Here is a 62546-nt window from a genome sequence, read left to right as displayed (position 1 = left end):
ACATTGCATCCCCTTCCTGTCAGTTCTTTTTTTGCTTCCACATGTAATTGGAAAGACTTTCACTGGCTTCCATGGGCTGTGGATGGGGCTTGGTCATTTGTAGATTTCAATAATGAACAGGGTGTTATGCAAAAGCTCCAAAGCTGAGCTCAGCTCAGGCTGAGTTCCATTTCCTTATTGTTTTTTCAGCATGTTTGAACTTTGAGCTTATACCAGATAGCAGAAGGATACAAACACCTGTATCCTTGTATAGTTTACCTGTATCATGTATAAACTGATTTCCTGGGCCATAATTGCAGACCAGTTTTAGGGCTAATGTTAGTAAAAGTGCTGAGATTCTATTTTAAACATTTGTCATTCTTGAATGGAAGAAGCAAAATAAGTGCAAATTATTATATTTTTTAAGGTGTATACCATGTCTTGGAGAACAGGACTGAAGCCCTTAATATTATCTGTATTTTTAATTGGGTGAGTTAAAGGTAGATTCAGAGCTCTGGGTATATTATGATTGACAGCCTAAGAGCTCCAGCATCATTACAATGTAAATGAAAGTGTCTCATTATGTCAAAGATATGTACGGAAAACTGGGAGAGCGAGTTTACAGCATAAATCAGTGAAATTGAGTGGATGGTCATGTGGTGAAGGGACTAGGTTGGAAACAGATAGATGTGGATTCAGCTCCTTGATCTGCCAGATGTCAAATGTGAACTTGGGCAAGTTACCTCCATACAATAGGGATAATATTTCCCTATCTTAAAAGGAAGCTGCTATACAGTTAAATTCATAAAAATGTTTAGGTATGTCAATAATGAATGCTATAAAAATGATAAACAAGAAATCAGGAAGCTTAGCATTAGTGGTAACTGAAAGTATTTGCAGGAGCTTTGTCTGACCTATGTGAATGTTATAAGCATCACAAGAGCAGGTTCAGCAGAGGGAAGTTTCCGGGAGCAGAGCTTCTGCATGCTCCCTGGCTCTAGTGGCTGATCTTTCTCTGGCTGGACTCAGGGGGACAAGAGTTACTGCTGCTCCCTGGCACCTCACTATTCCTGCATCTGGCCCTACTCCTACAAACACTTATGCACGTGAAGTCAGTGAGATTACGCAAATGAATAAAGTTACACACTTGCCTAAGTGTTTGCAGGATTGGGGCCTCAATACTATACATGGAACTATTATTTTTAATTGATTTTAAATGGAAATGAAAAGGTTTCACTTTATTTTAACTTAGAAATTATTTTGATTAGTTGTAGAAATGTATTCCACTAACAAATGGCCCTAACAAATAATTAGCAGTTGCATCAAGGTTCCGCTTGGCTACATTAGAGAGCACAAAAAAAATCACCAAAAAAATTTGTAATAGTCTATTATTCAGCAAATGAAAAAGCTTTCCTTACAGATCTTTGACATGAGACACATTCATTTACATTGTAATGATGCTGGAACTCTTAGGCCATCAGTCATAATATACCCAGAGCTTTGAATCTTGGTATAAGTCACCCAATTAAAAATACTGTATATAGATCATAGTAAGGACTTCAGTCCTATTCCCCACTGCAAATCTTAAAAATTATAAGACTTTCCACTTATATTGCTTCTTTCATTCAAGAATTACAAAACTTTAAAATAGGATCTCAGCACTATTACTAACATTAGGTAAGCCTCAAAGCATGTTTCTGAGGAACAAAACCATTAATACACCCATTAATACACTTTGGCATAGAGAAGTTATGTTCCTTGACAAGTGAGACTGTTACTCAGTGGCAGAGCTAGGAATATAACACTGCATCCACTGCTCTTGGACATGTGGTGTCACTGATTTTTTTCTAAGTAGCAAAATGATGTGCATAGAAAGGCAGCAGTAATTTCTATATCACTATTTCCTAAATCAACAAAAGTGAAGACATTCTGAGATAATGCTGGTTCTCTGGCCTCAACTTACCATTTTGTGTCTAGCTATTGCACCTGTTTCAAATGGAGTTATTTTAGGAGATGCTGCATGTATAATGCAAAATGCTCCTGGGTGGCTATTCCTCTGAAAGAGTCCTAATTCTGTTCATGATATTACAATTGGTTGCTTCAGAAATGATGTGAAAAGATATTTACCACAGTTGAATCTGACCTGATCAATACTAATTAATCACCATCTATTCACATAAAGGTGTTCCAATCCTTGTAAAAGTAGGAAGCATGCTTACCTTAATCTTTCCCCCTCATTGGGTATCATTAGATTCTGGACTGGTCAGTGCTAATTAATCAGGTGGTATCGAGCATAGAGCAGTATCCGAAATGGATACAAAGGAAATGGCTTTCAGGTTATGGAACACAGATTACGAGTATCAACATTGGCAGGTTGCATTGGAGCAATTCTTTCTACTTTCCCATGAGTCCATGTTTTTCCTGGGAAGCCACATTACTCATTAATGAAGGCTGCCTCTATGTGAAAGGATTATCTGTAAAGCATACTCTGCTTGCTATGACTTGTGGTGCTCTTTCAATGGAACGAGTCTTCCTTATATTTGAAATCCTCATACAAACATGTTCAGCCAAAAGCTGCCCAGAGACAAAAGCATGACTCTGTATGAAGAATCCTTTATGAAAGATACCCTGCAGCGAGTGGGCAAAAGACTTGTGGTGTGAGAAGCAGATACACGAAACAATCAAAAAGATCAACATAGAAAACAAGTAACATGGCCAGTTTTATTAGAGAAACTCAGTACTGACGATGGTGGGGATTTTTTTTGCCCAGATCCTAATTGGGAAAAAAAGTGGCTGCAACATAAAAAAAAAAAAAAAATTAAAAGTTCTCGTCCTAGAAAATCCCAGGAGCGACCAGACCTAGAGGATAACCCCCCCCCCCCCCCATCCCTGTAAGTGGTCCCTCCAGGACGGGACGGAGATATTGCCCCTGCCAGTGCTGTTGCTGTTGGGTGAAGGAACAGAGTCGGTCAGTGTCCAGGGCTGGCCAAGGCTGTTCCCTTCCACGAGCTCCACTGTGTGTGTTGTAATAAACCGAGGAGCACCCCTGGAAACGAGCCAGGGCTTGCTGGGACAGCAGGGCCTTCCCAGGTAAGTGGCTGCGTTGTATATGGCTGGCGCTTCCACCCAGGCACAAAACATCCCCTTCATTTTTCGCTCCGTGTCTTGCTGTAGGGAACAAGGAGCAGCTGTGGCACAGCCAGTGTTTGACTTCACAGGTGTATCGCCGGCAGCTTGGAGTTTGTCTTCCCCCGACAGAAGCCCGAGCGAGGAGCGGTCCCACCAGGCTCAGCCGCGCCACGCGGGGGAGGGAAACACGTTCCCACACGACGTTGCTGTCTCTTGAAGCAGAGGCGGCGGCGGCTGCTGCTGAGGGGTCCGGCAGCTTCCAGGCCCAGGCTCTGGTTAGCTCGCAGCCAGGAGGGAAGCAGGGCGGCCTCTGCCCCTCCCCTTTCCTGAAGGGGCCTGGGAGATGTCACCCCCCCCCCTTCTTCCAGCCCTGCCTCGGAGGAAGGCGGGATTCACCTGCCCCCTCCCCCCAGGTGTACAAATATCAGGCCAGCCTCCCGGCGCGGCACACTCCACCCCTCCGGGCTGCCTCCCTCCCCAGCCCCTCCGCACACCGCGGCCCCAGTGTCTCGGCTGCCGCAGCTGACGGGGGAAGGAATCCCGCCCCGGACTGAGTCTCGCCCGGGGGGCGGCTGCTTTGGGCACAGGACAGCCGGGCAGCGGGCGCCGGGGGAAAGCGGGCGAGCGACTCGGCCATGGCGCGGGTCCCGGGAGGGCTGGCGGCGCTGCTGCTTGTCACGGTGAGTCCCGGGGCGGCGTTGGCGGGGAGGCGGAGCGGGAGCCTGCTGCCGGAGCGGCTCGGCGGGGGCAGAGGGAAGTGTAGCTCCCGTGCGATAAGAGCCTTGCAGGATTGCACGGGGCCGAGCTGGACTTGAACCGCTTCCCTCCCGCCACGCCCGGCCCGCAGCCGCACCTCGCCCCGGCGGGCTGTTCCTGCCTTCCGCCAGCAGCGGTGGGAATGGTGGGCTGGGAACAGCCGGGCGTGAGCCCCGCTGCGTGTGGGGCGTTCTCAGCACTTCGTTCCTGGCGGGTTTGCACGGGTGCTGAACTGGGTTGAAACAAACCTAGTTGCCGAGCTGCCTGGGGTGCGTCTAGGAATGTGCCTGGTTGGCCGGAGCGGTTATTTTACTCCGTCTTCCAGCTGTTAAATGTGACCATTCCCACCAGTCGCGTACACCTCACCCTGGCTGCTCTGCCTTCAGTGTTTGGACAGGACTCTTAACCCAGTGAGGCTTCCGTAACCTTGCCAGTCCTGGTGGTTTTGTTTTCACCTATCTTGAAGGGATACTGCTAAGTTAAACAAAACTTTCCAAACAAAGAACTCCTTTTACTGACGTTATTAATAGCTTAGTTTTTTTAATCTCTTTTAATAAGCTAATCTACTTTTCAGTGGTTTTGCTGGCTGTTTATAGTCAGAGCTGGTTGGAAACATAATTTCCATCCTATGGAACCTCTTGGGGAGGGGAAGCTTGGGGGCTGGGGAAGAAGGATTTTCGAAAATAATCCTGAATTGGGATGAAAAGTCAAAATTTCAAACAATGTCATGGGACTGCGCAGCCCATCAGGTGCGGAACTGGGTCAACTGGCCTGACTGCCTGCCTTCCATTGAAAGTTTTGATGAAATTGACAGATTCCCATAGAAGATTTCGCTTCCACTGAAATCTCCATTTTCAAATGGAAAACTGTTCAGATGAAATTTTTTTGACCCACTCCATTTATAGTTTCCTAAACTTCAGACAGTAACAGCAAACTATAGGGATACCGTCAACTTAAAAGTCACCTTTGTTGGAAAATGTTTTACTCACTGTAGTACGAGTTTCAATGGGGGAACTTACAAATTTTAACTGGTTTGAAGTTTTCACTAGTTTTACCATTATTCCTGATCCTGCAGGAAAAGACCATTGGCCTTTGCTAGACTAGGAAAAAGGTGCCTTTTCTCAGTTGTTCGCTCAAGCCATAGGCTATAACTAGGGTGACCAGATGTCCCGATTTTGGGGACTTTTTCTTATATAGGTGCCTATAGCCCCCCCCCCTCCCCATCCTGATTTTTTACACTTGCTATCTGGTCACCCTAGCTATAACCCAACTTGTTAAAATCAAGCTAATGGTATTAAACGGTGCCTACATTAGTGTCAGATGGGATATTCCATCAAATAAAGCTAGCTCGATTGAAAAAAGCACCTTTTTTCCTAGTGGTCCATCTGAGCAAGTCAGAGTGGAAGATCAGGGTCATTTTATAATATTATTTTAAAATTTATTATGTATCAAGAAGGCATTGAAAGGTTTAGAAACAATAATATATATTTAAATTCTACATGTCCTCTACCTTAGAAATATCAGGAATGTGATCTCTTCTCTTCCCTGTGTTTGCTGAAGGTATCTTTGGAAAACTTGGCGCTTAGTGGAAGGGGCTGGTGTGTTGAATCTGTAACAAAGAAATCTTTTTCTTTTCTTTCGACATTTTGTCTCTCATCTGAGTCAGTGAGGACTAAACAAAAATAAGAATTTTAAGGAGTGGCTAAATTATGTTCCCAAAACATTTGTTCAGGTTTCACTTCCTTGATACCTGTGATGTCATGATTGTAAGAGACATCCAGGTATCCACAGAGGGGTTTGTTTTGTGTGTTTACAAAAAAACAGGATGACAAGATGTGACTCTCCAATGTGAAAAACATTTGGTGTGGCAAACTTTCAGGCTTTCTTCATACATCCCAAGGAAGCAAATATGAGCTCTTTCCTTCCCCGCCTTTTGTTTTGTTTTTGTTTGTTATAACTTTGCAGGGCAAAAAGATAGTTTTTACAGATTTTAAAAATGGCCCCATGCTGTCTCTTTAATAATATTAGTTCCTGTCACAGTGACTTGTAATGGGAATAAAACATGGTGACTAGGTTGTCCCCTTCTGTGATGAAAGCCATGAGAGGAAACTATTTGCAAAGAAATCCTTGTGGGGATTTTTCCAACAGCATCCTGTCAGGAGGGCAGTGTTTTCTCCCCAAACCCATAGAAAAGCATCACGCAGCCTGATGGATTTCCCCAAGTTTTTCCCAGTTGTAGAGTGATATGGGTAGTGGAGTGTAAGCAGAGCCAAGGCTTCACACACTAGTCAGCAGAGTGTGCTAGCTATGCAGCAGGGAGAGGAGTTCTCTAAACCCACATAAGAATGTAGCAAAGAGAACATTCCACTTATACGGCATAGAGCTTGCTCTGGTTTGCTCTGCATCATCTCATCCCCAATAAAGGGCTGCACCTAGCTGGCCCTTTGTATGTCGAAAGTTGAGGCTAGATTCTGATCTTACAAACATCAGTGTGAATGGGGAGTAACTTCACCACACTTAAGTATATTGGCACTTCCACCCAAGTAACTTTGGAGGAGTTAGTCTGTATTCACACCAGTGTAAGTGTATCTCTACACTCGAGCTAGAGGTGTAATTTCCAGCTCAGGTAGATTTATGCACACTAGCTTTGATTGAGCTAGCATGCTAAAACTAGAAGTGTAGATGCAGAGAGGTGTGGGCGAAGAGATGGGCTAACCGCACAAGTAAGTACCTAGGGTTCCATGCAGGATTGTACTCAGGGTAGCTAGTCACCTACACTGCTATGGCCACACTTCTGTTTTAAGTGTACTAGCTGGATCAAAGCTAGTGTGCGTATTTCCACCCAAGCTATAAATCACACTTTCAGCTCCAGACATACAGTAAATGAGATCACACTCTGACTCACGGTGTTTAAATAGAGGGCTTTGTTACAAGGGTGGAGTGTACTCATTCTCATCCTCCTGAATAGGTAATTTTTCTGTTAGCAATTCCCCAGAAAATAATTCTGAGCTTCTGAGTCGTTTAAGTGAAAGGCCTTCAGGGGTTTCCCTAGAAAATATGCTTCTGTTAAAGAAATCTTAAATTAACACTGAAGAGACCTGTGTACTATGATTTTAATTTTAGATGCTTATGTGAAATCAGAGCAGTACATTACATTTTTTTACTACTGAAAAATCTTTACGCTCTACCTTGTGATGTATACAGTTTTCCTAATCCTCTGAAAGCCTTTAATGCAAAGCAATACATTGATGTGAAAACAGAAATTCAGAAGTCAATACCTATTTAGAAACATCACTCTTCACTAACAAAGGAAGTACCAATATTAAATCAACAGCCCTTTAAAAGTTTCTACAAATAAAAAACAAACAAAAAAACAACGAAATAGCAGTCAATCAGATCAAATCTGTGCTTTCGGCTCTTTAAATGAAAAGATGTCAATCCCACTTGGCATATTTAACTATCTGGTGTTTTGTTTCTATTTTACTGCAATCCATTGCTTTAAAAGAACCATGTGCCCTCTCTTGATAATTTATACACTTCAGACATTTTATAATACAATGGTTTGCAAAGGTTCCCTATCAGGGCACACCCTGCCCTGAGCCTCCAATCTAGTCAAAATCGACACAGGACTCCTCTCACCTCCCAATTAAAAATCTGGGTAAGAGCGGGGTAATTTCCCTCTTGACACCTATTTGTGATTTCCCTGGTAGGTTGCAACCTCCACGGGGAAAACCAATGGCCAGGTTCTGTTCTCAGTGCATCCATGCAGTGTCACTGATTTATAAATAAACTTGTTCAGTGAAGATGCAAAAAGTTTAAGGAAGCAAATTGTCATACAGTTTAAGATTCCGTAGCTTCCATAATACGCATCCTTTATAGAACTTGTTCTCTCACTGCGCATAACTCCATTGGCATGAACGGTAGTTACGCTGGCCTGTCAAATTTCAGAATATACTTTTTAAATATATGTTAATATAAATGAACCATGACAGTTCACCTGAAATCAGAGTGACTAGTTCATTTGTGAACTCAAAGCTGTGATTCTCTGGAGGAGCCCCTGGGGGTCTTTGTTAAAAGTTTGCTACCAAATGGACGAGATTCTTTGGTTGAGTTCCCTACCTTTTAATGAAGTTCATTCACCTTGTCTTTAGTTACAGCAAAATTACTCCTACCATAGATGTTGCCCTCTTACTTGAGTGCGGTTCTGAGAAAGTGATATTGTTTAAATGGAAATTAATAGTTTCTTCAGTCCTGCACTGCTGGGAAATAGAGTTAATCACAGGGAAATTTTGTGGGAGTCCTACATTAAAATATTGTTGTATCACTAACTCAATGGAAATAACACAGGTATTTTAATCTGATATGATAGATAATGTCCACATTAGCAAACAAGAATGTGCAATGTATTTGGCTAGATTTCTAGCAAGATATTTCGTATTATCACTACCTATAATATGACATGTTGCCGTTTTCTTTGAATTCTGCTACAGTATCTAATAGTCTGAATGGTAATGATTGTATGTCATTCAAAGTAATATTGTGAATAATAAATTACAAACTAGGGCTCTAATCCAGCATCGGGCTTCATGCAGGCAGACCTCCTGAACCCATGTAGATGCCCACAGGCATAGAACTCCATTTGTATAGAACAAACTTCAGGATTGGGGCTTAGAATGGTCAGTATGTTGATTAAAAATTGTAATTGTAACAATAAAAGAATATTGAGAGTTCTGGAGATGAATTTCAAATATAGAATCTGGTTTCATTTATTTTTGATAAAAGTTGGCTTAATATTAGTGTTACTTGAAACAACACTTTTCTGTTTGTGATTGTGAAATAGGCAAATGGTGTCTGTGGAGGATTGTTTCCTGTAAAACAAAGATCCATCCTGGAACAGACACTTCCTTGGGGTGGATACGCATTTTTCTTCAAACATGCTGGGGCTTGAGAGAGACAATGGATCCATGGATACACTGGCCATGGTGCTAAGCGCAGGGAGACCACAACGGAAAGTGCTTTTAGGTAATGTCAGTTTCCTTAAACAGTAGCCTGTAACTAAGTCTTGGCCACTTAGGGTATATATACCCTGCATGTCCGCAGACTCATGCTAGTGGAGCTCTCGCTAGTGTGCTAGAAATAGCTGAGTAGATGACCCTTTGACGTTGTGGCTTGGGTTCTGAAGGCCTCCCCCACCCAGTCTTCAGAGCCCAAGCTCTAGTCCAAGCCGCAATGTCTAAACAGCTATTTTTAGCATGTTAGCTGAAGCCCTGCTAGTACGAGTCTGTGGACGTGGGCTGGGAGGCTCGCTCCCAGATGCAGTATAGACCTACCCATAGGGGCATTTTTTGTAGTGACCTGCCAGATTTGATTTTAATTCTAATTTAATAAAAATATTTGTTTAACCAGCTTTGATTTTCTTTTGTCTTTTTTTCCTCTATGCTGCCAATAAAACCTGATCTAATTTGTAATGACTGGAATTGGGTGTGGTGACAAATTCAAGACAGTGCCAGGTGGAGCACCTCAGAGATAGAACGTGAAGTCTGACTACCAGGGAGGCTGAAGGCTTATCTACATTTGAAGCGCAGTGTCTATATTGTAGTCTATATATCTACAATATGAGCATTACCTACGCCAATAGGAGGGTTCTCGCATCAGCATAGGTAATCCACCTCCCGAGAAGCAGTAGCTAGGTTGACAAAAGAGTTCTTTTGTTGACCTAGCGTATCTATATGGGGACATAGGTCAGCTTTACTATATCGCTCAGGGTTGTGGATTTTTCACACCTCTGAGCAATGTAGTTGGGTCGGTCTAATTTTCTAGTGCAGATCAGCCCTGGGTCAGGATCGCATAACAATGTATGCACCTACTCGAAGGTAACAGAGGTTGTGATCTCTGTCACCCAACGATGCCAAAAAGGGGCTTGTGTAAACCATCAGATTCACAGGGAGAACTGAAACGCTCTCTACACTCAGAAAACCTCACCGAAACATTTAAAATAGTAACAAAAATGAAAAGGTGTATGCTTTAAAAGGTTTATTAATGAAGAAATACATAAATGAGTTAAGATTCTTAATCATTATTGGCTTGATTCACCTAGGTAGCAAGTGGCTTCAACTCTTCTACTGGTTACAGTGGAAACTGAGTATGTAGCAATTCTCAGAATCCATCCTTACACACACACACGTGGGTAAATATAAACTTCACATTGACTTAAATGCAGTTTTAAAACAATCTGTGCTCATTGGTATGAGAACTTAGCACATTGACCTTTTTTTTTTTTTTTTTTTTTTTTTTAATTTTTACTTAATCTTTAAAATGTATTGATTTAAAAAAAATCCTGTGGTGGGGATATTCTCAACCCTTTCCCCCATTCCAAAAACATAAAGGCCAAACTTTAAAAAAATAAGACATCTGAGGCAAAGCTATGGTTATATACTTGGGTTGAGTTTCACTTTACTTGCACAAAGCCCAAGCATTCAGGCTCTATGGAAATAGAATATAGAGCAGTTAGGGAGGAAAAAATCACATGAAGAACACAGTGTGGATGATCTGCTGCTGATGTGGCAGCTATTCCATGTGGCTGCAGCCCCTTTGTATCAGTTTTGCAGGGTACTGGGGCTACTGGAACACTGCAAGCTCACCTCTCTCGTTCATTCCCATTATAGCCAATGCAGAGACTCTGTCTACAGGGTGTAGGAGATGCCCTCAACCTGAGGAGTTCTCATTCAGCCCTTTGGGGGCGGGTGTAGATTTTAGAAGGCCTGGCACTGGCCCCAAGTCAAGGGTTCTCAAACTGGGGGTCAGGATCCCTCAGGGGGTCATGAGGTTATTATGTGGGGGGGTCGCAAGCTGTCAGCCTCCACTCCAAACCCCGCTTTGCCGCCAGTATTTATAATGGTGTTAAATATATTAAAAAGTGTTTTTAATTTATAAGGGGAGGTCGCACTCAGAGGCTTGCTGTGTGAAAGGGGTCACCACTACAAAAGTTTGAGAATCACTGCCCTAAGTTATATTTGTCAATTTCGTTATTAGTTGTCGTGCTAGGATGAAAGCATCAGCAGATGGCTAGCTGATCTGGAAATGTCTGCAAAATCTTATATGTGGACCTCAAGCCTCCTTGAAAAAAATCTTTTGGATCCACTTTTTATTTTTCTGTTTGTTATGCAATGGACAAGAAGAAGGTTAAATTTCTCATTTTAGTTCTTGGATAATCTCTTTATCAAAGGATTTTTACAGCCCCCTCTTGGCACCATCCAGTACGCTGACACATGGAGCACAGATTTCACAGCACTAAGTAAAATCCTGTAAACACTTATGCATATGCATATCTTTTTATGGCTAAATAGTCCCTTTGACTCTGATCCTGAGCCCAAGCCCAGTGAAAGCAAGCCCTCCATGCACAAAGTTAAGAACATGTGTATGTGTTTAGCATTATAGTCAAAAATTTGGACACATAAGAAAGAATTTTTGTGTTTGGAAAGGTCTCTAATCACAATGAGACTTAACTTCATTATGTCACAAGCTTAATTTTTTTCTCAGTGATACTTGTAACACAAAGCAAATATGAAATATCTAAGTTTTAGAAATGCTGGAATTCTAGATTAATTTAATTATTTTAGGAAAGCATATAGGACTAAATCTTAGTTTGATAAAACTCAATAGGAATTTTGCCATTGAGATCAATGGGACCAGGTTCTCCCCCGTAAAGCAGTCATATTCTTCCCTTCAAACTACTTCCTTGACAAAAAGCCAGTGATATGGCTTTTGATAATGGATGCTATTTGTACTGGAGGTAGTCTAAAGGCTCCAGTTGAAGATCAAGATCCCATGGTGCTAGGCATTCTGCATACATAAAGTAAAAATACAGTTTCTAACTTAAAAAGTTTACAATCTAAACATATGAGACAGATTTTTTGGAGGCTTTGTATGCATTTTTAATAAAAGAAAATACAGTCATGATTGAGGCATGCATTTAATTTTACTTTGTAACAGCCTACCCATGTATCCTTCCAAGTGTACATTTTCTACTCATTGGGTGAAATTGTGACCTTACTGAAACTCGTGGGAAAAACTCCCATTGACTTCACTGAGGCTAGGATTTCATCCATCAAGTTTGTTTGTATGTTTCATAGTCTGTCAGTGAAGTGTGACTTCTATGGGCTGCATGCTCATTTGTGCTGCAGCAGATTCTTTTCTTTGCAAACTAAACTGAAATTAGCAGAGGGGGTAAAAGGTTTCGCTCTACTAAACATTGTCTTGGGTTGCTGATCAAGCTCCCATTGAACACATTGGAAAGACTTCAGAATAACCAGATCAGGGCCTTATGGCTCCAATCAGCAGCCCTCTACATAACCAGAATGCTATGTGTCTGCTGTGTGTCGTGACCAGGGAGCAAGGAAGTTACACAAAGGGGAACTCTGCATCTTCATCCCTGTCACAGAGCTGAGGCTCCACATCAATCTCTCCCTTGCAGTAGGGGATTAGTTGGGAGGGTAGTAACATAGCCAATGTGTCCACAAGATGGTTGGATATGCTAGACGATATGTAGGGTGAGTTACAGCAGGCCTTTGTGGGCTACTCTAGTGCTATGGGCACTGCCTCCCAATCATGGGAGAGAATGCCATCTCCTGACTCAGCTGCATAGTTCCCAACTTTTATTCACTTCCAGTCTTTTGTTCCTGTATTTAAAGTTTTTTGTGGGGTTTTAAAGCGTAGGGAGATGTTCAGCTCTCTCTGTAGGTCCTGCCAGCATTTTTGTCACTGTCCAGGTATTGCAATTGCATCTTCTGTTACCCTTTAGTAAATGCATTGGTTGTTGTGCCTCTCCCGATATCAGACTTCAGGTTCTTTCTTGGGGTGGCCACCCTGAATTTATACCCAATTTATGTTTCTGCATCCAGTTCCAGTTAGCACAAATTAAACCAGATTTCACTGGCAGAATTATCCTTCAGGATACATATGCCAGAAAAGCCCTCTTCAGGAACAGATGTTTGGTTCTCAACCTGAGACAACATTCAGTCCAATCTCCCGATAGCACCCACTAAATAGTGTGGGGAAAGAAATAAAGCCTCCTACAGAAGTTGAAAGAATAGTTGTTGTCAAGGCTGTATCCCCACTTTGAACTTTAGGGTACAAGTGTGGGGGCCTGCATGAGGACTTCTAAGCTTAACTACCAGCTTAGTTCTGGTCCGCTGCCACCATTCCCTTCCCTGGGAAGCTTTTAGAAACTTCTCACCAACTCCTGGTGAATACAGATCCAAACCCCCTTGGACCTTAAAACAAGGAGAATTTGACCCTTCCCCCCCCTCCTTCCTTTCACCAACTCCTGGTGAATACAGATCCAAACCCCCTTGCACCTTAAAACAAGGAGAAATCAATCAGGTTCTTAAAAAGAAGGCTTTTAATTAAAGAAAAAGGTAAAAATCATCTCTGTAAAATCAGTATGGAAAATAACTTTACAGGGTAATCAAACTTAAAGAGCTCAGAGGACCCCCCTCTGTCTTAGGTTCAAAGTACAGCAAACAAAGATAAACACTCTAGTAAAAGGTACATTTACAAGTTGAGAAAACAAAGTAAAACTAAGACGCTTTGCCTGGCTTTTTACTTACAAGTTTGAAATATGAGAGACTTGTTTAGAAAGATGGGAAGAACCTGGATTGATGTCTGGTCCCTCTCAGTCCCAAGAGCGAACAACAACCTTAAACAAAGAGCACACCAAAGCCTTCCCCCCCCCCCCGCAAGATTTGAAAGTATCTTGTCCCCTTATTGGTCCTTGGGGTCAGGTGTCAGCCAGGTTACCCGAGCTTCTTAACCCTTTACAGGTAAAAGGATTTTGGAGTCTCTGGCCAGGAGGGATTTTATAGTACTGTACACAGGAGAGCTGTTACCCTTCCCTTTATAGTTATGACACGCCCCCCAAATCACAGATAGTGTTGGACGTCCGGTTCCACACTGGCTGTGATTTTTTTCCTGGAGAAAACAGAGTTAATAAGACACATGTACCTTTAGACATACTACTGATTATATAAAAACGAACAATATGTTTCATTCCAAGAACAATTGTTAACCAGTTAACTCTGGGAAACTTTCCCGGGAGAGTGCATCAGCCACTTTGTTAGAAGCTCCCGAAATGTGTTGTATTTCAAAATCAAAATCTTGGAGAGCTAAACTCCACCGAAGAAGTTTTTTGTTATTTCCCTTGGCAGTATGAAGCCACTGCAGCGCAGCATGGTCTGTTTGTAGTTGGAAACGCCGTCCCCAAACATATGGGCGTAGCTTTTCCAGCGCGTACACAATGGCGTAGCATTCCTTTTCGCTGATTGACCAGTGGCTTTCCCTCTCAGACAGTTTCTTGCTGAGAAACACGACAGGATGGAATTCTTGATCCGGTCCTTCCTGCATTAAAACTGCTCCCACGCCTCGCTCGGAAGCATCTGTGGTTACTAGGAACGGTTTGTCAAAGTCTGGGGCCCTTAGCACAGGGTCAGACATGAGTGTTGCCTTAAGCTGGTTAAAGGCCTTTTGACTCTCATCAGTCCACTGAACTGCATTTGGCTGTTTCTTTCTGGTTAGGTCTGTCAGTGGGGCGGTGATTTGGCTGTAGTGTGGTACAAATCGCCTATAATATCCGACCAAGCCTAAGAAGGATTGGACCTGTTTCTTTGACTTTGGAACCGGCCACTTTTGGATAGCATCCACTTTGGCCTGTAGGGGATTTATAGTTCCTTGACCCACCTGGTGCCCCAGGTACGTCACTCTGTTTTAGCCTATTTGACACTTTTTAGCCTTAACAGTTAGTCCTGCCTGTCGGACGCGCTCGAAGACTTTTTCCAGGTGCTCCAGGTGTTCTGTCCATGAATCAGAAAAAATGGCCACATTATCGAGGTAGGCAACTGCAGATTCTCCCAATCCCGCTAGGAGACCATCTACAAGTCTTTGGAAGGTGGCGGGTGCATTTCGCAACCCGAAAGGGAGTACATTGAATTCATACCCCCTGCCTGGGTGACAAAGCTGACCTTTCCTTAGCGGGTTCATCTAGTGGTACTTGCCAGTACCCCTTGGTTAAGTCTAAAGTAGAGATGAATTGGGCATGTCCCAATTTCTCCAATAGCTCATCGGTGCGTGGCATTGGATAGTTGTCAGGACGAGTTACAGCATTTAGCTTACGGTAGTCCACGCAAAAGCGTATTTCTCCATCTGGTTTGGGAACTAGAACCACTGGAGATGCCCATGCACTGTTAGAGGGGCGGATTATACCCATCTGTAGCATGTCCTGGATCTCCCTTTGTATAGCAGTTTGGGCATGAGGTGACTCCCGGTAGGGTGGGGTTCTAATTGGGTGAGCATTACCTGTGTCAATGGAGTGGTATGCCCGTTCGGTCTGTCCTGGAGTGGCTGAGAAAATCGGTGCAAAGCTTGTGCACAGCTCCTTGATCTGCTGTCGCTGCAGATGTCCAAGGGTCGTGGAGAGGTTCATCTCTTCCACGCCACCATTCCTTTTTCCTTCGTAGTAGACACCTTCAGGCCACTCCGCGTCATCTGTTTCCTGGGCTGTAAACTGGCAAATGTTTAATTCTCTGGAATAAAAGGGCTTAAGAGAATTAACATGGTATACCTTAGGCTTTATGTTGGAGGTGGGGGAGGCTATGAGATAGTTAACAGCTCCTAGGCGCTCCTGGACCGTGAATGGTCCTTCCCACGACGCTTCCATTTTATGGGCCTGGAGCGCCTTTAAGACCATGACTTGGTCTCCTACTTTGAAGGACCGTTCTCTGGAATGTTTATCATACCAGGCCTTTTGCTCTTCCTGAGCATCCTTTAGGTTTTCTTTAGCAAGGGCTAAAGAGTGTCGGAGGGTGCTTTGTAGGTTGCTTACAAAGTCTAGAATGTTAGTTCCTGGAGAAGGCGTAAACCCCTCCCATTGCTGCTTCACCAACTGTAATGGCCCCTTAACCTCACGGCCATACACAAGTTCAAATGGTGAAAACCCTAAACTGGGATGTGGTACAGCCCTGTAGGCAAAAAGCAACTGCTGCAACACTAGGTCCCAATCATTGGAGTGTTCATTTTCGAATTTACGTATCATGGCCCCCAAAGTTCCATTAAACCTCTCCACCAGACCATTGGTTTGATGGTGATGAGGGGTGGCAACCAAGTGATTCACCCCATGAGCTTCCCACAGGTTTTTCATGGTCCCTGCCAGGAAATTAGTTCCCGAATCTGCAAGGATGTCGGAGGGCCACCCTACCCTGGCAAAACTGTCTGCTAATGCCTGGCACACACTTTTAGCCCTGGTGTTGCTTAAGGGTACAGCTTCCGGCCATCGGGTAGCAAAATCCATGAAAGTCAGTACGTACTGCTTTCCTCTGGGTGTCTTCTTTGGGAAAGGACCCAGAATATCCACAGCTACTCGCTGAAATGGGACCTCAATTATGGGTAGTGGCTGGAGAGGGGCTTTAACCTGGTCTTGGGGCTTTCCCACTCGTTGGCACACCTCACAAGACCGGACATAATTAGCAACGTCCTTGCCCATTCCCTCCCAGTGGAAGGACTTCCCCAACCGGTCTTTGGTTCTGTTTACCCCAGAATGGCCACTGGGATGATCATGGGCTAAGCTCAAGAGCTTTACCCGATACTTAGTGGGAACTACCAACTGTCTTTGAGGATGCCAGTCTTCCTGGTGCCCACCAGAAAGAGTCTCCTTGTATAAAAGTCCTTGTTCTACAACAAACCGGGATCGGTTAGAAGAGCTGAGAGGCGGTGGGGTGCTCCGTGCCGCCGCCCAAGCTTTCTGAAGGCTGTCATCTGCTTCCTGCTCGGCCTGGAACTGTTCCCTTGATGCTGGAGACATCAGTTCCTCCTTGGACTGTGGACTGGGGCTTGGTCCCTCTGGAAGCGATGCAGGTGCCGGGGCTGTTTCCATTGACTGTGAACCGCTGTCCGCTGGTGCACTATGTGGTATTTCAGGCTCTGGCTGAGCCTCTTGGGTAGGGTTATCTGCTGCTTCCACCAGTTCAGGCTCGCTGGTGCCCTCTGGCATTGGAGTTGTAGACGGGTTTGCAAGCGCTGGACTCAGTGCTGGCAATGGTTCTGGTGCTGGTTGCGTTGCCAGTTCCGGTTCTGGGACTGGCTTTGGCTGGGTCTCTTGGATTGGATCCACTATGGCTGTTGCAGTCGTTGGCAGGGGATCCGGTTCCACCACCTGTGTTTGGGTCTCCGGTAACACAGACGGGGCCCTGGTGGACGGCTCAGGAACAGGAATGGGGGTGAAAGCTTGCTTAGCCTGGCTGCGGGTGACTATTCCCACCCTCTTGGCTAGCTTCACATGGTTGGCCAAGTCTTCCCCCAGCAGCATGGGGATGGGATAATTGTCATAGACTGCAAAAGTCCACATTCCTGACCAGCCCTTGTACTGGACATGCAACTTGGCTGTAGGCAAGGTTACAGACTGTGACACGAAGGGTTGAATTGTCACTGTAGCCTCCGGGTTGATGAGTTTGGGGTCCACTAGGGATTGGTGGATAGTTGACACTTGTGCCCCAGTGTCCCTCCAAGCGATAACCTTCTTTCCGCCCACTCTCAAGGTTTCCCTTCGCTCTGAGGGTATGAGAGAGGCATCTGGGTCTGGGGATCTTTGGTGTGATTGTGGTGTAATGAACTGTAATCGGTTGGGGTTCTTGGGGCAGTGAGCCTTTATATGTCCCAGTTCATTACATTTAAAACATCGCCCTGCTATGGTATCACCGGGGCGATGTTGGTTGATGGAGACTGGTGTGGTGGGGTGAGAAGGCGTCTGGGGTTTCCCTTGGGATGTGGGTGGGGCCTTGGGTTGTCCCCGGTGATAAGGTTTTGTTTCGGCTTGCCCCTTCTGATATTCGCTCCAACTGCTACTAGCTTTTTTCTTTTCTGTCACCTCCACCCATTTGGTTCCAATCTCCCCCGCCTCGGTTACAGTTTTGGGCTTCCCATCTAGGATGTACCTTTCTATTTCCTCAGGAACACCCTCTAAAAACTGCTCCATTTGCATTAGGAAGGGCAACTCTTCCGTAGATTTAACATTTGCTCCTGATATCCAGGCATCCCAATTTTTCCCAGTGTGGTAGGCATGTCGGGTAAATGACACATCGGGTTTCCACCTTAGGGCTCTGAACCGCCGACGGGCATGCTCAGGTGTTAGCCCCATTCTGATTCTGGTCTTGTTTTTAAAAAGTTCATAACTGTTCATGTGTTCCTTAGGCATTTCAGCCGCCACCTCTGCTAAGGGTCCACTGAGCTGTGGCCTCAGCTCTACCATGTACTGGGTTGGAGTGATGCTGTATCCAAGGCAGGCCCTTTCAAAATTTTCTAAGAAGGCCTCAGTATCATCGCCTGCCTTGTAGGTGGGGAATTTCCTGGGATGGGAAGTGGTACCTGGAGAGGAGTTGCTAGGATGGTCTGATGCATCCTGCTTAGCCCTTGCTACTTCCAGTTCATGCTTCCTTTCTTTTTCTCTCGCCTCCTCTTTGGCTTTTTCCAGCTCCATCTCTCTCTTGTGGGCCTCCTCTTTGGCTTTCTCTTCTCTTTCATGGGCCTCCTCTTTGGCTTCTTTCTCGAGTTTTTTAATTTGAAGCAGTCTCTGATGTTTTCTTTCATTTTCTTCTGCTTCTAGTCTGGCCAGTTCTAGTTTGTTAGCTGCTTCACTGGTAGTCATTTTCCTGCTTTCCTGTGCTGGGCCACACCCCTCTGCAGTTGACTGAAACTGGGATGTACTCAGCTCTGGCTGCTGCTGAGTTAACAGAGACTTTCTAACTAGCTACTCACGAGGATGTAAAAAGAAAAAAAAAATTCAGCTTGTAAATTGCCTTTACCAGTCAAAGTTTGCTCACTTTGAACCCTTCTCTTAACAAAGGCTCTTGTTAAAAAAAACTTAACACCTCTGCCTTCAGGCAAGGAGAGATAAGATATGCATCTACCTTCAGCTCTGCTTTCCAAGCAGCTAGAAGGAAAAAAAAAAATCTTACTGGCTTTTGGGTTTAAAACTATCTCCACTGCTGTGCCACCATGTCAAGGCTGTATCCCCACTTTGAACTTTAGGGTACAAGTGTGGGGGCCTGCATGAGGACTTCTAAGCTTAACTACCAGCTTAGTTCTGGTCCGCTGCCACCATTCCCTTCCCTGGGAAGCTTTTAGAAACTTCTCACCAATTCCCTGGTGAATACAGATCCAAACTCCTTGGACCTTAAAACAAGGAGAAATCAATCAGGTTCTTAAAAAGAAGGCTTTTAATTAAAGAAAAAGGTAAAAATCATCTCTGTAAAATCAGTATGGAAAATAACTTTACAGGGTAATCAAACTTAAAGAGCTCAGAGGACCCCCCTCTGTCTTAGGTTCAAAGTACAGCAAACAAAGATAAACACTCTAGTAAAAGGTACATTTACAAGTTGAGAAAACAAAGTAAAACTAAGACGCTTTGCCTGGCTTTTTACTTACAAGTTTGAAATATGAGAGACTTGTTTAGAAAGATGGGGAGAACCTGGATTGATGTCTGGTCCCTCTCAGTCCCAAGAGCGAACAACAACCTTAAACAAAGAGCACACCAAAGCCTTCCCCCCCCCCCCCCAAGATTTGAAAGTATCTTGTCCCCTTATTGGTCCTTGGGGTCAGGTGTCAGCCAGGTTACCCGAGCTTCTTAACCCTTTACAGGTAAAAGGATTTTGGAGTCTCTGGCCAGGAGGGATTTTATAGTACTGTACACAGGAGAGCTGTTACCCTTCCCTTTATAGTTATGACAGTTGTAGAGAAACCGAGAGCAACTAATTCTGAATCAGAGGAGAAATGAACTTGCAGAGCTCAGTCACAGTCTAGATCCCAGTTGAAGAGAAGACAAAGAACTACTCACTGAATGACTTGAATCTGAAATCATGCCTGAGATTGTCATGTCATGGGTACTAACAAAGCCAAAAATTATTCCAGGGTGCCAAATCTAGGGGGCTAGAGGAAAAGAGTTAAACTACTCTAATCGCCCTCTTAAAAAAACCTCAAATTTTCAGGTTCCAAAATCTAAAGAATCTCACTGTCTCCAACAATTTAACTCCTTTGCCCTTAATTTCCAAATATCTAATATTGTTGCACCTTTTGAGGACTTTTGATGTCAAAACCTTTGGGACAGTGAGATAAATCTGGAAAAAAGGGTCAGGTGAACATCATAAGATCAGTGGTCTTTTTGACTTAATCTATTAACACCAGAAAAATACTCAGCTGTCTTCAGAAATGGAAGAAAAAGGTTCTCTAAAGTGTCAGTTTAAACATGAGGGGCCACATCCACAGCTGGTAAAACAGTGTAGCTCCATTCCCTTCAGTAACTCCTCACTTAGTCATCCCGGTTAACGTTGTTTTGTTGCTGATCAATTAGAGCACATGCTCGTTTAAAGTTGCGCAATCATCCCTTATAATGTTGTTTGGCAGCCGCCTGCTTTGTCCACTGCTTGCAGGAAGAGCAGCCTGTTGGATCTAGCTGGTGGGGGGCTTGTAATCAGGGTGGACCGGCAGCCCCCCTATCAGCTCCCCTTTCCCCTAAGTTCCCTGTGTGGCAGCTGCCCAGCAGGCTATCAATTGCCGGGCAGTTCAGCTGTCCCTCACCCCACTGCCATGTGCTGCTCCTGCCCTCTGCCTTGGAACTGCTCCCGGGAGCCTTCTGCTTGTTGTGTGGGAGGTGGCGGTGGTTGGGGAGGGGGGCTAATGTCAGGGTGTCCCCCTCCCTCTGCTCCTGCTCCCCGCTCCTGCCCCCTCTCTCCACAGAGCGGGGGGGGGATACACAACAGGGCTCAGAATGGAGGGAGCTTGCTGGCAGCAGCTGCTGTCTCAACTTGCTGATCTACTTAAAAAGGCAGTGTACTTAGAGTGGAGTCAGTGTACTTAAAGGGACAATGTGCATCTCTCTCTCTCTCTCACACGGTATGTGTCTCTGTCTGCCATGCTGTCTTCCCTCCCTCCATTTCTGCTGCCTTGTAGAGTGTGAGGCTACATTAACAACGATGTGTTAACCCTTGAGGGCTCAGCTGAGTGCTAGTTCATCATTTAGCTGTAAGGCATTCCCTGGGAAATATCCCACCCTCTGACTTCACAACCTCAACCAAGCTTCACAATCACCATTGCTGTGTACAGTATTAAATTGTTTGTTTAAAACTTATACTGGGTGTGTGTGTGTGTATAGTCTTTTGGTCTGGTAAAAAAATTTTCCCTGGAACCTAACCCCACCTATTTACATTAATTCTTATGGGGAAATTGGATTTGCTTAACATCATTTCGCTTAAAGTAGCATTTTTCAGGAACATAACTACAACGTTAAGCGAGGAGTTACAGTACAATAGCTCTTAAATAACACCCTACACCCACTTGAAATACATTATGTCTATGTAGACAAGTATGTAAGGTGGATTTAAAACCAGAAGAGAAACTACATTATATCACTATTGGAAAAACATAATTTCAGAGATACTTAAGACCCTAGAATCTGTTGAATAATTGAAAGGGAAGAATATGTGTGGACATCGTTGATCTTTCCATGTCTTTTAGGTAAACTTGATCTTTGGGTAAACTGTGACAGCTATAGTAGTTTCCTGCAAATATCCTTGAAAAATCTTATTGTATTAAGTGCAAAGTTTGTGTTATTTTGGGCCAGGATTGTTTGTAACCCGGAAGTTGTGATATAAGGCCTGGGAGTTCAAAGGAATTTTGAAAATGTGCCAGATAATAATGGACGTTGGGACAATAAGTGTGAAGTGAATTTCTTGAGAAATACCTAGGAAGAGATTAATGCAAATTTCCCCCACCTCTGGTAATGCAAAAATGCAGTCTTTTGAAGCTTCACCCTGAGGAGTGAGTCTGCTGATTACCTGTTTCCAGAGACAAGATCAAAGGCTCAAGCTGTGTAAAGAACAGATGAACTTCCTGGCCTGGGTTCTCATTCTAAATCTGAGACAGTTATGAACTTGCCAGAGGACAATGTGAAGGCCAAGACTATAACAGAGTTCAAAAAAGAACTCAATAAATTCATGGAGGAGAGGTCTGTGACTGGTTTCCCCTGGGGTGCCACCTGGAACTGGGTTTACCACTGAGCCCCCTGACCCACTAGCCTGGGCTACATTTAACACTGTACTGCTGTGACAAGCTACAAAGTCTTCCAGCCTGCACTTTCAGCAGCATACATACAGGTAGGCATACACCCAGCTGTAGTTACATGCAGATGCTCTGACCAGCCCCTGCATAGGAGGGCTCCAGCTAGAGTACCTCCCTGATCCTCAGGCACTTACCGCCTCTGGAGTATGAACCCAAAATTATACCGTCTTGCGCTGCACAGGGAACTGTACAGCCTAAGCTTATAAAATTCGCCCCCTCCCTCAATGTGGAGAGGCATATGCAACAAGCTTTCTGCCTCCCAGTTATGATTTCCCCCACACTGGTTTAGATAATGCAAAAACAAGTTATTAACTACAAAGATATTAAGTGATTATAAGGGATAGAAAACAGATCAAAGTAGATTACCTAGCAAATAAAAAAGGCAAACTAAGCTTAATGTACTAAATAGATAGGGTGAGAATATGCTATTCATAACCAAAGAGTTGGCATGATGCAGATTCTTAAGGGGCAAGCTGTACTTGCTTACAGCTTGAAATCCCCAGGGTGTTCCATTCACAGGCTAAAAATCCTTTTAGCCCGGGTCCAGCACTTCCCCCCAGTTCAGTCTTTGTTCCTCAGGTGTTTCCAGGAGTCGTCTTGGGTGGGGAGTCAATGAAGAACCCAGATGATGTCACTCCCTTGCTCTGTATAGCTTTTGCATATGGTGGGAACCCTTTGTTTTAAAGCTTGGTTCCCATGCCAGTCAGTGGAAAAATGGAGTCCAAGCACCAGGTGACCTGGTCATGTGTCCCTGTAGAGTCACAGCAGCCATCCCCCATGGGCTGTTTGGAGTGTTCACAGGAAGGCACACCAGGTGGGAGCTAAGCTTCTCCTACCGCCTATTATTTCTTCCTAATGGCTCATTAACCTAAATGGGCCCTTCCCAGCCAACCATCTAGACTGAGAGCATTTTGCCTAATATTCACAGGAATAGCGACATGTGGAAAAGATACATAGTCAATATTCATAACTTTGGATACAAATATGATACATGTGTACTGTGACGGGTTCCCCCCGGGGTGCCACGTGGAACTGGGGTACCACTGAGCCCCCCCGACCCACCAGCCTGGGCTCCCTTTACATTGTACTGCTGTGACAAACGTATAGCTAGGGACACACCCAGTTGCAGTTACATGCAGATGCTGTGACCAGCCCTGCAATGGGAAGGCTCCAGCCAGGGAACTTCCCAGCTCCTCAGGCACTCACCCCCTCTGGAGTGTAAACCCAAAATTATACTGTCTTGTGTTGCACAGGGAACTGTACAGGGTAAGCTAATTAAATTTGCCCCCTCCCTCAATGTGGAGAGGAATACATAACTGCTTTCTACCCTGAGTTATGACTCACACACACTGGTTTTAAACAAAGGAAAAACAAGTGTATTAACTACAAAAGATAGATTTTAAGTAATAGCAAACAGATCAAAGCAGATTACCTAGCAAATAAACAAAAACACAATCTAAGCGTAATCTACTACAGATCGGATATGAATAGCAAACCTTCACCCTAATTGATGATACAAGCAGGCTGCAGATTCTTAAGGGGCAAGCTGCACTTGCTTACAGCTTGGAATCCCCAAGGTGTTCCATTCACAGGCTAAAAATCCTTTTAGCCTGGGTCCAGCGCTTCCCCCCCAGTTCAGTCTTTGTTCCTCAGGTGTTTCCAGGAGTGTCTTTGGGTGGAGAGTATCAGAGGGGTAGCCGTGTTAGTCTGAATCTGTAGAAGTGAGGTTCTTACCCACGAAAGCTTATGCTCCCAATACTTCTGTTAGTCTTAAAGGTGCCACAGGACCCTCTGTTGCTTTGGGGGGAGAGTTAGTGAAGACCCATGATGATGTCACTCCCCTGCCTTATATAGCTTTCGCATAGGATGGAAACCCTTTGTTTTAAAGCTTGGTTCCCACGCCAGCCAGTGGAAAAATACTGATATCCCAAGATGGAGTCCAGCACAAGGTGACCTAGTCACATGTCCCTGTAGTATCATAGCACCCATTACTTGGAGGTTGTCTGCAGCATCCTCAGGAAGGCCCCCAGGTGGTAGATAAGCTTCTTCTAAGGCCCATTGTTCTCCCTAATGGTTCATTAACTTGAATGGGCTCTTCCCAGCCAGCCATCTAGACTGAGAGCCTTTTGTCTAGTGGGCATTCCCTAGTATAAACACGTTCATAATACAGATACCTAGTCAATATTCCTAACTTCACATACAAAAATGATACATGCATACAAATAGGATAATCATATTCAGCAAACCATAACCTTTCAGATGACACTTCATGTGCCTTATCTTGTATAAAATACATCATAATTATGATATATATCATATTAATACCACTATGAAGAATATGGGGTGCAGTGTCACAAGGTCCATCAATGGCTCTTAGCCAGGATGGGCGGGGATGGTTTCCCTATCCTCTGTTTGCCAGAAGCTGGGAGTGGGCGACAGGGGATGGATCACTTGATGATTACCTGTTCTGTTCATTCCCTCTGAAGCACTTGGCATTGGCCACTGTTGGAAGACAGATGCTGAGCTAGATGGACCTTTGGTCTGACCCAGTATGGCTGTTCTTATGTTCTCACAGGCAAAACCCAGTTGTGGGTTTTGGAGAACTGACATCTACCACAGCCTGAAGTTTGAGATGGGGTGACCTCTGATAAGGGTAGGAATAGGGGGAGGGATTGCTCAGTGGTTTGAGCATTGGCCTGCTAAACCCAGGGTTGTGAGTTCAATCCTTGAGGGGGCCACTTAGGGATCTGGAGCAAAATCAGTACTTGGTCCTGCTAGTGAAGGCAGGGGGCTGGACTCGATGACCTTTCAAGGTCCCTTCCAGTTCTAGGAGATGGGATATCTCCATTAATTTAAGCTTTTTAGCATGTATGTAGTTTCTTTATTGTTTTTAAGATGTTTTCTCATCAATGCTTTCCTTTTAAGAATAAATGTGTTTGCTTAGAAAGAGTTGTGTGGTGACTTGTAACTGTGGGCAATTATACTGTTCATAGCCTTCAGAAGGAAAGCAAAGATGCTGGCCTGTTTAGGCAGTCTGACTTTCTGGGATTATCACAATGTAATGCAGGGAGCTGCCTTAAAAAAAAAAAAAACAGGAGGGAGAGAGATGGAGTCTTAGCCTGAGAGAGGAGCTGGGAGTCTTCAGTGGGTGCCTTAAGGGACCACAGAGGGGGAATGCAGGTGCAGTTCCCCTGAACTGTGCACACACTATTGACATATGTGTTTGGAAAAAATATCTAATACATTTTAGAGTATAGGATATGGAGTTGAAGGCTATTATTGTAAAGGTTTCTAGGCACAGAATTACCTCTTTCACTTCATAAGTATAAATTAAGAAGTTATTTTGATATATCCTTGCTTTAAGACATTACTTGAAACCTTTTTGATGGTCCTACATGATCCCTGGCCTAACAGGGCAGAGGTACTCCAGAAGAGACAAAGGTTCACCCTAATACTGCAGACTTCAGCATTATGGCCCTGATCCTACACCCTTCTGAGTCAATGGAAGGCTCCCATTGACTTATTGTTGAACCAAGAGGTGATCACTTATGCATAAGAAGAAGAGAATTAATGAATTCTTGCTTGCTTCCTGCTTCTCTTAAAAGAGAGGCTTGCAAAGATCCTAACCTTATTTAATTTTCTAATTATAAAATATTTGTATACTTTATAGGCTGTGGGTAAAATTTTCAAAAGCACCTACATGACTTGCAATCAGGATGGATAAAAATCAATTATTTTTTTAAAAAATCATTTTTTTATTTTTTTTATTTAAATCTGATCTTTTATATTTAAATTGGATTTTTTTGATAAAATGCTTTTTGAGGAAAAAACCTATCTAAAGATAGATACATTATAGCTCAAAGATATCTCAACATGGAATAGGGATTATAAATTCTAATTCTGTCGTATGAGACAATATATTCATGTAATGTTTAAGAAAAGTTTTGTAAATGAGTTCCAATAGTTCATGGATTAGGGATCCAATCTTATGGGGCTCCAAGGGCTTCTGTATAGATTACTTAGGTTAATCTTTCTATCTACCCAATGGGTCTGTCTAGAAGATACCATCAGAGATGCTTAGTTTTGCAGTTCTCAAACTGTGGATTTGTGTCTCCAGAGATAACATGCTTGTTAACAGCAAAAATGTTTTTAAATCAACAAATAATATATAGAGGTGAGAAATAACAGACCTCAACCCTATTGTCCCTATGCAAATTTATGTACACAGAGTCAATCCCTTACCTCTCTCTAAAAGTACAAAGTTTCAAAAAGTTCAGTGAATAGAAGATTGTTGGGGGCGGAATAGATCTGGACAAGAAGAAGTCTGGAGATAAATGTGAGAAGCATGGGATAGGCAGTAGAAACAAAAGTTAAACTGTTTGTGCAGCATATTCCAGAAGTCTTGAGGTCTTTCTGAGTGTAGCCTTCATTGATTTGAGATCTACCATACCATTCTCTTGCTAGAAGGGAAAACCTATAATGGCAGAAGGCAGGGTAAAAGAGACCCTCTACCTGTGGGTAAGACAGGCATGTGTGCAAAATGCAAACAGTGCAACAAAGAAATGCAAGGCCTGGTTCCCTGAATGAAACAACATCATGAGAAGTGTTCCTTCTCAGGAAGAAGCTGCGTTGAAGATGATGAAAGGAACATGTCTGAACATGCAGGATCTTCAGGTTGGTAAACTTTTTTTATTTCATACTTCTTTCTTAAGGACTGCCTGTCTTCCTTCTGGACTATTCTTGAATTCTCATGTTTGAGCAAAAAATATAGTTGTTACTCTATGGTACTATAATTTTAGATGCAGTTGTGATAAAAAATAAATAGCTGAAACAGGCAGATCTTCCTTTTACAATTTCACCTTTAAAGTAGTACTGTCAGTGAATGCAATGAGTAATACTAAATGAGCAGTATATTAATAATAATTAAATAACTGCATTGACTTATTTTGTTTAGGAGACTCCATCCTCAACATACAGGATTCTGAAGACAATCTACCTTCAAGATCACCATCATTTCCTATAGTTTCAGAGTTATCTGCCAATTATAGTGTTTCAGTCACATCATGTATATCACATAGCCACAGTATATCAGCTGTAGCAAAAAGAAAAAGAAAAAAGCTCCATTATCTAGAAAAAAACATAGATAAGTTTGTGATAAGAACCAGCAGATTACAAAAAAAGATAATTGATGAAAAAATTGCCCGGTTTGTTTATGCAACAAACTCTCCTTTCTGTATGATTGAGAACCCACACCTCATTAACATGGTTCAGTGATTAAGACCAGGATACAGTCCACCCAACAGAGCAGATGTCGCAGGCAAACTGCTGGATAAAGTGTATGAAAGAGAAATTGAGCAGTGTGCCAAAGGTCTAGAGCAGGGGTCGGCAACGTTCGGCACGCGGCTTGCCATGGTAAGCACCCTGGCGGGCCGGGCCAGTTTTATTTACCTGCTGACGCGGCAGGTTCGGCCGATCGCGGCCCCCACTGGCCGCGGTTCGCCGTCCCGGGCCAATGGGGGCGGCGAGAAGCCGCGGCCAGCACATCGCTCGCCCGCGCCGCTTCTCGCTGCCCCCATTGGCCCGGGATGGCGAACCGCGGCCAGTGGGGGCCGCAATCTGCCGAACCTGCCACGTCAACAGGTAAATAAAACTGGCCCGGCCCGCCAGGGTGCTTACCCTGGCGAGCCGCCTGCCGAACGTTGCCGACCCCTGGTCTAGAGGGTAAAATTGTTAACCTGAGTCTTGATGGGTGGAGCAATGTCCACAATGATCCTGTTGTATGTGCTTGTGTGACAATAGAAGAGGGAATGTCTTCCTTACAGAAACAATTGATACATCAGGAAATGCACACAGCAGAATACTTACAAGAAGTAGCAGTAAAAGCTATAACAAACTGAAAAAAAATTCAAATGTCTAGTACGCAGCTTGGTCACAGACAATGCTGCAAATGTATCCAAGATAAGAAGAAATTATTTAGAAGAGAGTGAAGAGAGTTCCAAGCTAATAACATACGGTTGCAGTGTTCATTTGATGCATCTCCTAGCCAAAGACTTCAGTGTTCCCCAAATAAAGGCTAATGTTGTTGAAATTGCAAAATACTTCCTGTGACGTTATTGATATAATCTGGGACCATATAGATCATTGTTGCAACCAAGGTCCTGTAGTGGCACCCAGATCTTGTATAGAGGGGGTCAAATGGGGTGTCTAAGACAACGTTATGGTTTACTGGTTATAATTATGCTGTCTATATGTGTGTATAAATTTTGTAGTTGAAGTTATGAATATTGGCTCTATACTGTCTGTATTTCAAACTTATGCTATCCTGCTGGGTGACCTCCCAGACAAATTGGTGTCAGCTCTGCCTAGCCTGCTTGATGGCCCATTAAGGACCATCAGCTATACAATGGACCCATTGAGAGAAGGCAGATACGCCTTGTAACTCAGCAAAGTATGCAGGGACTGGCCCATGTGACTCCAGACTCCATTTTGCTGTAATTTTCCACAGTAAGAACAAAGGTGTTCTTACACCTGGAAAAGACTATATAAGGCTGATGCCTCATCTCCATCGGGTCTTCAATCCTGCTTCACACCTCTGGAGGGACTTTGCTACAAGCTGAAACTTTGAACAAAGGACTGAGGACCCATCCCAGCGGGGGATGTATTCCAGAGACTTGATTTGAACCTGCGGTTTATTCTATCGCTGCTGCAAGCCTGAACCAAGAACTTTGCCATTACTGTATGTAATTGATTCCATTTAACCAATTCTAACTCTCATCTCTATCTTTTTCCTTTTATAAATAAACCTTTAGATTTTAGATTCTAAAGGATTGGCAACAGCGTGATTTGTGGGTAAGTTCTGAGTTGTATATTGACCTGGGTCTGGGGCTTGGTCCTTTGGGATCAGGAGAACCTTTTTCTTTTAATGGGGTCTAGGTTTTCATAACCATTTGTCCCCATAACGAGTGGCACTGGTGGTAATACTGGGAAACTGGAGTGTCTTAGGAGATTGCTTGTGAGACTTGCGGTTAGCCAGTGGGGTGAGACCGAAGTCCTCCTAGTCTGGCTGGTTTGGTTTGCCTTAGAGGTGGAAAAAACCCCAGCCTTGGGCTGTAACTGCCCTATTTGAGCAATTCGTCCTGAGCTGGCACTCTCAGTTGGGTTCCGCCAGAACCGCATTGTCACACTTCCGTAACAACCACTTTGCAGCAGCAGCTGCTCTGAAAAAAGTGAGAGGAACCAAGCTAACTCTCCCACAAGATATGCGCTGGAACTCAGTAGTGGACTGTTTTGAGCACTATGTCAAGAACTGGCCTAATCTGATAACAGTTTGTGAACAAAATCGTGAAAAAATAGATTGCACTGTCACAGCCAAAGTTCTCAAAATTGGGCTTAAGAGAAATGTTGAACACTTGCTGAGTACCCTGAAGCCTATTTCTGTAGCCTTGAACAAAATGCAGGGAAATAGCTGTTTTATTGCTGATGCTGTTGAAATTTGGAAGGAACTGAGTGAGATCTTAAAAAGAGAAATCTGCAATGACCGAGTTAAACTACAAGCATTAAAAAAACGAGTGGGACAAGCACTATCTCTAGCTCATTTTCTTGCAAATATTCTCAATACTCGGTACCAGCGTCAAACCTTAACTGCTGAAGAAAAGGAGCTGGCTATGACATGGACATCCAGCAATCATCCCTCCATAATGCTGTCACGTTATTGATTTGAACTGGGACCATATAGAACATGGTTGCAACCAAAGTCCTGTAGTGGCACCAAATCTTGTAAAAAGGGGGTCAAATTAGGTGTCTTAAGACAAGGTTATGGTTTGCTGGTTATGATTATGCTATGTGTGTGTATCAATTTTGTAGTTGAAGTTATGAATATTGGCTCTATACTGTCTGTATTTCAAACTTATGCTATGCTTCTGGGAAACTTCCCAGACAAGATGGTGTTAGCGCTGCCTAGCCTGCTTGATGGCCCATTAAGGACCATCAGCTATACAATTAATCCATTGAGACAAGGCAAATACGCCTTGCAACTCAGCAAAGTATGCAGGGACTGGCCCATGTGACTCCAGACTCCATTTTGCTGTAATTTTCCACAGTAAGGACAAGGAGGTGTTCTTACACCTGGAAAAGACCAGAAAAGGCTGATGCCTCTCCTCCATCTTGTCTTCAATCCTGCTTCTTACCTCTGGAGGGACTTTGCTACAAACAGAAGCTCTACACAAAGGACTGATGATCCATCCCAGCTGGGGATGTATTCCAGAGACTTGATTTTGAACCTGCAGTTTATTTCATCACTGCTACAAGCCTGAACCAAGAACTTTGCCATTACTGTATGTAATTGATTCCATTTAACCAATTCTAGCTCTCATCTCTATCTTTTTCCTTTTATGAATAAACCTTTAGATTTTAGGTTCTAAAGGATTGGCAACAGCGTGATTTGTGGGTAAGATCTAATTTGTATATTGGTCCTCTGGGATCAGGAGAATCTTTTTCTTTCATTGGGGTATTGGTTTTCATAACCATTTGTCCCCATAACGAGTGGCACTGGTGGTGATACTGGGAAACTGGAGTGTCTAAGGGAATTGCTTGTGTGACTTGTGGTTAGCCAGTGGGGTGAGACTAAAGTCCTCTATGTCTGACTGGTTTGGTTTGCCTTAGAAGTGGAAAAACCCCAGCCTTGGGCTGTAATTGCCCTGTTTGAGCAATTTGTCCTGAATTGGCACTCTCAGTTGGGTCCTGCCAGAACCAGCATCGTTACAAATGCCAACTATAATTCAAAAATTCATGTGCTTGTTTTGTTAAAATATTATATGTTTGCTGTTGAAGAAAAAAATCCAGAATACATAATGTTGTTTTAGTTAAATAAAACTATTTAAATGTCTGTCTGGTGATGTTCTCCTCCTAATACAGCATGGCAAGAAAATCCTCCAAATAATGATTAACCTGTTGAATTGGAAATAGTTCACCTCCCAATGACTTCATAAATATCTGCTTCAATTACCTTTTGGTAAATGAAATTACCAAACAATCATTCATTTTCTGATATAGCTGTAAAACTAATCTGAAAAGTTTTCAAAATAAATAACTTAAAAATGTATAGTGTGTACCTTCTAAAAATGAAACCCACATCTATCTCTGAATTGTGAAAAACATGTAGTAAGGTAATAACAACCAACAAGAATGCACTTTTATGTAGAAATCCATGATTAGTCTTCCTGACTAGTGATTTAAATCCTGATTTAAATCAATTTGATTTAAATCAAATCTACCCTGCCGTGCAATATCAGACACTAACTTGTTTTTATATTTTGAAGTTTGTTTTGGGTGCGGTTGTATAAGCTGTACCTTAATGCCACTAAATGAATGCAGAATGAATAACGTTTACTATGTCATTTATTTGACAGATCTGTTTGAACTTTGGAAATGGACTTCACGTAGAGGTAGGCAATGGCTGAGAAATAAATACAATGTCCATGTGTAGAAAAGGTTTTCTGAGCAAACAGTAAACAAGAAAAAACCACTTTACTTATAACTGGTAAATAGCTTGAGTTGCTTTGATGTAGACACAACACAAAAGTCAGTATATCTACTACTTACTGCAGAAATATAGTTGAATAGGCCCAGTCCTAAACCCATCAACATTAATGCTATTTTCCATTGGGAGAAAACTTCCCTAGAATATTATGGTTGTGATTAATCAACTTTGAGATTCTCTGAGTTAATGGTATTAAGGTGGCTGGTATCAAGGTGAGATTCACAAGGGGGACTTAGGCACTTCACCACCACCACCATCTTTTGTGCAATTTTAGGTATGCATAGAGCATTCCTACTGCACTGGGCCCTGAAAGCATGACAATGGAGGAACACCTAGTCTGAGAGTCCCATTGGGGCTTAGGCACGAGTAAGGAACCAAACTGCTCAGCAGTGTCAAGTTAGGGAGCTGCCTTCGTGCTCAGCAACCAAAATTTAGGCACCTCTGGGATTTTAATGGAGGAAACTTAGGTGCCATGGGAGTTTAAGCACCTCCAGGAATAGGCAATAGCTAAGCAGTGGTTTTGTGAATGCCAGTGGTGCCTGTATGTTGAATTTAGGCATCTAGCTGCCATTTTAGGCACCTAAGACTCCATGAATCCCACCCCAAATCTGAATCTGGATACTGAGAGCCACTGCACTGAGTAAGCCAAGCAGTGGGACAGAACAGGTGGGTCTCCATGGGAAAGAGGATAAGGTAGTGGAAGCAAGTAGTTCACAAGTCTCTGGGTTTGACAAGATTATGGCATACGGGTGACAAAGAGCCAGTGGGAGGATGAATGTGGAGGGCTCTGGCTCTATGGACAAGGTGGAAGGAGCAGCAAAAGAGAGAAGATGGAGGTTGTTTGATGGGGGTGAGGGAGGTTTGAGAGGAAGGCAAAAAGGAAAATGTGAGAGGACTCTGAGATCTTTAAAATAGACTGCATAGATAACTTTCTCCTCTGGTCTGATAGCTACCACTTTAATTCACAACCATTCTGAGAGATTTGACTAATTCCCAGTGGTCTCATAATTTATATTTATTTATTTTAAACCTGGCCTTTTTAAGTGAGCGTTTAAAAGAAAAAGACACATTTCTTTCTTACGTGGGTTTTCAGGGAAGAGTCTGACCATTATGATTAAAATAAATCATACTTATTAGGGAAAAAAATCTAGGGTAAAAACAGAGTGTAAATTTAAACAATCAGCTTGTTTAATTAAAATTACATGCAGAAAATGACATCCAGAAGTTCTAGACACAGCAGTGGTCAATTGAGAAAAGTATTAGTGTTTAATGGCTAAAATGTAATGTTGGAATTTAAACCTGCTTTTTTCATAGGTTTTTAATCAAGCTGCCAAAAATGACCATCTGTCTAATCAGAATAGTAAAATCAGACAAAAGCGGGAATGGATTGTTCCACCTGCTAGGGTTTTGGAAGAGGATGACAGTGTGACGAGTAAACCAATTGCTAAAGTAAGTCAGAGAACAGCTGAAACACAGTAAGATGGGAAACATTATTGAAAGTACATTGTTGCATGTAAAATATGGCTGGGGCCTACTCTAAACACACAAACCGTTAAGAACACCCTCCAATTCTTTAAGCCAGCAATTTAAAGAAAATGTTACCTTGGCAATGATCTCAACAATGGTATTTTGAGCATGAATGCTTTGCAGGATTAGGCCAACAGTAACTGTTGCTCTTATTAACCCCAATTTTGTAAGGCATTTCTTCACCAATATATCTGTTCAACAATGAATAATATGTAATAAATAACTAAAAATCAAACAAATGTAACAGTTGCTGTAGGTTCTACACAACAGACGAACAACTTTATTTGTGCGGTACTTAGTATATGTGTCAAGTTCCTGTATTTTACAGTGCTTCTTTGAATGGTTTTTTTTGTTTTTTGTTTTTTTTTTTTTTAGAAAAGGTGTCTGTGGACACTGTTTAATGTTGGTTGGCCTTAATTTGCCCCTCCTGCCTTCTGTGTATGCATTATGATACAGTATTTAATTACGTGATCAAATAGTATTTTTTTCCACATGACCCTGCCTCATTCAGTGCACAGGAAGGATGGTGCTTTATTAATGAACTCTGTGTGTGTGTGTGTGTGTGTGTGTGTGTGTGTGTGTGTGTGTGTGTGTGTGTGTGTGTCTCTCTCTCTCTCTCTCTCTCTCTCTCTATTCATTATTAAATATGTGGCCTCAGGTCTTATTTACTGCACACTGTTCAAACTCTGTTCTGAAGAAGGATTTTTTAATTTTCCTTTGGACTTTTATATGGTGCTCATCACTAGAGTATCTGAGTGTTTCACAAACATTAATCTATCTTCATAACACTCTGTTTGGAGGGGTGATATCCCCATTTTACAGATGGGCTACAGAGGCACGGAGAGGTTAAAATCAAAAGTATTCATTATTTTGGGTGCTCCACTTAAGAACATAAGAATGGCCATACTGGGTCAGACCAAAGGTCCATCCAGCCCAGTATCCTGTCTGCCAACAGTGGCCAATGCCAGGTGCCCCAGAGGGAGTGAACCTAACAGGTAATGATCAAGTGATCTCTCTCCTGCCATCCATCTCCATCCTCTGACAAACAGAGGCTAGGGACACCATTCCTTACCCATCCTAGCTAATAGCCATTAATGGACTTAACCTCCATGAATTTATCTAGTTCTCTTTTAAACCCTGATAGTCCTAGCCTTCACAGCCTCCTCAGGCAAGGAGTTCCACAGGTTGACTGTGTGCTGTGTGAAGAAGAACTTCCTTTTATTTGTTTTAAACCTGCTGCCCATTAATTTCATTTGGTGGCCCCTAGTTCTTATATTATGGGAACAAGTAAATAACTTTTCCTTATTCACTTTCTCCACACCACTCATGAAGCATAAGATGCGTAAGACCTAATTTTTCAGAGTACTTAGTATTATATAGCAACCAACTCCTATTGACTTCAGTTACAGCTGTCAGTGCTCAGCACTACTGCAAATCAGAACCCACAGTGTCAAGTTGGGCACCCAGAAAATGAGGAATGCACAGTTAGTGACCACGAGTGAAAAACTTGTTTTAAGTGGTCCGGTGCAAAAAATATCATGTAATTAAATACTGTCATAATGCGTACACTCGGGGAGCATTTCCTGACTTCTGAGTGCTTGACTTTGCAGCCTTAACATGTAATTTCTTAGGTTTTTAAAAAAGCAAACATCAGAAACAGAAATTCCATCATGTGGTATAATGACAACAGCAGGATTGGAATCTTTAGATCCACTGTGCAGTTCTCTGGCACTTGAGCTAAAGGAGTAACTGATAGCAATAATAGTTTTTCATCCTTTGTGTGGATCAGAACTACAAGGGAATGAAACGCACATTCGACAGTGGCATTCACAGATATTTGCTGACAGCAGAGGACTAGTGAGATTCATCACTCTTGGATTCCATTTTGGTCTCTCAAGGGAGGTGTGCTGTGGTGAATGTAGACCCTTCTTGTTTCCTTCCCTGCCCACTTCTGTCCTGTCTAATCAAACTTGTCTCTCTTTCCCACCCCAACCATGTCCTTATCCCAGTCTCCACTTATCAGGTTTCGCATCCCAATCTCTTTGCTCAGTCACTTTTGTCTCCCACTCCAGGCTCCCCATTTGAGTCCCAGGCTCCACCTCTGCTCCCAGTCTCAGTCTTCTTGCCCAGCCAGTCCCAGACCTTCCCCTGTTTCCTAGTTTTTCATCTAATCTTAGTGTCGTCGTCCCCCCCCCCCCCATGCACACCAACTGGCTTCCAGTCATCCCCTCACCAGCTCTCAGTCTCCTTGACCAAGCAGTCCTAAGTCTGTCTAAGTTATGCAACTCCAGCTACAAAAATAACGTAGCTGAAATCGACATACTTAGAGCTACTTACCACGGTGTCTTCACTGTGGTAAGTCAACTGCTGACGCTCCCCAGTCGACTCCGCCTGCGCGTCTCACTCCGGTGGAGTACCAGAGTTGACAGGAGTGTGCTCGGCAGTTGATTTATCGCGTCTTCACTAGATGCGATAAATCGACCCCCTGCTGGATCGATCGCTCCGGAGGTAAGGGTAGACATGCCCTCAGGAGGCTCCCAGAGACACAGCAAAGTGCACAAAATTGCTACGTTCCTAATGATGGTACAGTACGTTCACTGTGGCATACCCAGTTAGTTCTGAGAGTCACTACAGAATGGTGGGAGAGGCCGTGATTCTTCTCTTCCACAGCCCTTTTGGAGTGGTTTGTGCTTCTCAGGTTTTGTAGGAAGGAATAGTACCTGCACTCTGTCCTTGCACAGGACATGTGGGGTTCCAGCTCCTTGCATCCTTCACTACCTCTTTGCACCCAAAGAAGGGCCAGGCAAAAGCTAGACCTTAATTTTGTAGTTGCTCATATTTTTACAATAAATAACGAGCATCTTTTCTTGTCCTTTTTAAACATTTTTTTTCCTGAAAATTAAAGAGAATGCACCATAGCTTCCTTTACATAGTTGGGGCATGTACTATAACTTGCTTGTTGTCCGTAGTATGTTTATATATGTTTTTTAAAGAACTTCCATTTACCGAGTTCAATTAACTCTGTTAATTCCTGTTGTGTTCCTGTTAGATAAGTTCGGATCATGCAGACGAGCCAGGGGTGGTAATTACTTACACAATTTCTGGCCAGGGAGTGACAGAACCACCTTATGGATTGTTTGTTATCAATGGAAAAACTGGAGAACTGAACATAACAAGAAGAGTTGACCGAGAAAAAACTCCAATGTTCTGGGTAAGTTGAATTAGTGGGCTATAACGTTTTTTTCTATATGTGCTCTCTTTTTAACTTTTCAAATTAATTGCCATCTCTTTGTTTTAATGTTTCTTGACTTTTTCTCCAGTGCAAAGTGATAATTAACAATTTATATCAATGGGGATATTCCTATTTTCCTGTTGTTTATTTGTCTATTTCAGGTTAGAGGTCATGCACTTGATCAGAATGGGAGAAAAATGGAAGAGCCATTAGACCTGAGAATTCAAGTTGATGATATAAATGACAATTACCCAGTGTTTTCAGAGGAAGTTTTTATTGGCTCTGTTGAAGAGTTAAGTGAATCAGGTAAAATACTATTTTTCTAATTGTATTAACATATTAAATAATGGTGCTATGTGGTCACTTAACCCCTCCTGCCATTACTTTTCTTCTAACAGTCCTGTATGGTATGCTTTTCACCACTTCCTAACTAGAGCAGTATATTTGGTTTTACTTATTCTCTCAGGAAAAAGACTCTTGAAAGTAAACAGACACAAACTTTTTAGTGACCGTTAGGGTTGCATCAGGACACACCCCATCAACTCAAAACCTGAAAAGCATGGAAATAATTTAAAGGAAAAGTCTCCTGCATTCCTTATCACTTCATATAGCCCATAGCACTCTTAACACTACATAAGGCTTTCATGTCCACCTCCAACAGATACTGAAAAGCAATAGGGACTTTTGCTTCATTAGGCCTGCAGTATGATACAAAACCTTTATCGTGACCCCAGACGCTTTTGTATCAGCAGATACAAGCACTGTCACGCTGTCTGGAGTGGTTCACGATTCTGAGTGCCAATCTCAGGGCAGACTGTCAAAAAGCAGGCAGACACCCCAAAGGGGTTGTATGTTCTATAATTAGATTTCACCAGCTCAGTAACAGATGTGAACTCCTGAAACACTGTAACAGTCTTACCATAGAGTTACAGACACTCCAGTCTATCTTGCCATCCAGGCAAGCTGGATGGATTGATAGTTCGTTGCTATACACCAAAGATCACAAAAGATTCAGGTTGCTTCCAGTCCTAAGAGACCAGTCACTTACTCCAGGTCAATTTGTACCTTAGATCTCACACTAAAGACAATGCTTGTAGCTGATCCTATAGTAAACTAACTAAGGATTTATTAGCTAGGAAAAAAGAAATGGGAGATTTATTTACAGGTTAAAGCAGGCAACATGTATACACAAATGAGTTACAGCCTATGGTTCCAATAGGTGACAGAGTTGTAATCTGTTAGCACTGAATGTCTTTTAGGGCTAATCCAGGTTAGCCCTAGAGATCTCTGCTTTTGTTTCCTAGCTCCAGCCCTGTGAGAGTCCAAACAGCAAAGAGATGAAGAATTTTTATGTCAAATATGTCTATTTCCTTCTTCCAAAATTCAAGGTGATGGGATGATCTTTCTTGCACATAGCACCTTCATGGGTGTAAGAGTGCCATTAGCCCTGTCTTTGTATCACAATATTCCACAATGGCACACTTAGTTTTGATAGTCCTTCTTGATGGGCAGGGAACCCCCTCCTTCTGCCTGGGTTCACAAGTTCAGAGCAGGCATTTTTACAGTTATAAAGTAAAAATTACATATTAACTTATAGCATGGGATAAAGATGTTACAAGTAAGATTAATAATGCGTGCTGCAACTTACAAGTATTTTATAGAGTCTAAATGCTAAACACATCCTTACAAGTCTAGCATCTATCTTGAACAATACTAACATACAGGTGAGCCGGTCTGGTTTCCAGCTATGAATTTGTCAGTGCTCAGCTGATGCCTAGAGCATTGGCCAGAGCTGATACCTGGTCTACCAGCATCACAGGCACATTTCATCCATTGAGAAGTTACTCTGCCATAACATTGCTAAGGTCACCGCAATGCTGTCCAGGGACTCTGCGATCTACCATAATAATAATAATTAATGCTAAATAGTAAGTAGCATTGAATGAGGCCACTTGCTTGAGATGTTGAGAAATTCCAGGTCTATAAAATGTGTGAAGTGGAAAAGAGAGACATAGCATTGGAAGAATGGAGAAAGCAGCCTCCTCGTTTCTAAATGACACCCATCACAGATCTGTACTTCCCCTTAGGAACAATTTTGCTAGGATCAAACTGACACATGAAAATGTGGGCTGTGGGAAGGCCTCAGGATATTCAAGTGGTGATTTGGGAGGGTGGCTGCAGAGCAGGTAAGCAGGGGAACTCCAGGCACCCCTGTGATGCTGCAGCTGGACTCTTCATGAGCATTGCATAGCCTAGCATATACAACTGGGCAAGTAGGTAAATGGTCACTGAGTCTGAGATTGCCCATATCCAGTGATCATAAAACCCTATAAGGAGTGTGCAGGGATTGCAGCCCCATTCCAATTCAGCTTTCAGGAGTGGATCACATATCCTCATTCCCATTTCAGTTCATCAGGCAAAGCATATTCACTTGCATGTTTAACTGCAGGTTAGAGAGGAATATTTCACCCCTACCAAGTGCTGGCCTCATCCAAAGCCCATTGAAGTCAATTACAGTCTGTCTGTTGACTTCAGTGTTTTCAGATCAGGCTTCTGGGAGGTGAAAACATCCTGTTGTCAGTAGTTAAGAAAGGAGTGTGTTGGGAAAACAGTTTGATAAATCCTTTACACTGTATCCATTTCAGCCTGATGGTGATCATAAGGAAGAGGTTATTGAGGGTCTGCTCTTGTGAGGTACTGAGCTCCCTCAATTCAAATGGGAGCTGTTTAGTGATCAGCTTTGAAAATCAGGTAGGATTCAGGCAAAATTAGATATAGACTTAAGTGTCTAACTGGATACCCCAGTTTGAACTAAGATCCGCCTTCTTCAAAAGCACAGACTCCTGACACTTGAGCTAAAAGAGACTTTCCATCATATGCTAGCAGTATAAAGCCTATGATATATAAATGAGTAGTTCTGACCATAGCCATCAGAGGGCAGTGGCACACATACATAATGGTCAAAGGACTGTTTTCAACAGGCAACCCGTTTTAGAGAGTCAGGCATGGGAGATAGGGCAGATGATTTAAAAGGACTTTTTTTTGGTCTCTGTTTTCTGTTTGTATTAAATTATACCCATGCAGTTTCTATCATCTTTTAAAAACTTTTAGTTAAAGGCCACCCATATTAGGCCATTTGTCTTTTCTGATCTACTGAGGTTTTAGTACAGAGGTAGGCAAACTACAGCCCGCGGGCTACATCTGTCCCGCGGGACCCTCATGCCCGGCCCCTGAGCTCCTGGCCCGGAAGGCTACCCTGGCCCCTCCCCTGCTGTCCTCCCTCCCCCGCAGCCTCAGTGCGCCGCACTGCCAGCGCAACGCTCTAGGCTGCCAGGCAGCATAGTTGCAGAGCTGCAGCCTGCGGTGCTCTGTGCTGCATGGTAAGGGGGCAGGGAGCAGGGGGGGTTGGAGAGAGGGCAGGGGAGTTCGGGGTGGTGGTCAGGGGGTGGGGATGTGGATAGGGGTCGGGGTGGTCAGAGGGCGGGGAACGGGTCAGATGGGGCAGGGGTCCCAGAGGGGCAATCAGGAATGAGTGGGGGGGTTGGATGGGGTGGCAGGGTGCAGTCACAGGTGGAGGGGCCGGGGGTGGTCGGGGAGCAGGGGGTGGTGGGTGGGGCAGGAGTCCTGGGAGGGACGACCGGGAACGGGGGGGTTGGATGGGGCAGGAGTCCCGGGGGAGCCGTCAGGGGGTGAGAAGCTGGGGGGGTCGGATAGGAGGCAGAGACCGGGCCACGCCTGGCTGTCTGGGGAGACACAGCCTCCCCTAACCGGCCCTCCATACAATTTTGGAAACCCGATGTGGCCCTCAGGCCAAAAGGTTTGTCTGCCCCTGTTTTTAGTATGTATATCCATGATGTGCATTTGTTTGCTTGTACACACTATCTAATGACATTGGTTGAAAGTGTTAAATAAGACATTTCTCCAACTCTTAATAAAAGCAGTAATTAGAAGTACAACACAAAACAGTTAAGTGGTTCTGAAAACTCTCCATTTTGTATTCTATAAATGATACTTGCCAATACATAAATAAGGGCAATGTAAATCTATCTCTTTTTTTTTTTTTTTAATTCTCAGGTACACTTGTGATGAGGATAAATGCAACCGATGCAGATGAGCCGAATAATCTAAATTCCAAAATTGCTTTCAAGATTCTTCAAAATTCTAATGCATTCAGTATTCTAAAAAACACCGGTGAGATTGTAACATCAACATTATACCTTGACCGAGAGGTAAACTACACTCTTTTATATTGGCTCTTTCCCAGAGTTTTAACAACACTATATCAGCCCTCTTCCCTCATTGCTGCTTCGTCCTGTTTACTAGATGAGGACTGGATACATAGATCTTCTGACCCAGAACCTCCATCTCCATGGCCCTCCTGGAAGTGAAGGCATAGCCCTTTTCCTAGATCGGCTTTCTCCCTCTGTGTCTGCTCAGCTGTGCTGGCTGGTGCATTTTTTTGGGTTAAGAATTAAGGCTCTGCTCACCCAGTCATCCTCAACTGCACAGGAGGGGAGTATTGGCCCAGTAGCAGCTTGTCTGTCCCCACTACATTGTTGCCCACAGTATGAGTAGCAATCACAGGGGGGTGCAAGGGGTCTCCTTATTCCATCATGTGAGCAAACTGCAAGGATCACGATCTGATTCTGTAAGACTGCTGGTACATAGAGCTGGCCCTAGATTTTGTGGGTTTATATTACAAATTAAGACATGGATTGCCACAGGCAGACTGCTGTAACCCACTGTTAAAAACTGCATGTTAAGTGTTAGTAGGTTCAATAAAGTTGTTGCTAACTTGTATGTAATGCTACATATTCTTATTGGCCAATAGATGGTGCTCCTTCCATTAGCTATCTACATGTATACAAACCTGCTGTCTTTATAGAGCACACTCATAACACCCACATTAGCATTCTGGTGGTGTGAGGATATGGCAGGAAAGTTTGTCATTAAGGGGATACACCTGTTGAAATGTTTTCAGCAGTTACAGAGAGTGCTTATTGTTACTTGGCAGGAGTGTCAACAGGGGGTTCTTCAGCTATGAGTGATGGAGGACCTGTGAAATTTAGCCCCTCAGTTCATCTTTCAGGATACATTGATGGGGTGATGGTGGGTCAGTTGGTAGAAGTAGTCCTGGGTGATATTGGGAATTGATGCTGACAGAGTGACATTACCACCTACACCACAGGAAATGTTTTTGTCACCCAGTCTGCAACTCCACATGCCCTCCACGGGTGATAGAAAGCATGAGTGTACTAGCCATTTGCACTCGCTTTCACAGTGAATATGTTCTTATTACAAAAACATAGTAAGTACAGCATGGTACAGTTGTGTGAAGCTGCCCTGCAGTTGTGTGGGCCCAGATCCATAAAATAGACATAGGCATTGTGATGCTGAGCATCACGGTGCCTAATTTTTAGGCACCTAGAAAATCACAGGGACAGTAGTGAGATGCACAAAGCTGAGTTAAGTGTCTAGACTCCTACACAATAAATAGGGAGAGAGAGGAATCTTAGAATGTGATCCGTAAAGCCAGCATGGGAAGTGGGCAGCCACTTAAGCTAGCCAATATAAGATGCTAAGCCCCTCCCCGCTCTGAGTTCAGTACCCAAGTCCAGACTGTAGAGAGATATCTAGCTTTGCTTGTGATTCACAAACCAGGGGCAGATTGGCATTCAACTGCCTACATCACGGGTATGGGCACCTCCCATATAACCTTTAACCCAGGGGTTAGGGTACTCACTCGGGCTGTGAGAGACCCCCCAGTCAAGTCCCCCCCACTGCCTGATGAGGAGAAGGGATTTGAACAGGGATCTGCCATGTCTCTTAAGTGCCCTAATCACTAGGCTATAACGTGATTCTAATTCTCTCTGGCTCATTTAATGTTTAATTACTCAATTATTTAATCTCTCTTATTGAAGTTCCACTTTGAGGAAGCCCCACGTCAGAATGTTCCGTAGGCCAGTGGTTAGAGTGCTCCCCTAAGAGGTGGGAGACCCCTGTTCAATTCCCTTCACCGCAGAAGGGGGCTTGAATAGAGGGCCTCCCACATCCTGGATGAGTACCCTAACAACTGGACTAACGGTTATAAAGGAGGTCCTCCTCTTTTCCTTCCCCCATCTGTTTTGTGTGGAGTTAAGTGGGCTTTCGGCACGCCTACTGGATTGGGCCCAACGTACAATTCAGGCGGAAGAACATATGTATTTCCCCTCATCTGTGGATCACTTTGGGGCATAGGGGGGAGACAGGCGCCTGGGTGCCTAGAATGAGGCAGCAGTGCACATGCCCAGAGGGAAATAACTAAACTATTAGTATAAATCTTTACTAATTATTTCTGTAATCTGTGTGTGATAATGTAACAATAATTATTTTATCATATATAGTATACGCTATAACTTTCCCTTTCCTCCAGCTATGGAGTGACCATTTTCTAGCCCCAATTAAAGGAGAATGATAAAATTCCCAAAGCCCTTTGTGCTGGAGTTGTTACTCTTGTTTCTTTTATGTTTCTCACATTCTTTCCATCCTCCATTTACTAAGTTATTTGGGAAAATGCTAAGGGGATTCCTGAGCTCAGGACTCTGGTGGAACAACTCAGTTATCAGGATGGTTATGATGAATTGAATTTAATATTAATTAAACATACTGCCATAGTCAGCCATTCCATATCAAAGAAATAATAGAGATAATGTACCAGAGCAAAAAATGTTTTATATAATTTTGTAATTGGTTTCTGTATAGACTTAAACACTTATTTTTGAATGTGACACAGAAACAAAGTAGCTACACTTTGACTGTAGAAGCAAGAGACAGAGATGGAAACAAAATTGGGCTAGCTACAACCAGTACTGTAAAAATCAAGATTTTGGATGTCAATGATAATACGCCTGTTCTTGAAAGGCAGACAGTAAGTATGTTTGTTTGTTAACAGCCTCTGTGTGTTCCTATGTCTGGTAGTAACAGGTAATTTACTATCACCAGGCACACAAAGGACTCATTTTGCCATAATGAAATACAGCAGACTTAACATTTTTTAAAAGGTCTATTGTTTGATTGCAGTATGAAGGCAGTGTCGAGGAAAACAGAGCAAATGTGGAAATTATACGACTGAAAGTATCTGATGAAGATGAAAAATTCTCTGATAATTGGCTGGCAAACTTTACAATTGTTTCTGGGAATGAAGGGGGTTATTTCCGTATAGAGACAGATGCTCGAACAAATGAAGGAGTTTTGACTCTTGTGAAGGTAAGTGTATACTGTAGAGTGTCTTTTTTTTTTTTTTTTTTTAATAACTAGACTTTTTTAAATATTAGAATAAATTACATAGGATATTAATTTTAACTAAAACTATTTACATTTTACCAGCGTGTGAATAGCAAATAATTTACATGTGGAACACTCCTCCATTTCTATATTTTACCTAGATGTACTGAGTATGTACATAATATAAAAACAAAGAAAAGCATGTTTCCCTTCAGTTTAGGAGACCTGGGTCCCATTCTTGACTCTGCCATTGATTCTCTGTGTGACATCAGGTAAATCATTTAGAGCCTGATTTTGCAGGCTGCGGAGCATCCTCAGTTTCCCCTAAAGTCAACATGAGTTGAGGATGCTCAGCAACTCTCAGCATATCTCTGTGCTTTGGTTTCCCTTTCTTTAATTTGTGGGTAACAATGCTTAACTACGTTTATAAAGTGATTTAAGCCCTACAGATGAAAAGCACTTTCAGTGCTAAATATGATAATGATTAGAGGGCAAAAGCTAGAATATACGACAGCTAGTATGGAACTGATGCATTCTACTTCCTTTTTCCAATTGTGACGCATGGAGAGAGAGTCCATCCCCAAGGCCAGAAGATAGTGTTGTCTCCAAAGTCAGCGACCTGAAGCTATTACTTTGAATTTATCCATACAAATGACAAGATATTGTATCCTTATTCTGTATACTATTTGATATACACGACATTATATATTAAAAGGAGACTTGACAAGTTTAAATAACACTTATTTTTTCTGGTGCTGTCAATCGGGCACCTTTAGCTAGCCTTAATCCATTCATTTTTTTTAACAAAGAAAATGTTTTTAAAGATTGAACTTTTAAACATTATTTGGGTGTCAAATTCTGTGTTTACTTTTTGAGTGAAGTTTCGGTTTTTGTGAATGTGTCCTTTTTGCAGGAGATCAATTATGAGGAAATGCAAACCATGAACTTGAGCGTTGTCGTTACAAATAAAGCAGCATTTCACAAATCAATTAGTAATAGTTACAAAGTAAAACCAATTCCAGTCACAATTAAGGTGAAAAATGTGCCAGAGGGCCCTGTATTCAAACCCAGCACAAAGGTGATTAAGACAAGTGAGACTATGACGATAAACCAGATTATTGGGAGATATCAAGCCTTTGATGAAGACACTTCAAAAGTAGCAGAACATATTACGTAAGCATCATATTTTTATTAATTAGCAACATTGCCATTTATAGAATGTCACATTAAATCTTTGTATCAAACACTAGGTTGAAATTATTTCATAGTCACGCTGTTTGATAGATGTGTCTAATTATTACAGTATAAATGAGATGGGTATTCTATAGGGTTTTATGTAGAATGTATGGGCTTTTTATTTTTTAAATAATTTGCTTTTGTGTTAGTTCATATGATGAGAAGTGCATCTCCCTACAGAAACAATCTGTATTGATGTATCCATTTAGTAAATCTACAAGTATATCAATGCATGACACTTTTGGTTTCAGTCTGTGGACTGAGGTTTAGGATGAAACCTGTAGAAATCCCATGAAAATGGAGATACAGTGGTGTAGAGCAAATATTCGATGTGTGTGTGCGTGCAAAGCAGCTTCAACCCCCGTGGTTGTCTTGCTCATTATAATTTGATTTTTTTTTTTAATTTCTAACAGATATGTCAAAAAAAATGATAAAGATAATTGGATCATGATAGATTCTACTACAGCTGAAATCAAGCTAATAAAAATACCTGATTATGAGTCATCTTATGTAATTAATGGTACCTACACTGCCACCATTCTGGCCATAACTAAGGGTAAGTTGTGAGGCATTAGGTTTCTTCATGTCATATGCATTCATAAGCCTTTCTTTACAAACTTTCTGTATTGCTGAGGCCTGAACCTAATGTTGCACTGCAAGAGAGCAGTCTTACCATCTGATCAGTACCCATTTAGGGCTAAATATTACAGCCTTCTGTTGATGAGCACTCCCATCAAAATGAAAGCAAGTGCTCACCAACATAAGCTGTATCGTCTAATCCTTAACAGTGTAAAAGTCAGGTTCTCTAGCATAAGCAGGCAGGGCTCCTTTGGCTGCATTTTCTATGTATATTATGGTCACTTCCTTGTTTAGTTTGAAGTCCTTATGCATTCTGGAAATGTATCTGGAAGACGTTTTTGCTGTCATTTTTAAAACCACATATAAATATAAAAAGGTTTCTAAATTCTGTACATTGTTTTATTTCAAAATTTTGATTGTTTCCTTTTTGTAGTTGTTTTGCAAGATGATTAGATTAAAGCGTAAGATTCCCACTCAACTCTGACCCCTGTATGCTAGGTAAAAGCTAGGAGCAGCGAAAAGGAGCTCGGAAAGTCACAGTTCCAACTGGGGAGAATTCTCCTGGCACAAAAACTGCGGAAGACCCCCTTGCAAGTACTGGCCTGAGGTGGCGGTGGGGCTACAGCCCATATCACTGCGAAGATTCGACACCTGTAGACAGCCAGGGACAGGTTGCCATAACACAGACCGTTCCCCAAGACTGTCTAAATTATGCTGGGGGCTGTTCTGGAAGTGGCTTAAAGCCAAATAACTCTTCCTCCCTCTGGGCTGCAAGCTATGTGCTGTGCCTCTGAAAGGTGTGGTTAACCACAAATGATAGCATGATTGTAGCACAGGTAGGCCATACCTGCACCAGTTTTTAATCTAGCTAGCACAGATAACAATAGCAGTGAACATACGGCAGTATGAACCCTGGCTCAGGCCAGCAACACAAGTACCTAACCAGGCAGGCTTCTTTTTGGGAGACTAGCCCCTGCCAAAGCTCATGCCACCACATCCTCACTACCACTGTTACCTGTGCCCACTAGATTAAAGATAGCGGAGGCATGCCTACTGGGCTGCATTCATACCTTCATTTGCGATACAGACCTATCCAAAGAGATGCCTCTCAGAATCTGACCTAAAGGCTTCCTTGACAGGGAAAAATTGGGTTTTAGTCTGGTTGGTTTTTGTTGTTGTTGTTTTGGGTTTTTTTGTTTTGTTTTTAATCGGTCTCTTGATCCTAAACTCTTTTTGCTTAGGGGCTATTACCCATTTATTGATAGGACTACATTGCAAGAAATGTTTGTGTCCAGAACAGGCTTAATTGAAATACTGCCTGTCAAAATGGAAGTGTTGAAATCTCTCAGTAATATGAGTAGAAGATTTGAAAAATCTCAATAGTCCTATGCTGTTTGAATACAATGCAAAAAGAACTCTCAAATACATGGTCTTTCTCATTTGTTGTTTGTAATGGTACTTTTGAACTATAGTTCTGTTTTACTTAGCTTTTAAAATGTATTCTATTTAGAAAGTGTAACCTTGCAGATCTTTCTGTAAATATTAAGAGTTAAATCCTGACCCCATTAAAATCAAAGGCAAAACTACTATTGACTTCAACAGAAGCAGGATCGGATCCTAAATTCATATTACTGCTTTTTATAATCCGGGAAAAAATATGAAATATTTTTTTAAAGCAACATTTTTTGCACACACAAGAATTTAAGCTTTCACGTTTATATTTGCAGATTATTCTAAGAAAACAGCCACTGGTACCATTGTAATTCAGGTTGTGGATGCCAATGATAATTGTCCAGTCATTGTGACTCCAACACAGACTGTGTGTTCAGATGCAAAGTTCTTCAGTTTTACAGCTGAGGATCGAGATGCTTATCCAAATAGTGCTCCCTTCACTTTTACTGTCATTGATGAGCCTGAAGGGATGACAAAGAAATGGGTAATTGGAGACACAAATGGTAAGAAAGTATCAATTTAACTTATAATAAACATTTTAGTAAAATCTTTTTCGGTTCTTTGCAGTTCTGCATTTATGTCACATTTTGTTAACTCTGGTCAGATCAGAATTTTAAGGCTTGATCCAGCCAAAAAGGACATGCACATCTGCTGTGCCACACCAGGAGAAGCATCAAGAGTTTGAAGTTTGTCTCCTCCCCCCTTCATTTCTAATGGCCATAGAATACAGATTTATGTATTTTGGAGTTGAAGTGGTTCTGTGTAACCTGATCACCTGTATATTGTAATTGGGCTCTTGCGAATGATGTTGGGACTAAGACCCCTTCCCTCCCCCTGTCCCCACAGCATTCAGGTGACAGATGTTCCTCTCTGCATGACTGAATTTGCAGCCATATAGCTGCAGTCAGCTGCAGGGCTCACATTCCTGAATGGCAGTTCAGTTCAAGAGCTGAGCTATGGAGAAATAGGAAACTGCCATGCACCCTGTACATCAACTAGATCCTTAATCAGTTGTCCAAGATACTCCAGTACTTTAGGGGAAGGAAGAGGACCCTCACAACAATGTCCATCTGGGTGGGGAGTCCTACTCTGCAAGAATATATTTGCAATATGAAGTTGTGTCTGTACTCAGACTTGGGTGAGGCAGGAGCTCCCCCATTCACAGTCTATTTTTTTTTAACCACATCATAATGTAATGAGCAAGGCAGCCTCTCTCTGCACACTGCCACACCCAAATACCCGTGCAGGTACTTAGAAGAAGTGCTCCAAGTAAATCAAAGAGCTCTTTTGCTCAACTGCTGATCCTCCACTTCCTAGGCAGCTCTACAATTCACCACTACAGAGCTTTGCCAGAGGGCTGCCACAGCAGAGTAACACCTCTCCAGAACAGATTAGCTTGCTTGCTGCCTAACTAGCATTTACAGCCTTCACAGTTGCTGCAGCCCAGATAGCGGCAGCTACGTTATTTTGGATGGTATGTTAAACATGTCCGTATTATCCAGAATCAGCCCCGCAGTGCCCAGCCCAAATAATACACGATCTCCATGAGGGCCTGACTGGGGAGAAATCCTCCAAGCACTTGTGCTCACATCTAATCAGGGAATGAGGGTGAATCCTTTGATTCCCATTCCCACTTGAAAAAATCAATGCACACAGACATGTTGCAGAGCTGTTCTTCATTATACCTATAGGGATACTCCTAGGAACCTGCTCCCACCTTCTCAGCACAATTGCAGTGTTTCCATTATGTCAGGGCCCTTCTTACCTTCTGAAAGTAGGAGAGGACTAGACAACTGTAACTTGTTACAAAGACAAATGGTATTTTGGGGGGTTCATACAGACAATTCAACTTTTAACCAGGCTTTTCCACAATCTATAGAAATTAGAAATAAACATTGGTTATATTTTGCCAGAGTGTGAATTATATGATGAAAATAGCAATTGGTTGTGAATTAAAGTCAATTCTATTGCATTGGTAGAATTCTTTTTTGTTTTTCTTTAGTAAGAGACAGTGATTTCTAACTTTCTCTCTCTACCCAGTTCTTGTTTCACTGATTATGTTTTTCCTTTACCCTGATCCTGTCCCCACAAAGCAACAACCATGCAGCTGTTACTACCACAAGATGTAAAGCCCAGCACAAATCAAGTTCAAATTTTAGTGAAAGATATGCTAGGTTTAAGCTGTCCTGAAAAGCAGATCCTTACACTGACAGTTTGTACGTGTGTGAATGGGGATTCCTGCCAGGACAGACAAATCGACTCTTCAGTTGGGCTGGGAGCTGGAGCAATTGCACTAATTATCTTGGCAATTTTATTATTGCTACGTAAGTAACCATTTTATGTTATTTCTTAAGCACTGCATGTTCTATGCAATACAAAACACCAAAGAAGAAATGGTCCCTACCCCAAGGGGTTTATAATCTGAGTATACTTTGTGGGTGAAATCCTGAGTCCATTGGAGTCAATGGGACCATTCCCATTGACTTTCAGTGGGGCCAAAATTTCACCCTGGAAGTATTAGAACTAGTATGTGGCAACAGGAAACTGTTTCAGTCTTTCCAGTGGCTTTTAAACAAACAATTAACATTTGCTTATGATATACTAAAGGACAGATGATAAAGCACTGAGAAATCCTTTTGGTTTTTCTTAGGGCTCCTCTTATGGTCCAATGAATCACCACCAGGCCCTTCCCATTCCCTTCAGATAATGTCACCAGGGCTGCCCCTCTCCACTATTCTGGCCCCTTTTCAAAGTGTCAACTCTGTTTCCTTACTCCAGTAACACAGCTGAAAACACTTGCTGACTGGGGTGGAATCCTCTACTTTGGGAGTGGCAAGATGTTGTGTATATCAAGTCAGCTATTTATAGCAAAAAAAAAAAAAAACTGGAGGAGGTGGACTTAATGGTATTTATGGCTCAGTGTGGCAAGGTGGTGACTTTAGTGGGACTACTTATATGTACATAGTTAAGCAAATGCATGAGTATTTGCAGAATCAGAGCCATAGTACACATTCATTATCTATTGACCATAACTAAATAAACTCTGCATTATATTCCTGAATTTCTAGAAAACTTGCATCTACCCTGTGTGCATGTTCACATAGTCCAACTGTTTATTACCTAACTACAGACAGTTACCTAAACATGATTTGAGCTCTAGTTATCAGACATTTAATGACACATTGTGGTTCCCCTACAGTTGTGCCACTCTTACTGCTGTTTTGCCATTGGGGATCAGGTGCTAAAGGATTCACAGCAATACCTGACAGTAATGAAGAGATGTTACATAAATGGAACAGTGAAGGGGCAGCACCTGAAGACAAGGCAAGTGTACCTTAGCCCAATATCATCTTTGTTTTCTTTTAATTTAACTATTTCAGTTTCTCGCTTGGTGTCAGATTTAGATTGTGGGTTGAGATTTCAAAGCAGTGCAGGAGATTTAGCCACACGTTAACATTAATTACTTTAAAAAATTGTGTGGCTAAATTCCATACACCGCTCTAGAAATATCAACCAAAGTGTCTAAATTGCAAAGGAAAAGAAGAGTGAAATAATCAAGCAAATAGTGAGTCTCACAGTTCACGACAATTGCACCTGTATTTCCTCCTCGTGGTCTATCAGTGGCACCTGCTCTTGGGCTTCTGGCTCCCCATCCATCACATCTCCTGGGTGGAGACCTGCGTCTCCCTCCCTCCTAAGGGTTATTTTCCCCAAGCTGCGTAGTTCCCTGCCTACACTGTGAGTTCTCCAGCAAGCCAGACTGCCTAACAGGATTGTGTCCATCCTTTGCTTTCTCCCCAAAGGCTATGACCAGTTGCAATGGCCCAGTTATAAGTTACCACAAGCTTTTCCTAAGCATGCACGTGTATTCTTAAGGTGAAAGCATTCCGGGTTCTTTTATTGTTTTTACTAATATGTTTACCAGAGTTCACCACCCCCTGTTCCCAACAACTCCAGTAGTAGCTCTGGTAAATGTCACTCCTTCAAACCCGTCCACAATGATTGGGCGCCCTCTCCCTCCTACCTAACCACCTTGGACAAAAGGTCATGTCTGTTTGCTGGATCAGAAAGAAGGCCCTGAGAGTCAGTGTAAACTCAGGCTATTTATTCAAAAGCCCTTTCTTTGTTGTCCTTTGGAGAATCCAGTTTGAACCAGTATATGTGAGCCTTTGCAGATGTTGGTACTTCTAGGGAGGTGTTACAACCTGAGTGAATTTGCCGAATCATCCCTCGCTGTTCTTAATTCCTGGAAGAGCTGTGGTCATCCTATCCCATGGAATTGCATACAATCCTGGGCCCACAATGACACCTGTGGAGGATTTAAATTTATGTATTGCAGGAAATTGTCACATCTGCCATGGTGATACTATTTTTCTGAGTGGAAAGTGAGGAAGGGGAGTGTGGGAGAAATACTGGTGTGCCCAGTACCTGAACCACAAAAGAGTTAAATATTTGCATTCACAAGGGAAGTGTCAATTCCAATCAGTGGGTTTATTAATTCAGCAGAAAAATGGTGGAATGGGAAGCTTCACAGCCTCTTAATTTAAAGTCTGAGGGCTGTATCCAAACTCAGTGCCCAGTGCTCCCTTTCAGTGAGGTATGGAGGAGAGCAAATATGATTTAACTAGATCAGAAATGGCTGCAAGGAGGAGAAACTGAGGAGAATAGTGAATACTTGGCATGCTGGCTGCCCCACAAAGCCCCAGTGTGTCTACTGCATAAGGCTGAGGCTCAGGTGGGGTCTGTGGAGGACGGGTGAGTAATTACTAACACTAGCATCCTCTCTCCTGACTCTGGTAAATATCCAGGCGGAATCAGTGGGGCATTAGCTTTTCCTTAGCGACTGCATTCCCCTTGGAAAAGCTGCTGTTGAAAGAGAAAGTGGCAATATGGGCAAGATGCCATGAGAGAGAAGAAGGGCAGGCAGCAGCACAGAAGGACCAGCAGACCCTGCAGAGGCTCTAGGATCTGAGGGTTTAAGGTGCGGCGTGCGATCACATGCCTTTCTCACTGAAAGGAGCATTTGGAAAAATTTTGCCAGGTGAACTCGCTGGAGTTTCCTGTTTTTTCTTACTTCCCCTCTCATTGGTTTTAACAGGGGATGATACAATGTTGCCCTAAAATGGATTTTTCCTTGGCTACACAATCATAAAGGCTGCACCCTTTTTCAGGGCACACTTTGCCCTTTGTAACAGCGCGTCTAACGCCAAATCAGACAATCATGCCAACCACCTCCCTCCTGGACTCCATTCAGCCCAACTGCTTAGAGAAGTCCACGTGCAGCACAGAACACATTTCATGTTGTATTTTAATTATTGTTTTAGGCAATGCTAACCCTCATCGCTCCCACTGCATTGGACAGCGCAGCAGGAAATGTGCGCAGTGGAGCAGCAGCAGCAATTGGTGCAGAGGCAGTTGGCACAGGAGGAGGCAGTTCTCGATCCCATATCGAAGAACGCTATGGTCATGCTAGCATGAGCAATGGGAGATGGGAAGAACAAAGACATCTTCTTTCTGTTGCAAAATATGGAGCTATGGCAGCTGGCGGGACCCTGGCAGCTGGCGGGACCATGGCAGCTGGCAGGGCCACAGCAGCTGGGGAGGCTATGGCAGCCGGCGGGGCCATGACAATGGGAGCTGGGGGGACCATGATGATAGGAGCTGGACAGGCCATGACTACGGGAGCTGGGGGGACCATGATGATAGGAGCTGGACGGGCCATGACTACGGGAACTGGAGGGACCATGATGATAGGAGCTGGACGGGCCATGACTACGGGAGCTGGAGGGACCATGATGATAGGAGCTGGACGGGCCATGACTACGGGAGCTGAAGCGGGCATAGATGAAGAATTTTTGAGAGACTACTTCAATGGGGTAAGAATCCTGCTTGAGAATATCAATATATTAATGTTATTTTTTTAAAATAAGTAAATCTTGTGGAAACAAGTTGTTAAAGGCCATTAATTCTATTTCAAACCTAAAAATCTTTTATCAGGATTGTTTATGATATGCATTTTGTTTTAAAAAAAGATTTGTCTTCACAATCTGCCATGTTTTCCTTAGGCCCAATCCGGCAAAAGACATAACCATGTGCCTAGCTTTATTTTGGCTTCAATAGGATGATTGCCACGAGTAAAGTTACACACATTAAGTCTTCGCAGGATCAGGGCTTTAGTGTTACACAAATGCTACACATTTAAAACAGAATGCACTGTTTTCCAGTTCCAGCTATTACACCTTGTATAAACTGAATGATTTGAATACATCATAGAAATTATTGATGAAAAGCATCAATTAAGTTTTCTAGCCCATCTCCAAAAGAATTAAGGGATACATTTTTGGGGAGATGAGGGAAGGAAGAGCATAAATGGACACCAGTGTAATAATAGTGATTTGCTCCAAAAAAGTGACATATTTTTAAGGGCACTGTCAATTTTAAATCACTCTCTAGTGAGTGCAAACTGGTTTTAGCTACGGTCTCTGAATCTTGCTGATAATTTTAGGGGATTTAGTCCAATTTTCCCATTTGCTTTACATTTTTTCCTCCACACCATCAATTGCTCTGTGAAATATTCACTTACAAAGAGGAATCAGCAAACTGACTGTCACCAACTGCTGCCATCTACACAAACTGAAAGAAATCTTCTTTTCTTCTGTTATAGTATGTTGAGGGTAAGTCTGTACTACAAGATAGGGCTATGATTCCCCTGCTCATGCACACATACTTGTACTAGCTCGCCCCAAGGTAGGATGAAAATAAATAGCAGTGTAGCCAGGGTTGTATGGGTAGCAGCAATGGAGGCAAATATAAACCCACCAGTTTCAGGTGGGTTTGTAATCAGTACAGCTTGTGACTCTGCTGTCACTACCTGTGCTACCATGGGTACACTGCGATTTATACTCCTCCTAGAACACTGAGAGCTAGTGCAAATATGTGTATGTTAGCAGGGCAATCACACCCCTAGCTCATAGTTTAGACGTGGCCTTAGATGTTACTTATAACAATAGTGAGTAAAAAATGTTCCAACAAAAATGCAGTTGTTTTTTAAAAGTTGGTAATGACCCTTTAAAGTTTTGAAACAACATTTGTTAAACAGTTTTTGTTTGCTTTTGTTTCCTTTATTTTAGAAAGCTGCCACTTTTGCTGATGAAGATGAAGCTCAACTAGCAAAAGACTGTCTCTTGCTTTACTGTCAGGAAGAAGCAGGCTCCTCACATGGTTCCATTGGCTGCTGCAGCTTTATTGAAGATGACTTGGATGACCGTTTTCTGGATGATTTAGGAGATAAATTTAAGACCCTAGCAGATATCTGTCTGGGCAAACATGCAGAAGTGGAAACCAGCCAGCATAGTTCTCATGGGCTGCAGGCTAGTTACACAACTCTGGCTGAGGTTTCAGGGATGCAAAGCATAAGAGGGCAGACCACCATTTCTGGACCTGGAAGGCAGGAGCGTATACTAATCACAGACCCCCTCTTTAACCAAACAGGCTTAGGTTTGGAGGAGTCTTCTACCGTAAGTAAGTCTTCAAACGTCACAAAATACAGCACTGTGCAGTATACTCGCTCATAAAATATATATCCCTCAGACAGCTCTGCTAGGCATCATTTATATCTCTACCAGCAACACTGGCAACTTTTTAGTAATCTCAAGATCTCCATTTTCTTGTGCTTTTAAAAATAGAATGCATTTTCTTACAGTAGTTTCTGTAAATAAGAAATATGAGCAGGGAAAAAAGCAGCTGACTTTACAGTGTTTTATAGCAATGCTTTCAAGGTGGACAATTAATAGGAATAATGTTTCCTTGTTTTTTCCTTCTACTACTGTATAATTCATCACATGTAAGATAATGCTGGTGAAGGCTAAACCCATCACCCACATGCAGAGAATGATATAATTAGAAAGCCAGAAAAGTCTTGAAAAAAATTGTAATGACCAACTAAAAATGTTGTTAAACTAAATTTCTATGAACTGTTTGTCTCCTATGTTCTAAAGTGTCTTGCAGGCACTCTGGAACTTAGGCATCAATTTCATTCCCTCTCATCTAAAAGGGCCAGAAACAACTTTTCTCCACAGAGATGGGGGCTGTCTGTATATGCAATATCCCAGGCTCCAGCAGATTTACAAATGGAAGAATTTGTCAGAATTTCAGAAATAATTTTGAGTCAGATAATGATCTCTAGCTGTGAGGTGCACACTGCCTCAGAGCTAGGAAAACCTGTTCCTGGGAATGCACCCCAAAGAGCAGTAGGTTTGCCGGTGTTCGACACATGTTCATCTCACATAGGAGGACCAGAACTTTCGACTTCTAATCTGAATTTTGATTTCTGCCCCATCTTTCCATTACATATTTACCTTTTTAAGGAACATTTTAATACCATGGCCTTGAAAATAACTAAACTTGAAAAAGATAAAACTGTTTAACGTTACCTTGAAAAATTAATTTCCATTGGGTAGGGATGATGTCCTTAGCCTCTGTTTGCCAGAAGCTGGGAATGGGTGACGGGATGGATCACTTGAAGATTTACCTGTTCTGTTCATTCCCTCTGGGGCACCTGGCATTGGCCACTGTTGGAAGACCGGATACTGAGCTAGATGGACCTTTGGTCTGACCCAGTATGGCCATTCTTATGTTCTTATCTCTTCTCTGTGAATTTTGGTTATAGTTATGGTTTAATGCTTACATAATACAATTAAAAGGAAATTTTCCCTGCATGATTCCAGTCCAGGCACCAAGAAAAATCTGCCTTTATATATGAGAATTTGTGTTGCAATATTTCCTCAAGACTCCTAAATAATTTGCAGATCTTGTCTGTGAAGATCTGTCGCTTTCCACACTGTGCCAAAATAAATGTGCCACCCCGTAAGCCAAAATAAAAGTAAAATAGAGAGGCACGGTCCTGCCGGGAAGCCAAGCAGCCAAAACTACTTGTTAAGTTCCCAGAAATCCTGCTTATGGAACTCACAGGAGTGATAGCCAGAAGCTGTGAAATCAGTATCTCCTGTAATTCAAAGCAATGCTTGCACCTTGGCACATAGTTTGGAGAGTAAGTAGCAAGACAGCTGAGCTGTCTGCAGACCATTGAATACTGAGGAAAGTCAGTTACTTTTTGACATATTGCACCAGCTTTGATGTAATGCACATAAGCAATTTAATCTTCCATATTTTTGCTTACTTCTATTGGTCATTAAATAACACATGAAACAAACATAGCTCTCCCTCGTCTTTCCACCACTGTGAGCATAGATGTAGGGCCAGAGATTCAGGCATATTTGAGATCACTTAGACATCTATAGGACCTGATTTGCAGATACAATCAGGTAAGTGACCTAAAGCATGTTGTAAAATTGCAGTCACAAAACTGGAGGTACAGGTTAAAATTTGACATCAAGAGTCAGATCCTATTTCCACTGAAGTCAATGCTAAAATTCCTGCTGACTTTACTGCTTCATGCCTGGGGCCTTGCTTATATTTGGTGAGAAATGAGGGAGCTCACTACAATTTTTACAGAACTTTCAGTTAGTCATTTCATTTTTTTCTTGATATTTAAATGTGGGAAAAAGGGAAACACATTACTTTCCCCTCCTTTTTCTGAGTAAATGTAGTATGTATATATCTGAATGTAAATGTTTATTTTTATGAAATTTGGGAAAACCCAAGTGAATTTTGTTTAAAATCTAAGCTGGAAGGTGCTATGAATAGGAGAAGCCACCTTAATGCTTTTTGGAACAGTTATGACACAGTAAAAATATTACAAGGGTTGTTAATTACCGTTTAATTTTGCACGTGAAAGATATGGGACTGGTTAAGTGAAGCAGATGTATAAGTATGTGAAGAACTGAGGCCTTCAATTGCAGAGACAGAACTTCAGTGGTTCTGATTATAACTTTCAGTTTCATTTCAGTTTCCATTTCTAATCAAATTTTCATCCAATTGCATTGCTGTGTATTGCCATATTATTTTCTGCCTGAAATTTTTTTAAACAAAGATATATTTGAAACGGGGAAAAGTGTGTAGAAAGCAATTTAAAACAGAAACTTGTATTATATTTAAATAGGAGAAATATGAAAATGAGAACTATAGTCTTTGTTCATCATGGGGTAGGTAAGCACTTGCCTAATTTAAGCACATGAGTAGTTCCATATAAGTCAGTGAAAATACTCATGTGCTTAAATTTGGCACATGCTTAAGTACCTTGCTGAATTGGGGTCTATATCTCTGGTTTTAGTTTTTAATGTATATGGCATAAACTTGTATTTCATTCCAAGCATGAATTTTGAATGGATAACTGCTCTTTTTTCCTACAAGTAGAGGAAATGGATTTATGCTGGTTTTATATGTGACCTTTTTTGTGGTGATTTCTATATTTTTATGGAACTTCAAATAAAGGAAGATGCTGATACTGTCTTTTTCATTATTTATTTAGTTTAAAATACAGCCACTCAAAACAAAAATAGTGACTTTTTATTAACATGTTTTTTTAAAATTCCTTCAGTTTATATTAATGAACGCGTGGTTTTTCAAAGATGAAAAGTGTCCAGTGCACAAGTCTCAATGAAACTCAATAGGAGCTGCGTCTCCTACACAGATGCTTTTGAAAATCTCACTCTACCTAGTTGTTGATAATATTACTTAGCACTGATCTAGAGCCCGCTGAAGGCACCAGAATGCTGCATATTGACTTTCATGGGGTTTGGCTTGTAGCCATATAGGAGTTTTACATTTTCAGCACACTTTACAAACATTAACTTTTCATCACAACACCTGCTAAACTGGGCATTATCTTCCAGTTTATAGCTAGGGAAATTAAGGCACAAAGACTTGAAGTATCAGGATAATAACACAGAAGATCCTGATGCCGTGTGTGTGTGTGTGTGTGTGTGTGTGTGTGTATAGATAGATAGATAGATATAGATTCTGAATTGCAGTTTGTCAACAATCATTGTACAGGATCTTGTGACAAATACTGTGAATAGCTCATTTACTTTTAATTTAAAAATCAACTTGTTTCTCACATTGGTTTAGGCAATCAGAAATTAGGGATTAAAAAGGACTGCTGATATAATAACTAACTTCCAGAAGTTCACAATCACAACATCTAGCCGAAAATTCTATCTTTTTTTTTTTTTCAGAGTTCTATGGGTAATTATTAACTTACTCCATTTTCTCTTAAAGTTTATTGACTTTACATAACAAATGCACACATGTCTGAAGTGCAGAAAAGCAGATATTCAGCGCTAATCAGTATTGAAAGACTGGTGGTTCACAAATTGAATCAAAGTTCTGTATAATCAAATAAAGATATTTGCCACTTCTATATTGCATTTCATCCAGGGATCTCTCATTCGCAAAGAAGTTCAGAGAGTTTTTCCAGTAATTACCTTCAGTACAGAGTATGTGATTTGCCTACCACTTCTGCTACTCTTTTTGAATGAGAGACATTTTAGCCAACATTTTATATAATCTCTGCAAACTCTATTGCAAGCAGAACATCTACTAGATTTGACATTTTGATTCTGATAGATCTTTGTGTATCTGATTATACTGTGAGAAGAATTTACAAATTTAGATTAATGGAAACATATGGTCAGTGTTCAGCCACTTGTTAACTCTCTATCTGGGACCACATAGAACATGTATCTTCATTCAAGATCCCTCATTCTGTCTTTAAAGATAATACAAGATGTCTAGTTTTGTTATCTAAAACTAACCAGATAGTCTTCAGAACACAATTATATTGATGAAATATCAGTGGCAGGAGCTATAATCCAAATTATTGTTCAATGATTTAGTTTTCTGGCCAGTATTGACCAAGCACATCATATTTCACAAATGTAACCGGAAATCTACTCTAATACAGCAAATTAGCCGTATGCGCTTAGCAATGCAAGAAGCTTGAATATACTGTGTTCAGATGGCAGACATCTTTAAGTAAACCTGTGTTCAAAGAGAGCTCACACTTAACACGTCAGGAGCTGACATCTTTCCTCCTCAAATGTCCTTTATTGATCAATACTGGGGTGTCTATTCTAGTCCTTGTTTTTTAGACTCACAACTTTGGTGTCATCCTCAATAGCTCTCTTATCCACACTGCTGTCTTTTTCTTCCACAGTACTGACATTGTCACTAAATCCTTCTGGTTATCCCTGTCCAACATCTCCACAATCTATCCCTCTTTCTGTTTCCATTGCAAAAACTCAGATCCAGGCCCTGTTTATTTCTCTTGTTGGCTACTACAACCTACTCACTCTGATCTTGTTGCCTTCCTTCTTCAAGCCATTCAAAATAGAGCTGCAAAAATCAACTGCTTCACCTGCTTCTATGACTGGAAGATCATCATATCCTGCCCCTTTTCAAGTACCTCCTCTGGCTTAGTTACCCTCATTAAATTTGGACTCCTTTGGTGACATCTGGGCCCCACTGAAGTCAATGGCAAAACTGCCATTGCCTTTAATAGGGCAGGGATTTTATCCCTTGACCTCACCATTAAAGCGCTACACACATCTTGACATTAAGGTACTATAGTAATGGCAGAGGGTGAGGGGGTGTATAAGTATACATATTTGCTAACTGTGTTGGTGTTCAATATATGTGATGCAGGATTTTTGAAGTTATCTCTTGATCTATAGTACAGTTAGTGAAGCCCAGCAAAATGGAATTTTGCTTTGTGTGTATGTGTGTGTGTGTGTATATATATATATATATATATATATATATATATATATATATATATATATATATATATATATATATATATATTAGTTAGTTAGTTAGTTATATATACATATATATGTATATGTATATATAGTCGTCCTAGTTGTTTTAGCATTTTTTCTTTAATTATTGGAACAAATGTGTAGTATAATTTTATTACCCTTTAAATCAATGATCTCATTTTAAAATATATATGTTGCTTGAAACTTGCAGGAAAAAGCTTCTTCGTACGAATGGTAGGGTGGCACTAGACTGTACTACAATAGACAGTGTATGATTTGGAAAAAGTAGCTGAGAAATAGATATTTTCTTGTGCAGTGTGCTCTCTTGGCCTTTTATAATCCCCATAATTTAGCTGTGACATAGTATTTAATCAGTCCCTCTTTTTATTCTTTTTTTTTTAAAGAATCTATTATCTTGAGTAAACGAAACCCAAAGTTAAGCTATGAAATATCCTGGTGGTGAAGCAATTGAAAGAACTGATTCCTTGGTTAATTATTCATAAAAGGTGTTTGGACCATGGATGAAGTTTAAACTCTCTGGGAGTAATAGAATGTTAGAGGACATTCTGTATCTACTTAAAGGGCCCTTATCACTGTTGTATTTGAGCACCTCACCAACATTAAATGAATTCATCCTTACTCCCCTCCTTTGAAGTAGGAAAGTATTATTAACCCCCATTGACCGATATTTTACATTGGTACCTCTCAGCAAGTATTGCCAACTAATTTTTAACCATTTCATCCAAAGTTTTAATGAAAAGTAAAATTAGATCTACAAAACATACTGAGTTACATTGTCATGGCTTTATCTTTCAGAGGAAGCCAAATTATGCCTTCCAGATAACACTTTATGTCAGATGGAAATTTTAAAGGAAAATGTTCTACCTTTAGATGCGTGGACTGCAATGACTATTGGCTTGCGGGAGAGTTTTTCTCTGTGTGCACTGGCACTCAGAAGGAGTCTGCTCAATAATTTTCCCAGTGTTGCCATTTATCACCTGAGAAACACTCAACATTTTGTCCTGCAGCCAAGAAGTTTAACTTTCTCCTAAAAGAAAGATGCACCGAAATATTGATGCAGAAGGTCAAAAAGTATCTCAGCCGCCTCCTTAAGACAGTATCCCTGACCGATCCTGCCAGGACAATATGAGTGTGAAATGTGCTTACTTGCTGCCTGTACTACCTTTTCTTCGGTTCCTATAAGAACGACAAGGGAGCATTCATAGAGACCTCTGAAGACTGTTCTAAAAGAAGATAGAGGAAAGGTACTATTGTTGCATGCATAGCTAGAAGAGGGGCATGGGATTAGAGCCTCATGCAATTGGGATTTTTTTATTAACTAGATGTTTTCCTTTGAAAGTTTCACTTTTAAACATTATTATTTTATACTTTTATGAGAAGGCTCAATGCTCTAGCGGAGTTTTCTGGCAGGTGAGACAGGGCAAAATATTGTGATTTGAGATAACATGGCCGAATGAAGTGGAGTTTATAAAAAGTTGTTTCCACAGTGTATATGCTGAATGTCCCTCTTTGCCTGAGTACTTATAAAATAAACTATAGCAAATGTGGAAAAACCAGCTGCTGGGAAGGTTTCCAGCACTGCCAGTTCAGTTTGTGAATGCACTGGAATAAGGGCTTATCACAAATGAAGCACTATCCAGTGCCATGACTATCCACTTCCTCTCTTTACAATAAAAAGCTCTCTCTTTCTTAAGAAAGTTCTCTTAACTTCTTTTCCCACCCACCCACTTTGCTGTCATGCTTTAAGGCCAGCACCAGAGAACGAGCCCCCAGCCTCTGTGGCATGCCTTGTGTATTTTCCATTCTGATATTTAGGTTTTTACTCCACACCTAGCTGAGTGTGCTTGGTTTCTCTATGGCTAGTGGGCCATAAGAAAAAATATCCTACCTTCCAGTCCTGCAGACAGGATGTAGAGCTATTCTGTAGATAGATTTCCACATCAGTGCCATAAAGAGCCCTCTCTGAATGTGCTGCCATAGTGGCTGGGCTTCTGGAGGCTCCCAAAATACAAATGCTTCATAATTAAAGGGTTAAGGCAGTGTTGCACTGATGGAACCGAAAGCCAAAGTTGACCTATCATGTCTATTATCAACAGATGACTGGCTACTTTCCTGTAGACACCAATGCTTTAGTATGTTTTGTGAAATACACAGGCATTCAGAGCAGCTATGCCTTCTTGTATAGGAAAAGATTTTAGGTCAAACCATATTTTCTTTAAGTTTGAGAATGTCACTAGCACCACTAATGTAAACAGCTGCTCCCAGTGGCATTGGAAAGACCACCATTTTTCTTCCACCTTCAGTTAGTAAATACCTGCAGCATTTCTGTGTTGTAACTATTGGTAAAGGCTGACTTATTAAATCGTTAAATAAAGCTTGACTGATACTCATCTCAGTCCTGCACTATGGTAGCCAATGGAAGTTTTGCTATTGATTTCAATGGGAGCAGGCCACCTATACTCTCAAAAGCAGAGGTTATACGGTATCCTGCCATGCTGGTTTTGTAACATGAACAAATAGTCAACCTCTGGCTGGACTGGTTCAGGGAATGCTGCCAAATCTGCAGCCCCGCAGGCCATTGGGATACCTTCCTATCTCACACCGGCAGCAGTTTGAAATGTTCCCATTGTGTCCTACTCATGCTCCAGGGGTACATGATGTGGCATACAGACTCCTTTGCGCTGAATGAGAGCTTTGGGGTTTTCGTAATCTGAGGCACTGGTGGAAATCAGGCCATCTCATCTTGTAGCTCAACCCTGCTTAGGCCACATGGCTTTCTGCTCCCCTCAGCAAGCATGGCACAGCAGTTTGGGGCAGATGGGAGGCAGACAGCTCATCACTGAATCTTGGGGCACTGTAGCTGATTGCCCCCATTGAATGGCTTTGCAGATGGTCCCACATCTGTTAGAATCAGCCCTGCCCACTGGAGACAACCCTTTGTATTTTCAGATTCTGATTT

General features: G+C 42.1%; 1 protein-coding gene across 1 annotated transcript; it reads left to right on the top strand.

Annotated features, from left to right (window-relative positions):
- The first annotated feature begins 3743 nt into the window (after positions 1-3743).
- On the top strand, positions 3744-54421 carry LOC135875061 (desmoglein-2-like). The gene is made up of 15 exons (XM_065400043.1): positions 3744-3788; positions 31428-31463; positions 32873-33007; positions 36135-36296; positions 36479-36623; positions 40392-40546; positions 43090-43224; positions 43377-43562; positions 44494-44753; positions 45230-45372; positions 47123-47350; positions 48941-49171; positions 50047-50171; positions 52172-52723; positions 53978-54421. Exons 1-15 carry the CDS (start codon positions 3744-3746, stop codon positions 54419-54421), a joined length of 2982 nt encoding a protein of 993 aa, XP_065256115.1.
- Positions 54422-62546: the final 8125 nt, after the last annotated feature.

The sequence above is a fragment of the Emys orbicularis genome, chromosome 2 (assembly GCF_028017835.1).
Source record: "Emys orbicularis isolate rEmyOrb1 chromosome 2, rEmyOrb1.hap1, whole genome shotgun sequence".
In the NCBI taxonomy this organism is placed as follows: domain Eukaryota; kingdom Metazoa; phylum Chordata; order Testudines; family Emydidae; genus Emys; species Emys orbicularis.
Note: the sequence above shows the minus strand (reverse complement) of the source record. Positions and strands in the feature narration are given on the sequence as shown.

Coding starts and splice junctions, on each gene's coding strand:
- LOC135875061 (XM_065400043.1), top strand. CDS start 3,744: ATGGCGCGGGTCCCGGGAGGGCTGGCGGCGCTGCTGCTTGTCACG. Junction 33,008..36,134: donor CGAGTAAACCAATTGCTAAA/GTAAGTCAGAGA, acceptor TGTTCCTGTTAG/ATAAGTTCGGATCATGCAGA. Junction 40,547..43,089: donor CATTATACCTTGACCGAGAG/GTAAACTACACT, acceptor AATGTGACACAG/AAACAAAGTAGCTACACTTT.